General features: G+C 46.0%; 4 protein-coding genes and 1 pseudogene across 4 annotated transcripts in view; 3 read left to right on the top strand and 2 right to left on the bottom strand.

The window, feature by feature from the left end:
* The first annotated feature begins 2,461 nt into the window (after positions 1-2,461).
* Positions 2,462-3,472, top strand: LOC101388183 (protein S100-A8-like). Its single transcript, XM_004436316.3, has 3 exons — positions 2,462-2,484; positions 2,980-3,142; positions 3,292-3,472. Exons 2-3 carry the CDS (start codon positions 3,002-3,004, stop codon positions 3,418-3,420), a joined length of 270 nt encoding a protein of 89 aa, XP_004436373.1. The 5' UTR covers positions 2,462-2,484; positions 2,980-3,001; the 3' UTR covers positions 3,421-3,472.
* A 13,129-nt stretch (positions 3,473-16,601) lies between these two features.
* Positions 16,602-19,528, bottom strand: LOC147917931 (protein S100-A9-like). The gene is made up of 3 exons (XM_004436049.3): positions 19,422-19,528; positions 18,878-19,039; positions 16,602-16,948 (listed from the first exon to the last, which is right to left on the bottom strand). Exons 2-3 carry the CDS (start codon positions 19,022-19,024, stop codon positions 16,718-16,720), a joined length of 378 nt encoding a protein of 125 aa, XP_004436106.3. The 5' UTR covers positions 19,025-19,039; positions 19,422-19,528; the 3' UTR covers positions 16,602-16,717.
* Positions 19,529-33,609: 14,081 nt separating this feature from the next.
* On the top strand, positions 33,610-34,028 carry LOC101388433 (protein S100-A8-like; annotated as a pseudogene).
* A 20,778-nt stretch (positions 34,029-54,806) lies between these two features.
* LOC101391341 (protein S100-A9) lies at positions 54,807-57,550 on the top strand. Its single transcript, XM_004436050.3, has 3 exons — positions 54,807-54,894; positions 55,274-55,435; positions 57,157-57,550. The coding sequence occupies exons 2-3, from the start codon at positions 55,289-55,291 to the stop codon at positions 57,433-57,435; spliced, it is 426 nt and encodes a 141-aa protein (XP_004436107.1). The 5' UTR covers positions 54,807-54,894; positions 55,274-55,288; the 3' UTR covers positions 57,436-57,550.
* A 12,637-nt stretch (positions 57,551-70,187) lies between these two features.
* Positions 70,188-71,103, bottom strand: part of LOC101391597 (protein S100-A12) — a 1,603-nt gene continuing 687 nt past the window's right edge. The window contains exons 2-3 of the mRNA XM_004436051.3: positions 70,947-71,103; positions 70,188-70,444 (exon numbers count right to left, since the gene is read on the bottom strand). The exon at positions 70,947-71,103 is cut by the window's right edge and continues 1 nt beyond it. Coding sequence (XP_004436108.1) covers positions 70,304-70,444; positions 70,947-71,084 — 279 coding nt within the window. The 5' untranslated portion in view covers positions 71,085-71,103 and the 3' untranslated portion in view covers positions 70,188-70,303. The remainder of the gene's footprint in view (positions 70,445-70,946) is intronic.

Raw genomic sequence — 71,103 nt, 5'->3', positions numbered from 1 at the left:
CAGAGCATCGTATTTTGGGTAGATATTTCCCTCTAGAAAGCACTGCCAAAAAACGTGCCACAGCCAAACAAGCTGCTGAGCAAGCTGACCTGGATGGAGCCTTTGCTGGGCTGGGTCGATGACGAGCCTCTACATGTGCTTTGGCTGCAGGATAGCACCATGTTTTCTGCTGCTCACAAGGCCTATTCTGGAGGAAGGGAAGGAGGCTCCTGGCCACTGAAAGAGAGATGGGTACAGATCCTGTGAAAGAGGTCTTTTGCCAAAGGCCTGTGCCCTGACCTTAGCAGCCAGCTCAGACCGTGATTTTGCAAATAAGAGAATTGTTCGCTTGAGAATTTCCACAGCTCCTAAGACTGGAAGAAGTCTCCCCACCCTGGAAAGGAGGGGGCATTGTTACTGGGACAACACCTAAAAGCTTAGGGAAATCAGAATGCCAACATTCTTGTTCTCTGATCGTTGACTGGAGGATTGCTCACACCAGGGAAAAAAAAAAACCCACAGTAGCCCAGGCCCTGAGGCATGCCTGGTGAAGTCCTGGACAGAGGAGGGGGGCCCAAGAAGGAAGTTCCTCTGGCATCTGCTGTGCCTTGCTCCTCACTCGTGGATGGCTGAGACCCTTCAGGGAGTAAGGACACAGAGGCCAGAAAGGCTGGCAGAGGGAGGCTGGGTCCTCTGCACACAGGATGGAAGCCCGCTAGAAGAGAACATTGTGTCTTAACCAGGGTTTCTTGCCTGGAGACAGTGGGGGATCTAATCCCAGCTCTGTCACTTGCCAGATTAGTAAATTTGGTCAAGGTTCTTAACCTCTCTGAATCTCCTCATACACAATACAGAAATAGCAATTACCTTTCTCAGTGGGTTGTTATAAGAAGTAAATGAGATAGACGATCCCAAAGTCTACTGCCAAAAGGCAAAATTATGAACAAACAGAGTGGGCCCATGTCAAAAGTCTTGTTTTAATTCATTTGTGAAAGAATCAGCAGAAAACATTTTTAAAAGATGGTTTGAAGAATATTTGAGAATACAGAAAGATAGGAAAGAAATGGCAAAGTAAAATCTTAAATTAGAGCTAAGACTCTTTTAACTTTCAACAGGCCATTAAAAACCATAACAGTTAGGGGTTTAACATCTCTACAGGCTATGGAATCATAATACCCCATCAAGCAGATATAAACTGTCTACTTCTTTAGCCACTGTGACTTCTTAATCAAATATACTGTGCCGGCCATATTCCATTTCCTGAAAGTGTCAGATGATGGAAGATTAGCAAGCAGCAAGGACATGCTTTGATTCAGCAGACTCCAGCACGAAATCAAAGACGTAAGCCATCACCATTTTTTCTTCTTCTAGGTTTGAGAAGGTTTTCTCCTTCACACTGATATCCAGCAGGAGCCCTATAGGAGTGGGAGGCTTTCCCTCCCCTCTTCAGCGCATTTGAATTTAGGCTGAATTCCCCAGGTCAGGAGGCCAGAAGACAGGCTGGTATCTGGACCCAACCAGAATGGTTCTGGGTCCCAAGTGGAGCGATATACGGGGAAGGCTTTTTCATTGGCATAAGCTCTTTTGTTCAGCTGCTAGACACCAACTGCCCAATGCCAGACCCTCACCATGCCCTTTATGAGTCTTGCCACAACCATGAGGAACTTAGCTCAAGTCGGAGCCTAGGGTGGAGAACACAATCATACCAGACAGGGTTGAAGGGACCCTGCTGTGTTGATGCAGCACCAGCGGCCTCGTACATGCAGAGGGACCCCAAGCCATGCTCCATCTCTCAGGGCACAGGGCAGCCCCAGCTTCACAGAGCAGGAGAGCTGTGAAGGGGTGTGGGCAGCAGGAGAAAAGTTGATTTAGTCATTAAGCAACACACATCCCCACTGAGTCCAACCACGAAACAACACGAAACAACACACGAAACAACAATAATAGAAATGCTCTCCCTTTCTTTTTTAAAACCCAAGACCTAGACCAAGTGGCCCTAATCTTTTAGGGGTCTTGGACTCTTTTGAGAATCAGATGAAACCCTGGACAAATGTGCTTATACGCGTATCCTCAAAATGAAGCATTCAAATTCAACTCCATTTCAGAGACCCACAGATAGGGCATAATGCACTGCATTAGAATCATCACCAGGAGGGAGGACTCAGGAGTGGGCATCCTGGTTGGCCAATCCAGGGGATGCCAGTGGCCCACAAAAGGAGTCCTTACCATGGCCTCTTCCTGGTTTCTCCTGTTGGGCACGGCTACCACAAACACCTTCTGTCTTCCACTCATCCCTCTAGCTTCCCCCTCATCACAAATTTTCATTCTGTGCAGTGATTGCCTCATTCACCGTGTTTGGAAACCAGACGTGTAGCAACTCTGGAATGGAGCAGCTGCCGCTGACTAGCCTGAGGACCCGGGCAGCGGGCCAAGCCCAGCTGCTATAAAAGGGAGCCGACACTCAGCCCTGCATATCCTCTGTCAACTCTGTTTCGGGGAGACCTGGTAAGTGGGATCGTCCCTATCTGCCCCACACTTTGGCCTTCCTTTAGAGAGGGTCAGGGAGTGTAGCAACCACGTCTCACAGCGGGAGACAAAGCTCTGGGAGATCTGGACCAAAACCCAGAGCTCTGCGGAAGAGAGTGAGACAGGGACAAAGAAGCAGCCAAGTCCTCTAGCATTTTTGGGTGAGGGCATATTCGTTTCCCAAGCTGGGCCCTTTGTGGTCCGAGGGTGAGGGCATAGGCAGAGTTAGCAGGCATTTCATGTGTGTGTGTGTGTGTGTGTGTGTGACCCTACCTCCTCCCACACTACTATCCATATCATCCCAGCCTTTCCCATCATAGCAGTAGCCATTGCTGAGTTTAGATATTTGGATGATGCAAGCCAGGGACAAAGCCATGACTTGGGGTAGGAACCTTCTGAGTATCGCCTTAGTCTTCACCCTGCTGTGGGCAGACACCATCCCCACCCTAGAATCCCCTTTGCTTTCTCTTCCAGCTAGGACAAATCTTTGGGCACCATGCTGACAGACCTGGAGAATGCCATGGACTCCCTCATTGACGTCTACCACAAGTACTCCCTGAAGAAAGGGAATTACCATTCCGTCTATAAGGACGACTTGAAAAGATTGTTAGAGACAGAGTGTCCTCACTACACAAAGGTGAGGAGGGGCTGGTGCGGTCGGGGTTCTCTGCCTGGCTCTGATGAGGTGCTGGGTCACTTCTCCCCCATGCTGCCCTCTAGAGACACCCAGGTCTCAGCTCTCCCTCAGATCTTTACACTCTGGGTCTTTCTTCTCAACTTCGACAGGAAAAGGATGCACTCACGTGGTTCAAAGAGTTGGACGTCAATAGAGATGGTGCCATTAACTTCGAGGAGTTCTTCATCCTGGTGATCAAGGTGGGCCTGGAAGCCCATAAAAAGAGCCACCAGGGGTAGCAGAGCGGTGGCCGCTGGGGCTGGACCCTGGACTTGTCCCAATGGAACAATAAAGTAGTCGATACCTCAGGCCTCTCTTGGTCTCAAGCTTTTCTCTTGTGGAATAAGGTTCCTAGAGGGTAGAGGTAGGATTGGAAACCCCAAAGGAAGAAAAACAGGCTTCTCTTGTCTCCTGCTCCCAACCTCTGGGAACCTTCAGTGCTTCCCACTGTGTGTTTCCTCCCCACATTCTCCTCAAACTATTCCTGAGTCTCTTCCAGTCCTACTGTCCTGAGTCATTTGTTACAGGACTTAAGGATTCTCAAAGATCCAAAACACTGTAGCTGATGATTTTCCTACTGGTTCCCAAATGGGTGATATGGGAACAGGGTGATGTAAGGAAAACTCATAGAGGTCTCCAAACTAAACTTTATTTTCCATCTAAATGTCTTAGATGTGACTCTTGGGAAATTAGGCAGATAACTACATAGAAGTGTGTGTGCTTGTGTGTGCGTGTGTATGCGTGAGAGGGAGAGAGACGGAAAGAAAGAGACTGATTGTCTGTGGGGTGTGACTGTAGGTGGATGTTAAGAGTCCTACATTAGGTACACTAATAGCCCCCTAGCCCCACATTTGTAATTTCTCCTTAGAGATTTTGGAAGCTCTTTCTCTCTCCACTCATACCTCCCAACTTCATTGAATAATAAAGGAATGGGCAGATAAGCCAATACATTAATAGAACTCAACTCAAAGAATAGGGTACGCAAATGCAGCTGTGTGGGGTGAATGCTCTGGTGATCAGTGAATTATCTAAAATGACCTCCCTGTCATTACTCTGGAATGTCCAAGGTCCTGGTCAAATGGGGAGGCCAGCAGGTGGATGCCACCTCTCACCAGAACCCAACCCCCAAGCTGAGTTTCCATTAACAACCTACAAAAACAGAAACTAATTGTAGAGGTAAAGCATTTATTTAGAATCTAAGAATTGCGATATAGGGAGCACAGGTTCAGATAGAAACCCAAATATTGTCCTGCTGGGAGTAAAAGCCTCTCCCGCTCCCTCAGTGGTGGTGGTGGGTGGTCCCCATGACTTGAGGCTTCAGGAAACACAGCAGTGCTGGCAACACAGCTCCTCTCCCCTAGCAGCGGTGATGCAAAACGTAGATACCTGAGCACTGGCAGTGGTGCCCTAAACTGAGGTTTCAAAAAGCGCACTGGCACCGGAGACCAGATGCTGCAGGAACAGCAGCAGCGATCACAGCTCTGACCCTATCCCTTCCCCATCATAGACAGGAGGCATCTAGGACCTGAAACTTCAGGAGCCACAGTGGCACCCATGACCCAGCCCCCAGTTGTGTCACCCCCGACACTGGCCCTGCCCACAGCAGGGGCAGAATACAGAGGTTACACACCATCGGCCTGCATCATGCTTTGCTCCACACTCACCAGGCTTCATTGTGAATGTTTTCTATTTTCCTTTAAAATTAGTTGACAAATTTATAAGGGGGAGTTTTCACATAAACTCTAGGTCTAGATTTCCTAGACCTTCAGGAGATCCAGCAGCACCTGGTCCACTTTCAAACGTGCCCGCCATGACCTGAGGCTGAGTACCAGCTGTTCCTTCAAGTTAGGACCACTCCCATTCCTCACAGTCCCCACCACTCCCTGGTGTCCCCAACCCTCAGGCCCCATGTCAGTTGCACAAGTCACCCTACTGGTGGTGCCGTTGTGCTCAGGCCTAGCCAGCTGCACCAGTTTACTCCAGGTACCTTGTTCCTGTAAGCTTGTGTCTGAGATACTTGGTCAGGAGTGAAACGTGCTTTGAGAGGCAGCAGAGGGCGCTGTGGGAGCACATGGGAGAGGTGCCCCAGGCACTGGCCAGGATTGCTTAAAACCACGGAGATTTCCTCAGCCTGAGGAGGGAGGGCACACAGGATCAGCTGCTTGCTGTTGTCTGCACTTCCTCCCTTAATCAGCTCAGAGGATGGGGGGCAGACTCCTCAGGAGATGCACCTGCGTTTCCTTTCATGTCTTCCTGGGCTGTGCCTGCACTGTTCATTCATTCATAGATGATGTACTCTTTCACTCAAGCATGCATTCAGCAAGCATCTATTCAATACTTGCTGTATGCTTGGCACTGTGCAGGCCCTGTCCTCAGCTCCCAAGAGTCTACATGTGATTTCAAGCTCAAGTTATAAGATTATGTCTCCCCCACGTGTTGTGTGATTCCTTCCTCAAGGACCCCCAGCATCTATCATTAACATCTGGCACATGGAAGGTGCTCACCCAATATTTGTATAAATGAATGAAAAGATAATTAACAATAATACCTCTTATTTACTGAGCTCTTCTGGCTTTACATATGCTGTCTCAACTCTCAAGGTAGATCCTGTTATTATCCTATTTTACTGGTAAGAAACTGAGGCACAGAGAAGTTAAGTAAACTGAAAACTCTACTCAATTCTAGAAGTGGTCCAAACTCCTCATTTTAAAGGAAAGAATACTAAAGAGAGGGAAAATACTTTCTCAAGACCACAGAGGAAGTCTCCTTGCCACAGTCTAGTGGGCACAGAGGACTCTGATCCTTCAGAGCTAGAGGAAGAGAACTCAGAACAGTCACTCGGTGTATCAGATGGAACAACACCCACCACCTCCCAGTGATGGGGGAGGGCAAAATCAAGTCGCAATGGCCTTGACTGCTCTCTAGAGGGAGAAAAGCTCCAAAGTCATCAGCGGGATGTGAGGACATAGACTCTCCCTGTCCTGGGGATGGGAAAGGAGTGCTGGTCTGAGTGGGTGTGAATAAGCCTCTGTTTTGCTTTGTTTTGTTTTGTGTTTGAACAGCCATCTGAAGAAACCACCATGGCTCCCTCCCAGTGACTAAAAACACAGTCAGGACAGTCACCTCTATTCATACACCAGCAGAGTTGCCTCCCTTTTTCACAAATAGCACCCCTGAAGAGAAGAACCTACCCCTTGTGTCCCCTCCCTCTTAAATGGGGACCTTGGTTACAGTGAGGAGCCATGTCAGGAACAGGTGCACCCGTGTATCAGGCTAAGGGTGAGAGCTTGGAGCGCCAAAGCCCTGCAGAGGTTGGAATAACCATCTGCCTGCTATGACCTTAGAGAGAAAGGACCCACCAATGAAGTCGGATTCTTCAGTGAGGAATCTGCCCACAGTAAATGTGGAATCCCTGGCTGTTGGTCCATCTCCTCCTTGCCAGACATCTGATCCTTCTTCCCTTCCCTCTCCTCCCCCATTTTATTTTCCACCTGAACCAAACACATCACATATAACATATGCAACATGTAATGATATGTATAATGTGATCATATGTAGTGTTATAATACATATCATGTGATTATATATAATCACAGTCAGTGGCTCCGAGCAAAATCACAGGGCAGTGGTGAACAGACCCGATGATCATTCACTTTTTTATTCACTCATTCATGCGTTTATTTATTTACTCACTCAGCATAAACTGTGGGCAAGGCACTGCCCAGCACCATGCTAAGCACTGAGGGTAGAGCCATGGACAAGACCCCGGCCTCAAGGATTTCATAATGTGGAGGATATGCACAGACATCAGCAATCATAGACCAGGGTGCTGGGCAGTCCAACTTAATAGAAGGAGGTGCACAGTGTTAAGGGAACCTCGAGGAGTCTTCTACCAAGGATGCAGGTCCAGGGGTTGGGTAGGTGGACACCAAGGGAAATCCTTACCGCAGAATCCTGGGGTTTCAGGTCTGCTGGACACCCACCCAAGGAAACTACTGCATCTGTGAGATGTGGATCTGAGGCAAAGCCGAGGCAGGAGGGAAATATGGAAATTATGTGAGAAAGAGGAGCCTGTGGAGCCCCCGTCTCCTGGGGATGGGGCCAGATAGAAAGCCTGACAATGGGGTGAAGTGGGATTGGCAGAAGATGAAGGAATTCACAACCCAGAAAAGGTGGTCTTGGAATGGCCCAAGCCTGGAAGACTCCCATCACCAAATGAAAATGGGGGAGCACTGGGGCCGGCCCCGTGGCGTAGCTGTTAAGTGCCCGCGCTCCGCTGCTGGCAGCCGGGGTTCGGATCCCAGGCGCACACCGACGCACCGCTTGTCAGGCCATGCTGTGGCGGCATCCCATATAAAGTGGAGGAGGATGGGCACGAATGTTAGCTCAGGACCAGTCTTCCTCAGCAAAAAGAGGAGGATTGGCATGGATGTTAGCTCAGGGCTGATCTTTCTCATAAAAAAGAGAGAGAGAGAGAGAAAGAGAAAAAAAAAAAAGAAAATGGGGGAGCATTCAGGGAAAGCCCTTACTTGCTGAGTGACCTTGGGCAAATCACTTTGCCTTTCTAGGCCTCTGTTTTCTTCCTTATTGAAGAATTCAAAGGAATTCAAGAAATTTAGTTATAAGAGTGTGGTCTAGGGGAACAACGAAGTGTCATAAGTGTTAACATTCTGCGATACTTGGATGGGATAGAGGAGAACTTACAGTAGGATTTAGGAGGGTAGGAAGGAGGGTACTCTTGGGCGCTAAAAGGGTCTTGGCCAAGAGTATGAGGATAGAAGTTATATATCTGGGTCCAGATCCCAGTTTTACCACTTCCTAATTGTGAGACCTTGAACAAGTTACTTAAAATCTCAAAGCCTCAGTTTCCCCATCAATGAAATGGGGACAACAGTAGTACTTCTCTCCCAGAGCTGATGTGAGGATGAGACCATCTAACAGCTCTTGTAAAGCACTTAGCACAGCCCCTGATGCTGCATAAGCACTCCACAGATGTTAGCATTAAGAGGACACTACTTTATGTAGGAGGTAGTAGCGACAGCACATCAGCCACTCTCTCTCTGCTGCAGCCACAGCAGGGAAAGGTGAATTTAAACCAAAGCAAAGGAGGTGCACAGTGGTGCACAGATTATTTTTAAGGGTAACTTGGATATTACAGTTGACCAGTGTTAGGCAAGTAACTGAGGGCAGTGGGGCTCTGTCTTCCTCTAAAGGCCTTTAGACTGGACCAACCTGTTTTCTGCAAACTGGGGTTCTCGCTTCATGCCTCACATATATCTGTGACCCCTGCTGATATGTAGTATTCGAGCTGGTGAAAAACCACCACCACCCAACAAGAACAAAACCCAGAGGATTTGCTACTGTGAAAACATTCAACAGCCACAGTTTTGTCTCATAATAGCCAAGTGAACCACAAATTGAACTTAAATCACGGTTAGAAAAATCATAAGGGCCTCCAATCTTGTTTAAAATCCATCAGTCACAGATCATCAGTCAGAGGCTCCTGAGGGCCATGAAGAGAACCCTCAAGTATTTGCTTGGTGCACATGAGAACATGAAGTAATCCATGCAGAAATAGAAGTATAATGATGTACATCTGAAATTTATACAATGTTATAAACCAGTGTTACTGCAATAAACAAAAAATTTTAAAAGAAGTTGAATAACATTAATAAAGTAATTTAATCATTAAAAAAAAAAAGAGCAAGAGAGAGAGCCCTCAACCTGGAATCTAATGCACTTCCTCAGACTCCCAGCTTACCTGTTTCACGGCTCTGAGAGTTCGAGTGAGTGACCTCCCTGCTCTGACCTCCGTCTCTCCACCTGTAAAGTGCATGTTGGGCTAGGTCACCTCTACTCCCTCCATGAAAAGGCAAAGCCTTGTCTCCTGACCATGGCAGGAGTCACAGAACAAGCAGATGGACAAGAGGACTGTTAGAACCACAGGACCTCGGAGCCTGACCTGTCGTCTCCAGCGTCTCCATCAGCCTCCTGCCCACCATGAGCCCTAGTCTCCAGAACATTCTCCAGTTTCCCCATGAACTTTCAGTCTTCTCAGATGTTGCACCTGCTATCCTTTATTCTCTTCGTCTGAAGATCCCTCTCTTCTCCCATTCACAAACATTTTAGAAGTGTCTACTCTGTTGTAGGCACCAGGCTGCTGGGCCCTTCTGTAGCTCTAGGACCCCTGCTTGTCCACCAAGGCCCAACCAGAACATCACATTCTCCAGGCAGCTCACCCACGCACAATATTTCCACCTTCCATTCAGAGGAGATTTCAACTCTGGGACTCTGGAGATTACCTGCCTGTTTCGCTCTTGGGCTACAGCGGGTCATTAGTCGGACAGAGCCCTCTGGGCATTATTCTGCGCAAAGGGACACCAATGCCACTTTCTTGGGCACTGTGTGTGCAACACCTTACCCTTCGGGAAGACATTTCAGACAGGCTACTGGCAAACCAAGCCAACTTGCGTGTTGGGGCTTTGGAAGTCTGGAGAAGGATCTGGACTCAATGGCATGCCCACCAGAAACCTCTGGGGCAAGAATAGCTAAAACTGGTCATTTTAACTTGAACCTTTTAAAAAGTTTGCAAAGTTGGAGGAAAGCAAACCAGACTGAAAATCTGAAGGGCAAGGCCCTGACGTCGTCTGCTTCTCAGATTTCTCTCATTACCTAACACAGCACTGGGCATGCAGAAATTCAACCCTGGCCCATTCAAAACTCAACGCAGCATTAATCTGAGGACTTTCCTCAACCTTCCTTCTCTCCATCCTAGCCAAGAAGATGGACAACAAGCACCCAGCCCTGCCACCCCATGCTCCCAGGGCGTCTTGTGCTTGTCACACACCTTTGCTTGCCTTTACCCACAACATAGTATTGAAAATATCTATTTGGAGTCTGTTAGCCCCATTACACTGAGGGCCCCTTGAGGGTAGGGGACCTAGTGTTTGACGTGAAGATCAGGATCCACAAATCTGGCAACAGCCTCCTCACTGGTCACCAAGCTTCTGCTTCAGATCCCCCAACTCCTCCTCCACACAGCAGCAGAATGATCTCCTCCAAAGAGAAATCATACCATGTCACTTATCTGATTAAACCCCCTGGAAGTTTCTCAATGCTTCTGTCCTTCAGAGCCATTTCAATTGGTAACTCCTGGGGAGGCCCTGTCTGGTTCCCCACCTCACCTAGCAGTCACTGCTTCATGTCTTCTCATTCATTTTCTTTGAGGAACTCATCACCATCTGAAATTATCTGTTTTTCATTCCTTGGCCTGTTTCTTGTCTGACTCTGCCCTAGATGTAAGCTCCCAGAGAGCAAGGACTTGCTGTGTCTTGTTGGTCCAGCACCTGTGACAGTGCCCTGTACGCACTTGGTCCTCAAAGAATATTTGCCAACTGAATGAGCACCTGACTCATGTTGGTTGAGTTGAATTGAGTTACTGTTTCATAACTGAGGGAATGAACAGCTGATATAAAATGCAAGTAAGATGCTGGTGGTGGTGGGGAGGGTGGGAGGCCCAGGTGGGCAGCAGATGAGCCCTCACAGTGATACCAAGCAATGGGCTCACTCTGCTCACCTCAGTCTGAGCCAATCAATCACAGCAAGTTAGGGATTGAGAAAGGAAGTTTTAATTTGATTAGCCAGCATAACCAGGAAGATGGCAGACTAATGTCTCAAAAAACCATCTCTCTTATGATTACAAAATCTTGAAGCAGTTGTGTTGAGAAAATGGGCAGTGAGGAGGGGGTCCAGGGATGTTGGTCACCACGTGTGATGGGCTCCAGGCATCACATTGTTCCATTCCTTCTCAGCTGTGATCGATGCCTTGTTGGTGTGTTTCCCACCTGTGGTCAGCCTGTTCCTGGAGAGAAACTCATAGAACAAGTTTTAATTTATCAATCTATCACTGAGTACATTGGTAAGCAGAGGCCATAAATCAGCAGAGCATGTGAATTTTTTTAGAGTGCGTGCAGAGTAGTGAGTAGCCACACAGAGGAGGGGCTGGGGCCATTTAACGTAACAAGATGGCCTCACTTATGCTCGCTTACAGTAGAGAGGTTGGGAGGCCTTCCTGTGGAGGGGACTCCTCTCCCTAGACCTCGGCCATATTTGAAGGCAGTCGTCATGACCCCCTGCTTCTCTTTTCCAGACACAATACCCTTAGCCCTTCTACTATTTTCCCCGTGGAATTTTCTCATTCCATTATTAACTGGCACCTGGAAAGCGGAGCATCTTCTCTTTTGGAGGAGTCATCCCTGGTTAGATGTGACCCAAGTTACTTCTCAAAGGCATTCCCCTCCCTGGAACGACCCAGCTAATTGAGGAGGCACCTCACCACTGAGACCAGGAGGGCAGAGGGCAGCAAGGGAGGGATAGACTCAGAGATAATGTAGGAAAGGCAGGTAGGGGGGCTCAAATCCATACGGAAAGGGGAGAGAGGCAAGGAGCGCTGAGCAAGGGAATAGACCAGAACTGGGCAGGCACTGCCCAAGGCGGCATGGCAGAATCCTGCTTCCCCTGCTGTGACTGCCACCAGGCCTCCCTCCTCCTCTCCTCACCTCAGATTTGTGAACAACCACCTCCCTCACTGTACACTCTGCATGTGACAATTCTGGGAACATGGGCAAAATGGGAAACCTCAAAGAGAAAAGGGAAAACCTGGGGGCACTCACAAGAAGAGGCCAGCCAGGCCTCCCAGATGCTCGGTCTCCCTGTCTCCTGTGTTTGGGGGGATCTCTGAAGGCAGAGGTTGGGTCCACAGGGCCATGGGGCTGACTGGAGTCTGGGGATAGAGAAATTGCTTCAGGCCCAGAGACAACAGGACTTAAGAGCCCATTGTTTGAGTCCTGTAGTCACTTTGATAATAGGAAAGTCAAATCCATGACACAGGGCTTTCTAAAATATAAGTTTTCACAACTACTGGGAGGGGAGGCATGGTATTGAGGATGGAATCTGGAGTTGACTTCAGAGCAGGGCTTGTGTCAAGATTGCTTCACAGGGCTGGTGAACACTGAGGCCTTTCTCAGGGAAACATCACAGAATTGTCTTCTCTATGCTGTAGGGGTTGCAGGACATGGCTGCCAGTTGAGATGGGCCTGGGGCACCTTGAGATCCTGGCTGCATTCATCTTCCCTGGGAAGCGCCACCTGGGCTCTCTCCAGCTCTCGCCTGGACTATGGCAGCAGCCTCCTACCACGTCCCGGGGTTTCAGTCCCACCACAAATCCATCCCACAGACCACTGATACAGAGACTTTTCTAAAACACAAGTGTGGTTATATCATTTTCCTCCCTAAAAGCTCCACCGCTTCTGCCCTCCTCTCTCCTGTGGAAAGTGTACACTCATTGGCCTGCTATCTGCCCTGCTCTCCTCTGTGTCTCCCACCTCCCCCTCAAACACCCCCAGGGCTCCTCATCCTGCTCAAACTCCACATCTGCCCACCTCCAGGCCTTTGCACATGTGCCCTCCTCTTTCTGAAGCACCTGCATTTTGACGCTGGGGTGCCAGCACCACCAGCCTTGATGTGGCTAGAATGTTCGCCCCTCCAGGATACAGCCCAGCTGAAGGACAGCCTTCCCACCTGAAAGTCCCACCACCCTTAACCCCTCTCTGGGCTTTCATTTTCCATATTAGAATCATCTGAGGATCCGTCTTGTCTGCCCTGCAGGCCTGGAAGATCCTTAATAACAGAGTAGAGCCTGATTTAGTAGAGCCTGGGTGCCCCTCGGGGCATTCTATAGCTCCCAACATACAGTAAGTCCACAATGAATGTCTATTGAATGAGTGAATGAGTGGACAAACAGGTGAATGACTAGAGCATCCATCTCTCCCCCTATTCTGGAAGCATCTCACATCACCCAGGCCGCAGGACACAGTCAGAGCTTTGTGAAGTGTTGGGCAGAGTCTGGCAGCTCTGGCTGTGCATGTGCTTCCTCATCCTCCCAGAAAGGCATCCAGAAGTTCATGTTCCACCTCTAAGGAGAGCAACTCCCCTTCTAGGAACTGGGAAGCAGGTGTCTGACCACAGGATCTCTGTTCTTTAGTCACCACAATGCCAGGGAAACCCCCAAAGTTCTTGTTTCTAAAAGGACTCATGAATCATAGAGGTACTCGCCAATCCTCACTTGGAGAGGAAATCCTCACCTTGACACTGACACTCTCCTTCTTTACCTGAGGGTGGAGTCAGCTCCCCTCTACTCAACAGAACCAGGTTTTTGGAACGGAAGGGGTTAATGAGATGGCAGGGGTTAGGTCACCTTGACTAGCTCTCTTGCACTATGTTTAAAGAGATCCCACAGGGCTCTGTAAGAGTGGCTTGCTGTCAGATCTTTCCCTGGGCCCTAGAACAACCTCCTACTCTGGGATTGAGCCAGCAAGGAGAAGGCAAAAGGAGAACTCTTGGCATCTCAGAATCTCTGTCCCCTGTCATTCTGCTGCTCAGCTGCTCCGCCCTCTCCCAGCCTCCAGGTGGCTAGACTGTGGGCACACTCCTAATGCCCAAAATTGTCCCCACCTCACACTCTCTCCACAGGCTCCAATCTCACCCTCCAGCTCCATAGTGTCCTAGGATCACCCACCTTCACTCCTCATCCCTAAAGCTCTCTGAGAACCTGTTCCATGCTGGCACCTGGGGATACGGGGCAGATCAACCAGAGTCCTGCCTTCAGGGCCATTGTCAGACTTGCAGATAAGGGATCACAATTCTGTATTGGAAGTGCAGTGGTCTGAGTTCATAGAGCTCTATGGGCCTGGAGGACCAAGACCCTACGTACTTGGAGAAGGTAGATGGTCACAGTAGTCTTCTTGGAGGCAACGACAAAGGCTCTGGGCCGTCATGGTCCTAAGGGGCATACGAGAAACCCCAGGGTGGGGACAGCATTCCTGGCGCAAAAATGCAGAGGCTGGAGAAAGCCTGGAAGTGATTTAGGGAAAGTGTTCTGAAGAAGTGGATTGGTGGTTGCCTGAAGGGAAGGGGTTAGATTTATTTTGTGGCCACGGATGTGGGAGGAATCTAGGATTAATGCTCAGCAGGTGCATGGAGACAGATTTTGGCTCAGTGTAACGAAGGACTTTCTAAGCGTCGGAGCCAAAGGAGGAAACTCCTTTTCCTGGAAGAGTTCAGGCACGGCTGGGCCAACCACTTGAGAGTGATGGTGTGGAGAATCACTCAATCACAGGTGTGGGGCAGTTTGGGTTAAATAAACAGTTTTCAAACTTTTTTCAAGACAGACACTTTTCTTCAAATGGAAACTTCTATGTGCAACAGATAAAGGCCGGGGTGACTGGATAAACCGTGGGAGAGGGCTCTAAATTTCCCATCACCTCGCTGCTCCTACCTCCAGTTTGAGATCCCATGATGATATCCAGAAACCTTCCATCTGCTGGTTTTAACCCCAGCCTCCTCCTCCCTCTTTTCTCCACACCTTCCCCCGACAAGAGAGCATGGAGCATGAGGGAGACTTTAGAGCATTGGTACAGGCAATATTGTTGAGAACCTATGATGTATCAGCCACTCCCCTAGGTGCTGGGAAAAAAATAGAGAAAAGACAGGTGCCACGGACATTGCTCTCACAGAGTTCACAGTCTAGTGAGCAGGAAGAGTCACAAACATATTTACGGCACATTGTGATAAGTAACAGTGTGTAGGGGGGTGAGAGGAGCCTACCCTACCCCACTGTACTGGAGCATCTAGTCCCGGTGAGGCCACTGATAGAACCCAGACTCCCCACTCCCAGGTCAGTTTTCTTTCCCCTCTACCAAGATGCATTCATAAGGGGCAACCCCTCCTGGGACAGGAGAGCAGGGGACAGGGACGTCGGAAGGTGAGTCTCCTCAGCTGTTGTGTAGTCATGTCAGACAGGGACAGGCTAGGGGGCTTCTAAACTCTGCTCCCCAAGCTCCCAGCCTGGAGTGGTTCTTGGAAACACCCTTACGCCCTCAAGTGGGAGCCATAAATCCGTGTACCCACAGCAGAGGCCCTGGGACCTTAGAGCAGCGCCCCATATGGTCCACTGCATGCAGCCTGGGGACCGGGCTACAGCCAGGCGGTGTGGGAGAGCCAAAATCTGACCTGGCTGCTCCTTTCTTCGTGTTCAGAACCAGAGAAGGAGCTGGAGATCCAGCCCATGGAGAAGATGGGGTTCACGGCCCTTTTCTCTACACGTTATCTTGACCAGCTCTACCCCATATGACTCTGGACTCCTTCTCCACTCTCTGCCTGGTTTTCTTCATTTGTAACATAGGGGCTGGATGATTGTCAGTATTTTTCTGTCTCCCCCAAATCCTAATTCTGTCAGAGTCTTCTCTCTGCTGCAAGCACAGGGCAAGGCAGACACCCCTGATTTGGCTCTGGTTTTTGGAAGGCCCACTCCAGCCTGGTGATAACCTGAGAGTGGGACTTTATGGTGATGCTCTCAGGCCTGAGGGCAGAGAGAGATGGCATAGGAGTCACCTGGATGTCTCTGAAATGAGTGGTTGGGTCTGGAGGCTGCTTGAGGCGGGAGCAGCAGCCTCTGTGAGAAGCAGGGAGCCAGGCCCGGCTATAGGTTTTGCAGAGAGGAGCAGGTGTCCCTGCTGGCCTCAGCTCTCAGCTACTGACCAGGGACAGGAGGAACCTCAGTCACCCAGAGAAGTCAGCTTCCCCTCAAGGCTTAGAATCAGAATCTTTAGGCCAGAAAGGCTCTCTGGACCCAGAGTCCCACCTCCTCATGTGGTGGCTGAGCCTTGTAGCTGTGGAGCAGGATTGGAGCTCCTTCTTCTAAGGGGCAGGCAGGTGCTCTTCTCACTCTCCCATCCTGCTGGGGCTGGGCGCTGGGGCCAGACTCCCCAACCTTCATCCATATGTGCACCTGCCCCGGTATCCATGGTGAGTGTGCTAGGTTGGTTAAGAGATACCCAACTGCTCCTGTGGATACGGAACTGTACTTGTGGGTATACACACCCAATATGTCCCTGTTCACACTGCCCAGACTCCAGTATTGCTCCTCAGACACAGCCCTGTCTAGGTGCACTTCTGGAAGACCTCCAGAGGAATAAGATTCTACTAGGAGAGAGAGGGTTGTGTGGACATCCTGGGTGAAGAGGGGGTTGGGGCTGGGTCAGGGGGTGCTGGAATGTGGAGGGAAAGGGATAAACCCCTTTTGCTTTCTATGGTGACAAGAGCAAATTTGACAGGCTGGACAGGTTGTCCTGAGCTGAGGCAGGGGATTGGGACCTGAGCAGTGGGGCCTGAAGTCAGAGGTGAGGAAACAGTCAGGGAGGTGAGCCCATGGGGCTCCGAATAGACCCACATTATCACTGCTTCTCATTTGTTATTACCCAGTGAAATGGTTGAGCCCCAGTTAAGGGGCAGGGCTGTCTAATGCCCAGACCTCCCGGAAGGACAGGTTGGGTAGGGAGTGGTGGAAGAAGCACACAGAGCACCGCCTTGGAGGAAGACTTTATTTCATCCCCCATCCCCCAGGCCCACAGCTCATGCAGTGTGGCACACAGCACTGTGTCCCTAGTGGAGAAAGGGCAAGGCGGCCGGGCTGCCTGATTAGTGACTATGGCCATGGCCACCATGGCTATGGCAGTGGCCACCCTCCCCAAGGCCTGGCCCATGGCTGTGGTGATATGGATCAGGGGCATTCTCATGCATCGTCTCATGAGAGGCTTCCGTCAGCCGGGCCACCAGGGTGATGAACTCCTCGAAGTTCAGCTCCTTGTCTTCATTTGTGTCCAGGTCCTCCAAGATACGATTTACGGCTCTCTCATCCTTCTTCTTATTCTGTGGGAGGGGGCGACAGGACAGTCAGGGCAGGGCATGACCAGGGCTGGGGACACAAAACACAGCAAATGACCCAATGGCAAAGGCACAGGGACACCTGGCACCGGAACCTCAATTCAAAAATTAAAAATGACCATGGCTGAGTTCCCACAGTGTAGCAGATGCTGAGCGTGTGCCAGACACTTTCCCACTCATCACGCAGACAATACAGGAGCTGTGATTCTCCCAATTTGCAGAAGAGACACTGAGGTCAAGTGACTTGCCCGAGGTCACACAATCAGTAAATATAGAAATGTCACCTCATTGGGTCCTCATGACAATATTAACAGGAGACTTGGCACCTTCCTTAAGGAAGATTGAAGAAACTGTCTTGGAAAGGGTCATGAGCTTTTGCAGACGGACGGGTCTTGGGAGCAGAGAATGCTAATGCACATTCTGATCCAACTCAGAGCGCAGTCTTGTCCCCTTCCCTCCACTCCTGTCCACTCGGTTCCCTCCTCTCCCTGCCCTCTCGGGGTCACTAATTAGTGACACTCACGTCTACCTGCACCGTGGGAAGTACCTGAGGAAAACAAGCAGGTTCTGATCTCGTGTGGGGACAGAGAGCAGTGTGGGTGCTGCGTGGACCCCAAAGGGACTGATAAAGTATGCAAGGGTGATGTGAGGTGAGGTGAAGGATCCAGGCGTGGCAGAAGGGAGCTCCAGTTGGTTCTGGCTCTGCCACCCACTGGTGGGGGCACCTCAGCTAAGTCCCCTCCTCAGAACATGGGGTGCCCAGCTCATCTCCCAGCCCTTCCGGCTCCTGCAGCACTTCACCACGGTCTGCTTTCCTGCACTTCAGCCATCGCCGCCCAGGAAGAGAATTCACTCCTGAGCAGCCCATGGCCCAGGTCCCAGCTTCCCCTCTGGCCTATCACTCTGCTTCTGGTAGAGGACGTAGGGGCTTGGTGTGAGCATATGGGTCACACGGAGAAAAGCCTTGCCCACACAACCTCTTGGCTGTACCCTCTCATCTGCCCTGAGCCAGTGTCCATCTTGCTGAGATCCACCGCTATGGGGAGCTGTTAGCATCCCTAATACCTCCTACTCCTGCACTTCTCCACCTTTCCAAGATGAGGAGGGGCTCCAGGCTGGCCAGCAGCTCCAGGATCGGAACTGAGACTGGGAACCAATGTCCTACCCTTCTTATCCAGGCCTCTGATTCCCCAAAGTCCCCACATTTAGGAAGAAAACTAAAAGATCCTGTGGAACTAATCCTCCTTTGTCCTAGAACTGCCTAATCATTTTCAGACCAGGGAAATAAACTCACGTGGTACTGAGAGCTTAGCACATGCAATGTTGGGCTGGGTGCTTCCCCTAGGGACACGATTCCTACCATAGACCCTTAGGATTAGAAAGCCATCTCAGGTTTCTCCTTCACGTCCCATCTGAGGCTTGGAGTCTTCTTGGCTTCTGCCAAAGGTCATCCCCAGTTTCTTCCCTCTTCAACGTCTCATCTCAACTCAAATATCATCTCCTCAGCAGGGCCCTTCCTGTCCATCTAATGAGTAACCTCTCCCGATCCAGCCCAAGTCACCCACATTGCCCTCACTTGTTTTCTTTTGGACAATTGTTGACATTGGATTTCTCTGTGCTCTTTATTGGTCAACATCTTTGCTGTGTGTCTCTCCTGTTGGGACAGTGGGACTCTGTTCGCCACTACATGCCCTTTACTGGCACACAGCACACGTTCGGTCAGTCAGTCTTTTCCTGACTCTCTCAGGCCATCTGACTTGGAACACCTCCAGTAACAGGGCTCCCGCTGCCTCTGGAGGGTACATTGAAGGAGCTAGAATTTTCTCCTCAACAATTGCAGACTGCACCCCATCTTTCATCCTTAGCCCAGACTCTTGCCAGGCTGGGTCAGGCCTGACAGGAATCCAGCCCTACCTGGAGGAAGTTTGCCAGCTCTTTTTGCACCAGCTGTTTGAATTCTTTCTGGTTCAGGGTGTCCGGGTGCCCCAGCCGCACAGAATACTGGTGGAAGACGTTGATGATAGTCTCTATGCTCCTCTCCATCTGGGACAATTCCGCCATATTCCTGCACTCTGTCTGAGGATGGAGAAGCAAGGGTTCAGGTGCTTAGAAGAAAAGGCTCTCAAGCTTCCATGACACCTCCCGCTGGCTGCTGGCAGGAATAAAGGGGGCAACACAGAATAAAAAGAAAGCATGGCCTGCAACTGAGCTGGGAGACAACCATCTCCCACACATGGAGAATGGTTTATAGAATATCAGGAGAAAGTCGAAAGCAGAGCATTTGAGGACAGAAGGCTCCAGGAGAACATGACCTAAGAAAATGTGAAGGAAGCTTTAGAGTGGGCAAGTCAATCAGGAAGGGCTTCCAAGAGGAGGATTGTTTGAAAGGAACATGGTGGGGGAGTACAGAAAGCGGGCAGGTCGGCTCCTGCCCTGGGTAGCTGGCAGCTACACTTACCCACGCCAAGGAGCCACACAGAGAGGTTTGACAGCGCGGTGCAGGCCCTGCATTTATAGGCTGCCCCTGCCAGGACACTAAGCCCTCTCACCGGAAGGTTGCTTCACAGATGAGCAGTGTGGTAACCTTGAGCTGGGCTGTCACCGGCAGGAAGGGGACTAGGTCAGAACAGGAAATGTTACATAGCTCCTTTTGCCACTTTGTGAAATTCCTGGCCAGGGCCTGCAGCTGGTTTGTGAGGAAGCTGGTTGGTTAGTTCACTTCCCCTCCACCCCAACCCCTGCCCTCCCTGAGCAAGCCAAGACAGATAATGGACATATCCAGTATTTTCCAGAAAGCAGAGAAGGGAAATTAAAAAATTTTTGATTGTTAAAAAGTCTAATTCTCTGAAAGCGCTAGGCAGGCAGGCAGAGGAGTCAGGTGTGGTTCCAAAATGATTTGTTAGCGTCTCTACCTCAGACTCTGAATTTCTTCAGACACTGAACCTCTTCCTGGACAAGAAAGGGCTGCCCCACCACCTGGGCCAGGAGTGCACTGGGAATGACAACACCCTATAGCTCAGAACCAACTCCCAGGGGAGACTTTGGGGCCAGTGAGGTTCCAGGAGGGATGTGGTTGACACGATTTGACAGGTATAGCCTTGGGGAGCAGGCATTCCAGGCAGGACTGGGAACTTGGCTGAAAATTGTGAGAGTGGCAGACATCAGAGAAATGCAGAGATGAAGGAGGTCATGAGATGGCCCACAGGACCTTCATGGGCTTCATGTAGAGAAAGCCTCCATCATCATGGTGGAGAAGCAGAGGCCACACAATGTGTGCTTGGAGCTATGAAGAGTTATGTGGCCCCCGTGGGATTCCTAGAAACCTGGGAAGACGACTAATGCTGACAGATCCTGTGCTCCAGCAAGCTCCTGGAGAAGGTGTCAGACCCAACGGTGCATGAGGCAGGCCAAGTCATGGCAGGGCCACCTTCACAAAGGGTTTGGTGCAGAGGGATTCCAACTCTCTTGGAGTCATTGAGGCTAATTCCAGAAGGGAGAATGCACTGATCCATAGCAAGTGGGAAAAGAAACAAGGACATTTCTCATTTGAGAGACTGGCTAAGGGCTCTGTACAAACCAAGGCACCACCGGGGACTATGAGTTCTAATCAGAGCATCTATCCATTGGGAACTTCTAAAGTTTGGGTCTGGGGAAGGGGCTGTGTCTGAGATAACCTCTAAGATCCTTGGGAAAATAAAAATAGCCATCCTTTCACCTGACCTGTGGGAAAGATGGCCATTTTCTGGTGACTTGACCCCATTCTGTATATCTGCCTTAGCATTCCAGAAATTAAGGCTAATGCCCACAGGAGATGAAAGCGCGGAGCTCCCCACCCCACAAGGATTCAGCTTAGTTAATTTAAGGGTATTAACTGCCTGCCCCCAGCTGCAGAAACACTAGCGGAAGGTGGTTAAAAAATCAGGACGGGGAGACACGGCCAGACACCTCTCCCATGGCCATGCAAAAGGAACTCTGCTCCCACAGCTCGCATCCTACCACCAAGAATGAAGAGAGGGAGAGAGTTTCCTAGGTAGAGAACAATGGCAGCCCCTTCTCAGCCTGCAGGAGCCCCAGAACTGGGGAAGCCTATCACCTTGCAGATGAGAACTTGTGGGTAAAAACTTGGTCTGGGTACCAGCCCACGCTGTGTCCAAATCCAAATCACCACACCACTGGCTTAAAGCTTAAAACAGGAGCTATTCACCCCTAGGGTGGATGGGACCATCAGAGATGCCACTAGACTGAGTGGCAGGTGTTGGGGTTGGTGTATCAATGTAAGCAATTAGTTCCCTGAAGGGGGTGGCAGGAAATCCACTCTCATTCAGGCTCCCTGCCTGGTTCCTGGGGTGCCCCAGGAGAATCCAACCTCACAGTGAGCTGGTCTCCAGGAAGGCACACCTTCCTTGCTCTTGCAGAACAGACTTTGGAAAGAGTCAATTATCATCTTAAAAGGACTGTATAACACTTTAACTGGATGAATTGTGTGGTATGTGAACTATATCTCAATAAAGCTATTTTGGTGGGAGAGGTTTCTGTTTTTCTAAAGGACTCCATAGACATTTTGGGGCAAGGAAGGTTTATAACAGAGACCATCTACTGGCAGATGCTTGACCAGCTGGGAATGGTTTTGTTGGTGAGAGAATTGCAGCAAGTTTTTCAGAGTAGGCGAGGCAGAGAGCTATCTTGAAGCAGTTCTGTGTTCCTCTGTTGGGCAGTGGTGTTGAGATGCCTGCCCTCTGACCCCCAGTGTGCAGTCAGCAGTGCTGTTGGCCAATTGGGGGGAAAGAAATCTCCTGGATAGATGATGTAAGAGAGACATATTGGCCCACCTGGATCCACGAGCAGTAAAAGTTTCCTGAAGTCAAATTACCGTGAGGGAAAGGGGAGACCATCCAGTAACAAAGGAGGCACAGGGAGAGTAAGAGCTGCTGATGGAAACTCTTCCAGACCCAGCCTTCTGTGTATTTTGGGTAACAAGTCCTGAGCATCAGAGTAGGAACTCAAAAGAGCAGAACTTGTTCCCACCACAGAGCACCGCTGAGCCTGGGCTTTATAGAGGCATCCCAGCAGCTGGATGGACAAGTATCCTCTACAGAATTGTGTGGATGGTCTTCAACATCAGTCCTATAGCAAACAGAGGCAACCGCTACTGTCTGTCCTCCAGTTCATGAGAGCAGAATTGATCCCCAGACCCCCACTGGCCTGAGGGAGCCCTTGGCTTAGGAAGGAGGTAGCAGGCATCCTCCTAATAGGAGATGTGGGAGCTTGAGCAACTAACTGGGAAAATAAAAAACACATAACTGAGCCAGCCCTTATGGCCAAGTGGTTAAAGTTAGGTGATCACCACTTCAGCCACCCAGGTTTGCTTCCTGGTCGCAGAACCACACCACCTGTCTGTCAGTTGCCATGGTGTGGTGGTGGCTCACATACAAGAACTAGAACGACTTACAACTAGCATGTACAACCATGTACTGGGTCTTGGGGAGCAAAAAAAACAAGAGGAAGATTGGCAACAGATGTTAGCTCAAGGCAAATAATTCCCTGCAGGAAAAAAAAAAAAGACAAAAAAGCAGGGAGAGTGACATTAGCATCACGGTGGAGTGAGCTTTCCCCCTTAAACTCTCCCCTCTAAGATATGACAAAAAGGACATTCATGTACCAACAGAGGACATTCACACAACACAAAAGATGTTGAGAGACCCACGTAGCTTTACATCTGAAGACGGAGGTGCTGGAACCCCCAGAGGAAGTGGAAGGACATAAGGAGAACTCCTTTCCTTCCCCAATGACAGCAACCCTGAGATCGAGACCACACGGCTCTCAGAGAGATGGGAGAGGGATGGTCCTCCACCTGAAAACCATTGCTCTCCAAGTTCCCTCACAGCTCGTGGGTAACTCCCTCATGAAGGGAACAGAACTGTTGCATGGGTGTCTTCATCAATTTAGCACCCCAGGAAGTCAGATAGTGAGGGAAGAGCAAGAAGCCCCTGGGATCCGGTAGGTGAAAGTCAGTACCCCTTTCCGCCCGCCCAGCACTTCAGCTCAGCCATCCCTCAGCCTCAACTGCTTCAGCTCAGCCACACTTCAGCTCACCTGGTTGGCAAGAGCACCCACAGATTGCAGTGGGCTCAGAATACACAGCTCTTGACCTCCACCTAGTGGCAGCAGGTGCAACCAGATATTTTCAGGATGAGGAAAAATAAGTCCACACTCCTAAGGACCATGCAAAAATATATTAAATCTCCAGAACAGAAGGGAGATGACAAGCACCCAGAAACCAACCCTGAAGGCACAGAAATCTACAACCTAAACGACAGAGAAGAGAAATTCAAAATAGATAACATAAGAAAGCTCAACGAATTACAATAAAATACAGACAGACAATTTAATGAAATCAAGAGCTTCTTCACAAAAGAAATTGAAACTATAAAGAAAAGCCAATCAGAAATGTTGGACATGAAAAACACAATGGGAGAGATGAAGAAAAATCTGTAATCTGTAAAGAACATAGCTGATAATATGGAGGAAAGAATTAGCATTATTGAGGATAGGAAAGCAGAAATGCTTCAAATGGAGGAGGAGAGAGAACTAAGACTAAAAAGAAATGAAGAAATTCTCTGAGAGATATCTGACTCAATTAGGAACTGCTACATAAGGGTTATAGGTACTCCAGAGGGAGAAGAGATGGAAAAAGGAGCAGACAGCTTGTTCAAAGAAATAATAGATGAGAACTTCCCAAACCTGGGGAAGGAGCTGGAAATACAAGTGAATGAAGTCAGTAGATCTCCCAAATATATCAAGAAAAAAAGATCCTCTCCAAGGGCTTATAGTGGTAAAGCTGGCATAAGTCAATGACAAAGAAAAAATATTAAGGGCAGCAAGACAAAAAAAATAACATACAAAGGAATTCCAATTAGGCTTTCAGCAGATTTCTCAGCAGAAACTTTACAGGCTAGGAGAGAGTGGAATGATATATTCAAAATTCTGAAAGACAAAAACTTTTAGCCAAGAATACTATCCAGTGAAAATATCCTTCAGATACAATGGAGAAATAACAACTATCCCAGATAAACAAAAGCTAAGGGAGTTCATTGCCACAAGACACCCACTACAAGAAATGCTCAAGAAAGCCCTAATGCTTGGAAAAAAGAAAAAAAGAGAAAGGGAATACAAAGCTTTGAGCAAGGAGAAAAATAGGTAGACAAAATCAGAAAAAATCCAGCTCTGTATCAGAATAGGTTAGCAAACACTTAATTATAACATCAGAGATTAAGAGAAGGAAGACACCAAAAATAAATATAATCTCACCACTTTAAACACAAACTCACAACACAAGACAGAATAAGTTGTGACAATAATAACTTAGAAGAGGAAGAAGAAAGCAATGGAATCAACTTAGAGGAAATAAGAGGCCATCAGAAAATGGACTATCTCATCTATGAGATTTATTATACAAACCTCATGGTAACCACTAAACAAATAATCAGAAGAGAGACGGAGATGATAAATAAAGAGAGAACTAAGAAAACCATCATACAGAACTACCAAACTGAATTGGTAGTCTGAACCACATGGGTTGAGAAACAAAGAAAATGCAAAAGAACTGGATAATGAGCAATAAAATAGCAACATTAAGCCCTCATATATCAATAATCACTCTAAATGTAAATGGATTGAGTTCTCCAATCAGAAGACCCAGAGTGGGTGGATGGATTAAAAAACAAGATCCAACAATATGCTGCCTCCAGAAAACACATCTCAGCTCTAAAGACAAACACAGGCTCAGAGTGAAAGGATGGAAGACAATACTTCAAGCTAATGGCAAAGAAAAGAAAGCAGGTGTTGCCATAATTATGTAAGGCAAAGTAGACTTCAAGATAAAACAGGTAATGAGAGACAAAGAGGGACAATATATAGTGATAAAAGGGACACTCCACCAAGAAGACATATCACTTATAAATATATATATGCACCCAACACAGGAGCACCAAAGTACATAAAGCAACTACTAACAAACCTGAAAGGAGATATTAACAACAACACAATAATAGTAGGGGATCTTAACACCCCACTTACATCAATGAATAGATCACCCAGACAGAAAACCAATAAGGAAATAGTGGATTCAGATGAAAAATTAGATGAGGTGGACATAATAGGTATATATAGAGCACTCCACCTAAACACAGCAGATTACACATTCTTCTCAAGCACACATGGAACTTTCTCAAGGATAGACCATATGTTGGGAAACAAGGCAAACCTCTAAAAATTTAAGAAGATTGAAATCTTAACAAGCATCTTTTCCGACCATAATGCTATGAAACTACAAATCAACTACACAAAGGAAACTGGGAAAGTGACAAAGACCTAGAGACTAAACAACATGCTACAGAACAACCAGTGGGTCATTGAGGAAATTAAAGGAGAAATCAAAAAACATCTGGAGACAAATGAAAATGAAAACACGCCATACCAACTCATATGGGATGCAGCAAAAATGGTCCTGAGAGGGAAACTCGTAGCAATACAGGCCCATCTTAACAAACAAGAAAAATATCAAATAAGCAACCTTAAGCTACACCTGACAAAATTAGAAAAAGAAGAACAAACAAAGCCTAAAGTCAGCATAAGGAGGGAAATAATAAAGATTAGAGCAGAAATAAATGAAATTGAAAAAAAAAACAGTAAAAAGGGTAAATGAAACAAAGAGCTGGTTCATTGAGAAGATAAACAAAATTGACAAACTCTTAGCCGGACTCACCAAGAAAAATAGAGAGAAGACTCAGATAAATAAAATTAGAAATGAAAGAGGTGAAATGACAACCGATACCACAGAAATACAAAGGATTATAAGAGAATACTATGAAAAACTATATACCAACATATTGGACAATCTAGAAGAAATAGATAAATTCTTAGACTCATACAAGCTCCCAAAACTGAATCAAGAAGAAATAGAGAATCTGAATAGACCAATCACAAGTAAAGAGATTGAAACAGTAATCAAAAACCTCCCAAAAAATAAAAGTCCAGGACCAGATGGCTTCTCTGGAGAATTTTAGCAAACATTCAAAGAAGATTTAATACCTATCCTTCTCAAACTATTCCAAAAAATAGAGGAAGATGGAACACTTCCTAACACATTCTATGAGGCCAACATCACCCTGATACCAAAGCCAGGCAAAGACAATACTAAGAAGGAAAACTATAGGCCAATATTGCTGAAGAACATAGATGCAAAAATCCTCAACAAAATATTGGCAAACCGAATACAGCAATACATTAAAAAGATCTTGGGCCGACCCCGTGGCTTAGTGGTTAAGTGCGCGCACTCCACTACTGGTGGCCCGGGGTTCGGATCCCGGGTGCTCACCGACACACCACTTCTCTGGCCATGCTGAGGCTGCATCCCACATACAGCAACTAGAAGGATGTGCAACTATGACGTACAACAATCTACTGAGGTTTTGGGGGGAAAAAAAGGAGGAGGACTGGAAAGAGATGTTAGCTCAGAGCCAGTCTTCCTCAGCAAAAAGAGGAGGATTAGCATAGATGTTAGCTCAGGGCTGATCTTCCTCACAAAAAACAAAAGAGAGAGAGATCTTACACCATGATCAAATGGGATTTATACCAGGGACACAGGGATGGTTCAACATCTGCAAATCAATCAATGTGATACACCACATTAACAAAACGAGGAATAAAAACCACACGATCAGGGCTGGCCCCATGGTGTAGCAGTTAAGTGCGCATGCTCCGCTGCTGGCAGTCTGGGTTCGGATCCCGGGCGTGCACTGATGCACCATTTGTCAGGCCATGCTGTGGTGGTGTCCCATATAAAGTAGAGGAATATGGGCACGGATGTTAGCCCAGGGCCAGTCTTCCTCAGCAAAAAGAGGAGGATTGGCATGGATGTTAGCTCAGAGCTGATCTTCCTCACACACAAAAAAAAAACACATTATCATCCCAATAGTTGCAGAGAAGACATTTGACAAATCCAACATCCATTTGTGACAAAAACTTGCAACAAAATGGGTATAGAAGGAAAGTACCTCAACATAATAAAGGTCATATAAGACAAACCCACAGACAACAACATACTCAATGGGGAAAAACTGAAAACCATCCTTCTGAGAACAGGAACAAGACAAGTGTGCCCACTCTTGCCACTCTTATTCAACGTAGTACTGGAGGTTTTGGCCAGAGCAATTAGGCAAGAAAAAGGAATCCAAATATTCAATGAAGAAGTGAAACTCCTGCTGTTTGCAGATGATGTGATTTTATATATAGAAAACCCTAAAGAATCCATCGGAAAAATATTAGAAATAATCAACAACTACAGGAAAATTGCAGGGTAGAAAATCAACTTACAAAAATCAGTTGCATTTCTATACTCTAATAATGAACTAACAGAGAGAGAACTCAAAAAGACAATCCCATTTACAATCACAACAAAAAGAATAAAACATCTACAAATAAACTTAACCAAGGATGTGAAAGGCCTATACAATGAAAACTATAAGACATTATTGAAAGAAATCGATGGTGACATAAAGAAATGGAAAGATATCCCATGCACATGGGTTGGAAGAATAAACATAGTTAAAATGTCCATATTACCTAAAGCAATCTACAGAGTAAGTGCAATTCCAATCAGAATCCCGAAGACATTCTTCACGGAAATAGAACAAAGAATACTAAAATTCGTATGGGGCAACAAAAGACCCTGAATAACCAGAGTAACCCTGAGAAAAAAGAACAAAGCTAGAGGTATCACAATCCCTGACTTCAAAATATACTACAAAGCCATAATAATCAAAACAGCATGGTACTGGTATAAAAACAGACACACAGATCAATAGAACAGAATTGAGAGCCCAGAAATAAAACCACACATCTATGGACAGCTAATCTTCAACAAAGGAGCTAAGAACATACAATGGAGAAAGGACAGTCTCTTCAATAAATGGCATTGGGAAAACTGGACAGCCACATGCAAAAGAATGAAAGTAGACCATCTTCTTTCGCCATACACAAAAATTAACTCAAAATGGATCAAAAACTTGAAGGTAATATCTGAAACTACAAAACTCCTGGAAGAAAATATAGGCGGTACACTCTTTGAAATCAGTCATAGAAGGATTTTTTTGAATTCCATGTCTACATGGACGAGGGAAACAAAAGAAAAACAAAACATGTGGGACTTCATCAGACTAAAGAGCTTCTTCAAGGCAAATGAAACCAGGATCAAAATGAAAAGACAACCCACCAGCTGGGAGAACATATTTGAAAATCACATAATATTAATCTCCATAATATATAAAGAACACACACAACTGAACAACAAAAAAGCAAACAACCCAATCAAAAAATGGGCAGAGGATATGAACAGACATTTTCCCAAGGGAGATACAGAGATAGCCAATAGCCACATGAAAAGATGTTCAACACCACTAATCATCAGGGAAATGCAAATCAAAACAACACTAAGATATCACCTTCCACCCATTAGAAGGGCTATAATCACCAAGACAAAAAATAACAAATATTGGAGACGTTGTGGAGAAAAGGAAACCCTCATTCACTGCTGGTGGGAACACAAAATGGCACAGCCTCTAGGGAAAACAGTAGGGAGATTCCTCAAAAGAATTAAAAATAGAAATACCTTATGATCCAGCTATCCCACTACTGGCTAGTTATCCAAAGAACCTGAAATCAACAATCCAAAGAGACTTATGCACCCCTATGTTCATTGCAGCATTATCCACTATAGCCAAGAAGTGGAAGAAACCCAAGTGCCCTTCAACTGGTGACTGGATAAAGAAGATATATATACATATATATATATATATATATATGTATACACAATGGAGTACCACTCAGCCATTAAAAAAAGACAAAATTGTCCCATTTGCAACAACATGGATGGACCTGGAGGGTATTATGTTAAGTGAAATAAGATAGACAGAGAAAGACAAAAACCACGTGATTTCACTCATATGTGGAAGATTAACACATGGAAAGATAGAACTGTTTGGTGGTTACCAGAGGGAAGGGAGGTGGGGGATGGGCACAAGGGTTGCAGGGACACATTTATATGGTGACTGACTAACAATAATGTACAACTAAAACTTCACAATCTTATAAACTATTATGACATCAACAAAAATATAAATTTAAAAAAAAAAACAAGTGATTAATCAAACAATAATGTTGCCTTTGGGGGTTCTGTGGAAGACTCTTATCTCATGGATCAATTGACTGCCCAAGAATTGGAGCCAGCTGCTTTTTGAGACTCTAGCTGTGATGGTGTCACAAGAGTGGTTGATAGGGCTGGATGTGATGTTGACCACCAAATGTCAAGGCTGGGGTGGGCTGAGTTGAAGTATTCCTATAGGACATCTTCAAACGCTTCAACAGCACAGAGTGATGGGCAGAATATTCTAGAGGAAAAAAGGCAAGCAAAGTGGTTTTTGAATTTATTGAAAAGTGAATTTTCTGTGAGACCCAGAACAGATATCAGAAGAGGGAAGTGCTTCAGAAATGATTCTTGAGGTCCCTGCCTCAGACTGTGAATTTCTAAATCTCTGAACCTTGTCCTAGAGGAGGGGACTCAGAGTATCTGATGTCTCCAGTGTCCTAGTGTGTGGTACCATCTGTCCTGCTCCAAGCCTGGTTTTCCAGATGCAGGTTGTGGGAGAGCCCATTCAGCCTACGGAGAAATCTAAGAGTTACCAGCAAGTAAATCTGCTTTCCAGTGAAGACATTCATAGACTCAGGGGAAGAACTAGTCCAACTTGTCTGGGGCACTTTCCAAAAAAAACTGCAAAAGTAGCAGTTATTCAGAAAGAGAAATGAAACGCAGAAACGAGAGTGCCCTGCAGGGTATTCATTTATTCCACACATCCAATGCCTCCAGAGCTCCCATTACTTCTCATTTATTTTTCTTGTCTTATAACACTGGCTAGGGCCTCCAACACAAATGTTAAATAGAAATGGTAATGGGTGTGTGGGGGCTCAGGGCAGACTGCCCCAAGATGTGCCACAGTGGCATATTGACTATTTGGAACTAAAGTTACTTGAGAAACAGCTGGTGCAAAAAGGGCACTCTGACGATCCTCTGTCTCCCCTTGAAAGCAGGAAATATTTCTCCCTTGTGGAAACATGACCTCAGTGTACCAGGAGGTAGAGAGACATCCTGATAGCCAGAGATGGGGAATTCAGGGCCAAGAAGGCTGTGTCAACAAACTCTGCTTTGGATCCTCATGAATTAAGCAACCAAAGCCTAAGTTTCTTTGTCTTCTCAATACTTACAAACTCATTGTTCTTCTCTAAAAACTATAAAAGCTGCTTGCCTTGGTCACTTCTTGTATCCCATTTCTATGGGACCTCTGAACGCACAAATTAAATTTGATTTTTTGTCTCCTGTCAATCTGTCTTGTGTGAATTTAATCATTAGACCAGCCAAAAGAACTCAAAGGGGATGGGGGGAAATTGTCCCCTCTGTGTCAGGAGCATCCTGTCTTCTTCCTGTCTTTAAAAAGAAATGTCCAACGTTTCTACATTAAGTACAATATTTACGATTAGTTCTTAAAAAATACACTTTATCAAGGAGGGTTCTAGGACCAAAGCAGGAAAGAAATCCAGAGCATCGTATTTTGGGTAGATATTTCCCTCTAGAAAGCACTGCCAAAAACTGTGCCACAGACAAACAAGCTGCTGAGCAAGCTGACCTGGATGGAGCCTTTGCTGGGCTGGGTCGATGACGAGCCTCTACATGTGCTTTGGCTGCAGGATAGCGCCATGTTTTCTGCTGCTCACAAGGCCTATTCTGGAGGAAGGGGAGGAGGCTCCTGGCCACTGAAAGAAGGATGGGTACAGATCCTGTGAAAGAGGTCTTTTGCCAAAGGCCTGTGCCCTGACCTTAGCAGGCAGTTCAGACCGTGATTTTGCAAATAAGAGAATTGTTCTCTTGAGAATTTCCACAGCTCCTAAGACTGGAAGAAGCCTCCCCACCCTGGAAGGGAGGGAGAATTGTTACTGGGACAACACCTAAAAGCTTAGGGAAATCAGAATGCCAACATTCTTGTTCTCTGATCGTTGACTAGAGGATTGCTCACACCAGGAAAAAAAAAACCCACAGTAGTCCAGGCCCTGAGGCATGCCTGGTGAAGTCCTGGACAGAGGAGGGGTGCCCAAGATGGAAGTTCCTCTGGTACCTGCTGTGCCTTGCTACTCACTCATGGATGGCAAAGACCCTGTAGGAGGTAAAGACATAGAGGCCAGAAAGGCTGGCAGAGGGAGGCTGGGTCCTCTGCACACAGGATGGAAGCCCGCTAGAAGAGACCATTGTGTCTTAACCAGGGTTTCTTGCCTGGAGACAGTGAGGGATCTAATCCCAGCTCTGTCACTTGCCAGATTAGTAAATTTGGTCAAGGTTTTTAACCTCTCTGAATCTCCTCATATGCAACACAGAAAGAGTAATTATCTCTCTCAGTGGGTTGTTATGAGAAGTAAATGAGATAGGCAATCCCAAAGTCTACTGCCAAAAGACAAAATTATCAACAAACAGAGTGGGCCCATGTCAAAATTTTTGTTTTAATTCATTAATGAGAGAATCAGCAAAAGAGATATTTTAAAGCTGGTTTGAAGAATATTTGAGAACATGCAAAGAAAGTCAGGAAAGGAATGCCAAAGTAAAATTCTTAAGCTAGATCTAAGACTCTTTTAACTTTCAACAGGGCAATAAAAACAATAACAGTTAGAGGTTTAACATCTCTATGGGCTATTAAATCATATCACCCCGTCAAGCAGATATAAACTGTCTACTTCTTTATTCACTGTGACTTGTTAATCAAATATACTGCACCGACCATATTCGACTTCCTGAAAGTGCCAGATGATGGATGATTAGCCAGTAGCAAGTGCTTGCTTCTATTCAGCAGACTCTGGCATGAGATCAAGGATGTAAGCAATCACCATTTTGTCTTTTTCCAGGTTTGAGATGGTTTGTTCCTTTCACACTGACACCCCACAGGAGCCCAACAAGAGTTGGTAGCTTGCCCTCGCCTCTTCAACCTTTTTGAAGTTAGGCTGGATTCCCCAAGTCAGGAAGCCAGAAGACAGGCTGCTATCTGAACCCAACCAGAATGGTTCTGGCTGCCAAGTGGAGCGATGTAGGGGAAGGCTTTTTCATTGGCATAAGCTCTCTTGTTCAGCTGCTAGACATTAACTGCCAAATTCCAGATCCTCACCATGCCCTTCATGACTCTTGCCACAACCATGAGGAACTTGGCTCAAGTCAAGACCCTAGGGTGGAGAACACAATCATCCCAGTGAGGGTTGAAGGGTCCCTGCTGTGTTGATGCAGTGGCCCAGTGCCTAATACATGCAGAGGGACCCCAAGCCAGCCTCCATATACCAGGTCACAGGGCACCCCCAGCTTACAGAGCAGGAGAGCTGTAAAGGGGTGTGGGCAGCAGGAGAGAAACCAGTTTAGTCCTTAAGCAACACACGTCCCCACTGAGTCCAACCACACACAAAACAACAACAATAGAAATATTCCCCCTTTCCTTTCTAAACCCAGGACCTAGAACAAGTATTCCTAATCTTTTAGGGGTCTTGGACACTTTTAAGAATCCAATGAAACCATGGAGGAATGTGCTTATACACATATACTAACAACGAGGCATTCAACTTCAATTCTATTTCAGAGACCCACAAATAGGGCACAATGCACTGGATTAGAATCATCACCAGGAGGGATGACTCAGGAGTGGGCATCATGGTTGGCCAAGCCAGAGGATGCCAGTGGCCCAAAAAGAGTCCTTACCATGGCGACTTCCTGCCTGGCACTGCTGCCTGACAACTACCTTCCAATTTCCACTCACACGTCTAACTTCCCACCACCAGAAATTTTCATCCTGCACAGTGGTTGCCCCATTCGCTTGGCTGTGAAAACAGAGGCGTAGCAACCTGGGAAGGGAGCAGGTGACTCCGGCTGGCCTGAGGCCCTGGGCAGCTGGACAAGCCCAGCTGCCATGAAAGGGAGCCAACACTCAGCCCTGCACATCCTCTGTCAACTCTGTTTTGGGGAGACCTGGTAAGTGGGATCGTCCCTGTCTGCCACACACTTTGTGATTCCTTTAGGCAGGGCCAGGGAATGGAGCAGCCTTCTCTGAGAGAGAGGAGAGAAATTTCACGGAGGTCTGGACCAAACTCCAGAGCTCCGAAGAAGAGAGCGAAACAGGGAAAAAGAAAGAACTGAGTCATCTAGCATTTTCGGGTGAGGGCATAATCGTTTCCCAAGCTGGTCCTTTCTTCGGCAGAGGGTGAGGGCATAGGGAGAGTTAGCAGTTGCTTTGTGTGTGTGTGTGTGTGTGTGTGTGTGTGTGTGTGTGTGTGTGTGTGTGTTACCCTACCTCCTCCCACACTACTATCCATATCATCCCAGCCTATGCCATCATAGCCGTAGCCATTGCTGGGTTCAGTAATTTGGATGGGGCAGGCCAGGACAAAGCCATAACTTGGGGTATGAACCTTCTGAATAGTCCCCTAGTCCACTCTGCTATGGGCAGAGGCACCATCCCCACCCTGGATTCCCCTTTGCCTTCTCTTCCACGAGGGACAAATCTTTGGGCACCATGCTGACAGACCTGGAGAAAGCCATGGACTCCCTCATTGATGTCTACCACAAGTACTCCCTGGAGAAAGGGAATTACCATTCCATCTATAGGGACGACTTGAAAAGATTGTTAGAGACAGAGTGTCCTTGCTACACAAAGGTGAGGAGGGGCAGGTGTGGTCGGAGTTCTCTGCCTGGCTCTGATGAGGTGCTGGGTCACTGCTCCCCCATGCTGCCCTCTGGAGACAGCCAGGCCTCAGCTCTCCCTGAGATCTTTACACTCTGGCTTCTTCCTCCTCAACCTTCACAGAAAAAGGATGCAGACACATGGGTCACAGAGCTGGACATCAATACAGAGGGTCCACTAACTTCAGGGAGTTCCTCATCCTTGTGATCAAGGTGGGCCTGAAAGCCCATAGAGAGAGCCACAATGTGTAGCAGAGCTGTGGACCCTGGACTTGTCCCTATGGAAAAATAAAGTAGTAGATACCTCAGGCCTCTCTTGGTCTCAAGCTTTTCTCTTGTGGAATGAGGTCCCTGGCAGGTGGAGGTAGGATTGGAAAACCCAAAGGAAGAAAAACAGGCCTCTCTTCTCTCCTGCTCCCCATCTCTGGAAACCTTCGGTGTTTACTGCTGTCTGTTTCCTCCTCGTGTTCTCCCCAAACTATTTCTGAGTCTCTTCCAGCCCCACGTCCCTGAGTCATTTGTTCCAGGACTTAAGGATTCTAAAACGTCCAAGACATTGTAGCTGATGATTTTCCTACTTGTTCCCAAATGGATGATATGGGAACAGGGTGATGTAAGGAAAACTCATCGAGTTCTCTAAACTAAATTTTAATTTGCATCTAAAACTCATAGATGTGGCTCCTGGGATCTTAGGGAGATAACTACATCAAAGTGTGTGTGTGAGAGAGAGAGACAGAGACAGAGAGACAGAGAGAGAGAAACAGAAATACAGAGAGACCTAGAGACAGAGACTGATTCTGTGTGTGGTGTGACTGCAGGTGGATGTTGAGAGTCCTACATTAGGTACACTAATAGTCCCCTGATCCCACACTTGTAATTTCTCCTTAGAGATTTTGGAAGCTTTTGTTCTCTCTCCACTCTCACCTCCCACCTTCATTAAATAATAAATGAATGGGCAGATAGGCCAATACATTAATAGAACTCAACTCAAAGAATAGGGTACTCAAATGCTGCTCTGTGGGGTAAATGCTCTGGTGATTAGTGAATTATCTAAAATAACCTCCCCATCATTACTCTGGATTGTCCAATGGCCTGGGCAAATGGGGAGGCCAGAAGATGGATGGGCATCTCTCACCAGAACCCAACCCCCAAGCTGAGTTTCCATTAACAACCTACAAAAACAGAACCTAATCAAAGTAAAGCATTTATTTGGGATCTAATAATTGCAATTCAGGGAACACAGACTCATGTAGAGACTGAAATAGTGTCCCACTTGGGAGTAAAACTCAGAGGCTGTTAAGGCAAAGAAGGGGGGTTGTATTACAAAGAATTTTAATTTAAGTTGGAGGCAGAGAACTAATTTTGGTCAAACATTGATTGACTGTTGATGCTACCTTCAGCAAGTCCACAATACTCAGTCTTTGTGATTACAATGCTCATTCTTCTACTGACTTGTAAAACAATTGCCATTTTGGCCAGTCCAAAAGTTTGCCCCAGTCCAAGGTTCAAGACAGCAAAGCAGTTTCTGTGGAAAGGCAACTCTGACTCCATTTTATAATGGCTCCACTATATGTCCACAATTTTGACATTTTCCCCTTTTGACCAAGATCTTCCTTTGAAAACATCACTGGTCAACCATTTGAAAGTATTGCTGATAAGACATCCAAGCATTGTTGGTCCCTTGTTGCTAGGCAGGCTCGTTCTTGGCATATTTTGTCTCACCTAGGAGGAAAAGTGGTTTTGTTAGGAACCTTACACCACATTTGAACAACAAGAGTGCCAGAGCAGAGAAAAGCCTTACCATCAAGCTGCTTTAGGGGCAAACATTGTCTGTAGTTCCTCAAAGTTTCTCAGGTGAAGAAGATTCAAAAGCCTCAGCAATCATTTCAAAGCACTGAGTGACCATTATCCTAGTGGTGTTTTTATAACACTGAGCTATGAAAAAGAGAAAGTTTTACAACAACAAGAATTCCTATCATAATAAACAAAATGCTAAGTCCAAATTGGAGAATAGATCTCAACTAGGTGGTTATTCCTGATGTTTTCTGAATTCTAGAGGGATCAGGTATAAAGAAAAGGTAAATGTTTTGTCTTGTTCACAAAGGTGTACCTTATCAAATTGTTTATAGCTTAAGAGAAATGATTTCTATAAATATGCAAAAAAACACATTAAAGCATCCTCCTCAGTTCATGTAGTCCCATATAATTAACAATAGTTCTTGATATTTTGTTAGTAGATTTATGAAGCCATCAGTCTCTCTGTTAGAGTTCCATAATTTCTTACCCAGTTCAGATTTATGATCTAAAAGTTTATCATAAACCTGTATTCTAAAGTAAGTGTCAGAGTCCTTTCCATGATTCTCTCTGAAGATAAAACGTATTTGCAAAGGCATCAGAGTAAAACAATAACTGTCTGTAAATGACAGAATACTTAAAATGGCATGGTTAAAAATTTGATGACAATGCAATTGACAAGGAAATTTGGTTATTTCTGTGACATACAACATTTAAGATAATAACTAGAATTGTGACTGATAACATTATAACAGGACATATCAGACTTTTAGGAATTTCATATAATTTTTAGAACACATATTAATACCATATATGCATACAAGGATATCCATAAAGGTGGCTTAGTGTCAATTATGTGACAATGTTTCCCATGCGCTCTCACATCCCAAATAAGCCTAATCAGTTTAATATCTCCCTTTTTATAAGAAGAGAACAAATTCTTTGAGAAGTCTCAGGGACCTGCTCTAAATTCTCAAAGTTACTTTCAGGTAAAAAAAAAGAAAAAAGACTTTATTTTTATTTTGAATTTTGGGAAGTTAGTCAAAAATATCAAAAGATTTTAAAACATTGGGTCAAATAGGATCATAGGTCACTGTGAAAGAATGTGTAGCTATCCATTTAACCAAAGTGACAACAGAAGATGTTAAAGGCAAACACAGAGTTAAGCAGTTTTGAAAAACCTTAGCTCTCACAATAGAGAGACCTCAGCTTTCTGAACACAAGAAATTATTTTTATAAAACATAGAATTTTTGCCTTTTAGGTAGACTTACTCAAAGATAAAGAAAAACTTGATAATTTCTTTATCAGGAGCAGACTAAAAATACAAGAAAACGGTCCTTTAAGAGAGAAAGAAACAAATTCTAATTTTGTGCCAGCTTCCTTTTGATATTAAAACTCATTTATTTAATTAAATTCATTTCAATCTTAGCCAACTTGATCATGCACAAAACTCTTTTCTCAGGGTTCTTCTGCCACAAATCTTCTATAACTTTCTTTTCACATTCAGAATTTGTCCTTTACTCTTTCCCATAAACAATTTTACTTTAGGGCAAATTTACTTTCTTAAAAAAAACTCCATTCTTTATACCTTCTTTAGTGAAAACATACATTTTCTCATAGCATAATATTTTTATGTGGCACAAGACATGTTTACTAATAGACTCAAGCATCCTTTGTCCCTCTGTAATAAGAAGCCCAATATAGATAAACCTATGTTTAGTAATTAATGTTTAAATTTTTATCTTATTTGGAAATGATCTAGATAGTCAATAAATTATTCTCATTTTACTTAATTTGACAAAACTCTAAGGTTTTGAGTTACCAAAATGTTTTGAAGTTATTTTTAAATACATATGCCATAACACATAATTATTGTTTAAAAGTTCACCCAAAAACTTTTTATCTTACTTTTACCTATTTAGTTTACATGTTCTTAATAATTATGTTTAGATTGCCCACAAAAATCAGCTATCATTCTAAGTTATTGTTTTTATAGCTGACTAACTTTGTAACAGAGATAACATGAGCTTATATGACTGGTAAACCCAGGTAGAATAATGGCTGCATGTCTTCATCATACCCAAAGCTGTTAATTCTGAAGACATACCTGTTTCAATCCAACCAACAAACTTAAATAAGCTTTTACTTACCAAGGATTATTCTATATCATGTTAACTTGAAAAACATTTGGGTTAGTTTCTGTCATATTTCTTTTTGAGAGTACTCTCAATTTATATAGCCCTTGTTTGTTTTCAAGACAATTAAATAGGGCTCTTTCATAAACTAGTCTTGATAATACTATCTGGAGGTAGAAAGTAACATATTTATAACATTCCTATATAGATGCACATAAACACACAAACAAATGCAAACAGAGGCCTTATACCTTCCGGTTTTTAACTTTTTCTTAGATTTTTTGGGCTAGAGTGCTTCCAGAGCAGTCTGCATCTCCAAAAGCTTCTTTCCTCCTTTTTTTTTCCCTTCAGACTTAGGAATCAGGGATGATCTAGATAACAGTTCCCAGAGAGGCTACAAGCTTTTTGAGATAAACAGGAGAGGTTAGTTGCTTATCAAAAGACTGACATACCTATCCAATTACATTATCCTTAATTTGTTTCTTTCTCTCTGGGTATATACTTTTTAGCTGAGGGGGAAAGCCTAGAAAAATAACTCCTAGCAGGCTCTGAATTTCAGCTTTCAATTTTGCCAAATTTCTGATCATAAATTACTCAATCCTTTCAAATATCTTATTAGGTTTCAGCTGGGACAAACAGTAAATATTTCTGGCAGTATTAAACAACTCAATTAATTTTTACTTTTAGTTTCCTCTTGACTGTTTAAGACAATAACGTAGTAGTTAACCAGAAAATCTCTCAGAGTCTCACTAATCCGGAAGGGGCCCATACAGGGCCCTCCTTTGAAGGCAGATATGGGGGTGTCTGTAAAGGCATTAACTTAATGGACTTTTGCATAGTATTTTCTTTTAGGTACCTCTTATATCTTACATTTTATTAGCTTTTTGCAATGAAATTTTCAATAAGGGTATTTTGGAATTTGGAGGTCTTTGCTTTTAAGTGCACTTCTTAAATGATTTTTTCTAATTGGAACATTTTTTTCTAATGGCCAACGTAATTGGAAGCACTTTGTTAGGATCCTACCACAAATGGAGATTAACCCCCATTTATGCCCAGTCATACCTGGCCACAAATGGGGTGCAACCCACATTTCTGTCCTACTATATTTTGGGGACCCCAACTTGAAGGTTACCAACCCAAGTTCTCAGGACATGAAGAAAAGCTTAGTAAGATTTTGCTGTTCTCTGTAAATATTTACAGCCTCTGGGACCATAGTTTTTAAGCAGGTGTGCAGGAAGGGAGAACGCTTCACTCTTTAGAAATTAAAGATCTTGTTTCTGGTCTTAAACCTATGGTTCTCAAATCTAGTGTGCAAAAAAGAAAAGTTTTTGAAGCCCAAAGTGGCCACGGTAATTTTAAATCATCTTTAGAATTATTGTCCCCCAGGACAAAAATTTACAAAAGGAAGTACTGAAGTTCTCAAACATAAACCAATACGGACTTCAAAGGGGGGAACTTATGGGGAGTTTTTAGAAGATGAAACTCCCATGTGAAAGCATGCCCTGACAAAGAGACAAAGAGACACCAGTTGCAAGCCCCAGGTGGTTACCTGTGTTTTTGACCAACTTGCTACAGCTGCTTGGACAAACAACACAAAAGAAAGAATGTGAGCACTCACCAGATAGGTAATAAACCCTCCGAGAGCAGCAGACATGGCCAAATCAAGCAGAAAAGCCCTTCCAAAGGGCAATAGCCATGAGTCACCATAAGGTGGCCCACACAAGGAAGTTCTTTCAGATGGCAATGGCCGTGAGTGGCTTGGAGACAATTGGTTCCTAGTTGATCAACCTCAAATTGTGCTATTGGCCCAAGAATCCCAAACAAAGGCACTGACCTCAGCCAAAGGGGAGGGAGGCCTGAGTCTGAGAGGTCCCACAATCAGAGCTGTTGGCTGCCCATGGAAGCAGCTGAGTACACAAGGGGGCTCGTGTTGTACCAAACCAGTTTCCAGGGGATGCCAGTCCATGAAGGTGAGATCTCTTGAGGTCCCACTTTCTGATACCATATGTCAACCTGCAGAAATAGAAGCCAGTTTAAGAGGAAAAGCATTTATTTGGAATCAAAGAATTGCAATTCTGGGACCACAGATTCAGGTAGAAACACAAAGAGTGTCCTGCTTGGGAGTAAAAGTCAAGGGCTTTTAAAGGCAAAGAAGGTGAGTGATGACAGCATCGTGGTGGAGTGAGTTGTTCCCTTTGTCTCTCCCTTCTACATTACAATCAGGAGGACATCCATTGACCAACAAGGACTCCCTGCACAGCACACCAGAATGCTTGAGTATCCATACATCTGTACATCTGAAGGTGGGTGGACTGGACCTCCAGGAGACAGTGGAACTAGGGGACCAGTCCCCTGTCTCACTTCCCGGTGACAGCAATCCAAAATGCAGATATCCCCAACAGTGGCGGTGGTGCTCTGACCTGATGTTTCAAAAAGCACACTAGTGCCAGAGACCAGAGGCTGCAGGAGCAGCAAGAGCACTTGAAGCTGAGCCCCTCCCACTCCCTCAGCAGTAGTGGTGGGTGGTCCCCACAACTTGAGGCTTCAGGAAACACAACGGTGCTGTCAACACAGCCCCTCTCCCCTAGCAGTAGTGATGCAAAACATAGATACCCCAGCACTGGTGGTGGCGCCCTGAACTGAGGTTTCAAAAAGTGCACTGACACCAGAGACCAGACACCGCAGGAATAGCAGCAGCATCCACAGCTCAGGCCCTATCCCTTCCCCATCATTGTCAGGAGGCATCTAGGACCTGAAACTTCAGGAGCCACAACAGTACCCAAGATCCGGCCCCCAGTGGTGGCACCCCTGACACCAGCCCTGCCAGCAGCTGTGGCAGCATACAAGAGTCCAGGCCCCAGGCGGCAGCAGCAACACCCATGAACACTGCACCTCGGGAACAGTGCTGGAAGCACCACCAGATAACCCAGAAGCAGCAATGCAGGTGGTACACATGCCAGCAGCACCCGAGCCCATGGAGAGCCAGTGACAGAACATAAGACCCAGGTGACCCAAGAAGCAGCAGAGGTACTCGCAGCCTTGTGACCCCAGTTGCGACACCCACGACTGCAGTGACGTGGCAAGCAGCAAGACACCAGCAACCGCAGAGGCACAAGCAGCACACGGTGGGCACTGACAATGCCTCTAGCAGAGGCAGTGGAGGGCAGAAAGTGCAGTCTTTCAAATTACAACCAGAAGCAGCTCAGACCAAACTAACTAAAGCCTTACCCAAATAAGAAAGGTGTTTATTACCACAAATGCAGAGGACCAACTCATCAAGCACCATGAAAAACTATAACAAAACAGTAGAACAGAAAGAAAATGACAAATCTCCAGAAACCAAACTTGAATTCACAGACCACTAAGATGTAACTGACAGAAAATTTGAAATAGCTGGTGTAAAGATACTCAAAGAGTTACAACAAAACTCAGAAAGACAGTTCAATGACCTCAGGAATAAAATTAGTGAACAGAAGGACTACTTCACCAAAGAGATTGAAACTCTAAAAAAATAAATAAAACAGAAATTCTAGAGATGAAGAACACAATTAATGAGACGAAAAATAAAGCAGAAAGCATTGAAATAGAGCAGACCACATGGAAAAGAGAATTAGCCAGCTTGAAGATAGAAATAGAGAAATGGTTCAGATAGAAGAGGAGAGAGAACTAAGATTTTTTTAAAGGAAGAAATTCGAGAGAGAAGTCAAGATGGCAGCGTAAGCAGACTCAGAACTCACCTCTTCCCACAGACACAGCCAATTTGCAACTACTCGTGGAAAAATTACCCCTGAGACAGAACTGAAAACTGGATAAGAGGAACTCCTGCAACAAAGGACAATCATAATTGAGGTGGAAGAGACAGAAACTCCCTTCTGGAGAGAAAAAAACGCCACCTTCACAAGCCGCAGCATTTCATAGCCGCCCGGGAACAGCCCACAGGTACACAGCCCTCCCTGGAGGAGCAGGGCCCTGAGCCGGGGAGCGCCCCAACTGTAGGCATTTCGTGGACCCAGCACAATCGAGACGAGTGGCATAATATCTGACTTTGCCTGCTACTAAAACATTGGGGAGTACCCCCAGAAAAGCTGGTTCACAAAGAAAGTAAAACCGGCTCTTAAAAGGCCCATGCGCAAACTCACCCGTTTCAGAAAGCATCCTAAAATCACCAGAAAGAAAGGTGCATAGTGCTTTGGTGAAAAGAGACTCACCTGATAGGCCCTGAGTGCATCTCGGTGAGGGGTGAGACCTCCGCAAGGACTGGGACATTGGTGGCGGCCATTGTAGTGGCCTGGTGTGGGCGTGCTGTGACACAGACACCATTGGAGTCCTCCCTGGGGCCTGCTAGCCCAGATCTGCCCCACCCACTGGAGCACCAATTTAATCCAGCTCAGCCAGGGTGGGTAGCCCACCCTAGAGACTGGCCCTGCCCAACAACAAGCCCTCAGGCAACTTGTGGGCCTGCATAGATTTGTGATTAGATTCTCTGCAGCCTGGCAACCAAACCGACTTCAGTGGGCAGAGAGTGCACAAGGAGCAGGTGGAGAGTGTGGGGCAGTGGTGGAGTGTGTGGAGATCCTGCCGTGGAGAGACTGGGTCCGCTTCGGGAGATTGGGGCACACACATGGGGCAGGACTGTGTTGATTGTGTGTGTGGACCTGTGGGCGGCAGGGCTTGTCAGCTGCAGAAGACTTGTGCTTCTCAAATACCCACATAGGGGGTTTGCCCCACCTTCCAAAGTCTGATACAATTGCAAGCTCCTGTGCCTGAGGCCAGCCCCACCTAGCTGCAATCCTCAGAAAGCTGACAAGAGATTTAAAGGCTGGAGGCTTATAGCAATTGTAAGCCCCTGAGCCTAACAACCTGCCACACTGGGGGCCTACTCACTTAAAAGAAATGCTGCAACACAAATGTGATATTAGAACTTGCAACCAACTGTGCTTGGGCTCCCCACACCTGATAAAGAGACTGAAGGGCCCACAAAAACTACAAACAGCTGAGCATTACAACAGCTGACTAGGAGCATAACTCGGCCTCCCTGTGCGCCTACAGGGAGAGCAAACAGACCACAACAGAAGGACACATGTAGCCCACATAGGGGTCACCCCTGGAACATTGAGAACTGAGGGAAGCACACTGCAGGCCTCCTAAGGCATCACTTGTATAAGGTCGCCTATTCAAGAGCAGGAGACGTAGCTGACCTACCTAATACGTAGACCCAAGCACAGGGAAAGAAGCAAAATGAGGAGGCAAAGGAATACATTCCAAGTAAGGGAAGAGGACAAAACCCCAGAAAAGGAACTAAGTGAAACAGAAATGAGCAACCTACCTGACAGAAAGTTCAAACTAAGAGTGTTGAGGATGTTCACTGATGTGGGGAGAAGAATAGATGAACTCAGTGAGAATGTCAACAAAGAAATGGAAGATATAAAAAATAACCAATCAGAAATGAAGAATACGATACTGGAAATGAAAAATTCGCTAGAGGGACTCAAAAGCAGAGTAGAGGATACAGAAGAATGGGTCTGCGAGGTGGATAAAAGACTAGAAGAAATTACCCAAGCTGAACAGGTAAAAGAGAAAAGAATGAAAAAGAGTGAGGATAGTCTAAGGGACCTCTGGGACAATATCAAGCGAACTAACATCCGTGTTATAGGTGTCCCAGAAGGAGAAGAGCAAGACAAAGGGGCAGAGAATCATTTCAAGAAATAATAGATGAAAACTTCCCTAACTGAAGGAAGGAAGCAGACATCAAGATACAGGAAGCACAGAGAGCCCCAAACAAGATAAACCCAAAGATGCCCACACCAAGACACATCATAATCAAAATGTCTAGAATTAAAGATAAAGAGAGAATCCTAAAAGCCACCAGACAAAGACAGGTTACATACAAAGGAAACCCCATAAGGCTCTCAGCTGACTTCTCAGCAGAAACCTTACAAGATACAAGAGAGTGGCATGATATATTTAAGGTGCTAAAAGGAAAAACCTTACAGCCAAGAATACTCTACCCAGCAAGACTACCATTCAAGATGGAAGGAGAGATCAAAAATTTCCCAGACAAGCAAAAATTAAAGGAGTTTGTCACCAAGAAACCAGTGCTACAAGAAATGTTAAAGTGACTAATTTAAGGGGAAAAGAGAAGACCACAAATAGGAAAAATTATATATTTCCATGATAAGAGGGCAGTGGATACAAATGCACAAAAAAGAGGTTAGATATGATATCAAAAACGTAAAATGAAGGAGGAGGGGAGTTAAAGAGTAGAGCTTTCAGACAGAGGTCAAACTAAAGAGACCATCAATTCTCTATAGAAGAAGAAAGGAACAGAGAAGGACTACTAAAACAATGAGAAAAAAAGTTAAAAAATAGCAGTAAGTACATACTTATCAATAGCTACTTTAAACATCAATGGATTAAATGCCCCAATTAAAAGACATAGGGTGGCTGATTGGATAAAACACCAAGACACATATATATGCTGCATACAAGAGACACACTTCAGACCTAAAGACACTCACAAACTGAAAGTGAAGAGATGGAAAAAGATACTCCACGCAAATGGCAATGAAAAGAAAGCTGGGGTAGCAGTACTCATATCAGACAAAATAGACTTTAAAACAAAAACTGTAAAAAGAGGCAAAGAAGGGCATTACATAATGATCAAGGGAACAATCCAACAAGAGGATATAACACTTGTAAATATCTACGCACCCAATGTAGGTGCACCTAAATACATAAAGCAATTATTAACAGACATAAAAAGAGAAATAGACAGTAACACAATAATAGTAGGGGACTTTAACACTCCACTTACGCCAACGGATAGATCATCCAAACAGATGATCAATAAGGAAACATTAGCCTTAAATGACACACTAGAACAGATGGACCTAGTACATGTATACAGAGCATTCCAACCAAAAATCGAAGAATACACGTTCTTTTCAAATGCACATGGAACATTCTCCAGGATTGATCACCTATTAGGCCACAAAACAAGTCTCCATAAATTTAAGAAGATTGAAATAATACCAAGCATCTTTTCTGACCACAACGGTATGAAACTAGAAATCAACTATAGGAAGAAAATCAGAAAAGCCACAATATGTCGAGATTAAACAAAATGCTACTGAACAACGACTGGGTCAATGAAGAAATCAAAGAAGAAATCAAAAAATACCTGGAGACAAATGAAAATGAAAATATGACATGCCAGAATTTATGGGATACAGCAAAAGCGGTTCTAAGAGGGAAGTTTATAGCAATACAGGCCTATCTCAACAAACAAGAAAAATCTCAAATAAACAATCTAACAATGCACCTAAAGGAACTGGAAAAAGAAGAACAAACAAAGCCCAAAATCAGTAGAAGAAGGGAAATCATAAAAATCAGAGCAGAAATAAATGAGATAGAGACTACAAAAACAATAGAAAAAAGTAATAAAACCAAGAGCTGGTTCTTTGAAAAGATCAACAAAATTGACAAACATTTAGCTAGATTCACCAAGGAAAAATGAGAGAAGGCACAATAAGTAAAATCAGAAATGAAAGAGGAGAAATTACAACAGACACCTCAGAAATACAAAAGATTATAAGAGAATACTAGAAAAAGCTATATGCCAACCAATTCGACAATCTGGAAGAAATGGATAAATTCTTAGAATCATACAACCTTCCAAAACTGGATCAAGAAGAAGTAGATAATTTGAATAGACCAATCACCAGTAAGGAGATCGAAACAGTAATCACAAACCTCTCCAAAAATAAAAGTCCAGACCAGACCAGACGGCTTCCATGGTGAATTCTACCAAACATTCAAAGAAGACTTAATACCTATCCTTCTCAAACTCTTCCAAAAAATTGAGGAGGGGGGGAAGCTTTCTAACTCATTCTACGAAGCCGACATTACCCTGATACCAAAACCAGACAAGGACAACACAAAAAAAAGAAAATTACAGGCCAATATCACTGATGAACATCGATACAAAAATCCTCAACAAAATACTAGCAAATCGCATACAACAATACGTTAAAAAGATTATACACCATGATCAAGTGGGATTTATTCCAGGTATGCAGGGATGGTTCAACATTCGCAAATCAATCAGCATAATACACCACATTAATAAAATGAAGAAAAAAATCACATAATTATGTCAATAGATGCAGAGAAAGCATTTGACAAGATACAGCATCCATGTATGCTAAAAACTCTGAATAAAACGGGGATAGAAGGAAAGTACCTCAACATAATACAGGCCATATACAAGAAACCCACAGCTAATATCATCCTCAATGGTGAAAAACTGAAAGCTATCCCTCTAAGAACAGGAACCAGACAAGGATGCCCACTCTCACCACTCCTACTTAACATAGTACTGGAAGACCTAGCCAGAGCAATCAGGCAAGAAAAAGAAATAAAAGGGATCCAAATTGGAAAGGAAGAAGTGAAACTGTCACTATTTGCAGATGACATGACTTTATATATAGAAAACCCTAAAGATCCACCAGAAAACTTTTAGAAGTAATAAACAAATACGGTAAAGTTGCAGGATACAAAATCAACATACAAAAATCAGTTGTATTTCTATACACTAACAACAAAGTAGCAGAAAGAGAAATTAAGAATACAATCCCATTTACAATTGCAACAAAAAGAATAAAATACCTAGGAATAAACTTAACCAAAGAGGTGAAAGAGCTGTACACCGAAAACTATAAAACATTGATGAAAGATATTGAAGAAGACACAAGGAAATGGAAAGATATTCTGTGCTCTTGGATTGGAAGAATTAATATAGTTAAGATGTCCATACTTCCTAAAGCAATCTATAGATTCAGTGCAATCCCTATCAAAGTTTCAACAACATTTTTCACAGAAATAGAACAAAGAATCCTAAAATCTATATGGAACAACAAAAGACCCCGAATCCTGAGAAAAAAGAACAAAGCTGGAGGTATCACACTCCCTGATTTCAAAATATACTACAAAGCTATAGTAACCAAAACAGCATTGTACTGGCACAAGAACAGACACACAGATCAGTGGAATAGAATCAAAAGCCCAGAAATAAACCCACACATCTATGGACAGCTAATCTTTGACAAAGGAGCCAAGAACACACAATGGGGAAAAGAAAGTCTCTTCAACAAATGGTGTTCGGAAAACTGGATAGCCATATGCAAAAAAATGAAAGTAGACCCTTACCTTACACCATACACAAAAATTAACTCAAAATGGATTAAAGACTTGAATGTAAGACCTGAAACTATGAAACTTCTAGAAGAAAACATAGGCAGTATGCTCTTCGACATCAGTCTTAGCAACATATTTTCAAGCACCATGTCTGACCGGGCAAGAGAAACAATAGAAAAAATAAACAAATGGGACTACATCAAACTAAAAATCTTCTGCACAGCAAAGGAAACCATCAACAAAATGAAAAGACAACCTAATAATTGGGAGAAGATATTTGCAAACCATATATCTGATAAGAGGTTAATCTCCGAAATATATAAAGAACTCATGCATCTCAACATCAAAAAAACTACCAGCCCAATTAAAAAATGGGCAAAAGACCTGAACAGACATTTCTCCAAAGAAGATATACAGATGGCCAACAGACACATGAAAAGATGTTCAAAATCATTAACTCTCAGGGAAATGCAAATCAAAACTACAATGAGATACCACGTCCTGCCCATCAGAATGGCTATAATTAACAAGACAGGAAACAACATGTGTTGGAGAGGATTTGGAGAGAAGAGAACTCTCATACACTGCTGGTGGGAGTGCAAACTGGTGCAGCCACTATGGAAAACAGTATGGAGATTCCTCAAAAAATCAAGGATAAAACTACCATATGATCCAGCTATTCCACTGCTGGGTATTTATCCAAAGAACTTGAAAACACCAATTTGTAAAGGTACATGCACCCCTGTGTTCATTGCAGCATTATTCACAATAGCCAAGACTTGGAAGCGGCCTAAGTGCCCATCAAGGGACGAATGGATAAAGAAGCTGTGGTATATATACACAATGGAATACTACTCAGCCATAAGAAACGATGAAATCCAGCCATTTGTGACAACATGGATGGACATTGAGGGTATTATGCAAAGTGAAATAAGTCTGAGGGAGAAGGTCAAATACCATATGATTTCCCTCGTTAAGTAGTAGATAATAACAACAACAAACAAACACATAGAGACAGAGATTGGATTGGTGGTTACCCGAGGGGAAGGGGGGAGGGAGGAGGGTGAAATGGATAACTCGGCACACGTGTGTGGTGATGGGTTGTAATTAGTATTTTGGAGGTGAACATGATGTAATCTATGCAGAAATAGAAGTATAATGATGTACACCTGAAATTTTTACAATGTTATAAACCAATGTTACTGCAATAAACAAAAAATTTAAAAAAAAAAAAAGAAATTTGATGAGAAATATTCGACTCAATTAGGGAAAGCCACATAAGGATAATGGGTATCCCAGAACAAGAAGAGAGAGAGAAAGGAGCAGAGAGCTTATTCAAAGGAAAAATAGCTGAGAACTTCCCAAATCTGGGGAAGAAACTGGTCATGCAAGTACATGAAACTAATAGAAATCCTAATTATCTCAACACAAAAAGACCTTCTCCAAGGCACATTATATTAAAAACTGTCAAATGTCAATGACATAGGAAGAGTATTAAGGGAAGCCAGAGAGAAGAAAATGCCTTACGTATGAATCTCCATCAGGCTATCAGCAGATTTCTCAGCAAAAACTCTACAGGCTAGGAGAGAGTGGAATGATATATTCAGAATATTGAAAGATAAAGCTATCAGCCAAGAATACGCTATCCAGCAAAGTTATCCTTTAGATATGAAGGAGAAATACAGGCTTTCCCAGACAAACAATAGCTGAGGGAGTTCATCACCACTAGACCGGATTTGCAAGAGTTGTCGAAAGGAGCTCTCCTACCCGCAACAAAAAAGGAAAAGTTTACAGAGCTTTGAGCAAGGTGATAAATAGACAGAAAGAATCAGAGAATTGCAACTCTGTATCAGAATAGTTAGTAAACAATTAGAATATAAAGGATAAATGGAAAGAAAGCATCAAAAGTAACTATAACCACTTCAATTTTGTCACAAATGCGCAACATAAAAAAGAATATCTGTGACAACAAAAACATTGAAGCGAGAGAGGAAAAAGAATTTGCATAGGCTAACTGAGATAAGAGGCTATCAGGAGAATGGGGACTAACACGCTTATGACATCTTTTATACAAACCTCATGGTAACCACAAAACAAAAAATCACAGCAGGGTCACAAAACACAAACGAAGAGGAAATGGAGAAAAACGTCACAAAAAACCACCAACCTGAAATGGAAGACAGAAATACAAAGGGGAACAAAAAAAAACAATAGAAATACAGGACAATCAGAAAAGAAAGCAAAAATGGAAGAATTAAGCCCCCTTATATCAATAATCACTCTAAATTTAAGTGGATTGAATTCACCAATCAAAAGACACAGAATGGCTGGATGGATTTAAAAACAAGACCCAACAATATGCTGCCTCCAGGAGACCCATCTCAGCTCTAAAGACAAACATAGGTTCAGAATGAAGGGATGGAAGATAATACTCCAAGCAGATGGCAACCAAAAGAAAGTGGATGTAGCCATACTTATATCAGACAAAATAGACTTCAGGCCAAAAAAAGATAACAACAGACAAAGATGCACATTATATAATGATAAAAGGGACATTCCATCAAGAAGACATAACACTTATTAAGATATATGCACCTAATATAGGAGCACCAAAGTATGTAAAGCAACTATTAAAAGACACAAAGGGAGAAACTGACAGCAACATAATAAGAGTAGGGGACTTTAACATTCCACTTAATCAGTGCATAGATCATCCAGAAAGTCAACAAGGAAACATTGGGCCTTAAATGAAACACTAGACCAGATGGACTTAATAGGTATATATAGAACATTCCATCCAAAAGCAGCCAAATACACATTATTGCCAAGTGCACAGGGAACATTCTCAAAGATAGACCATATGCTTGGAATCACAACAAGCCTCAATAAATTTATGTCTATAAGTAATATAAGTTTTAAGTAAATTTATAAATGTCATCCCAATGACATTTTCCATAGAAATAGAGCAAAGAATTCTAAAATTTATAAAACACCTCAAATTTCCAGAGTAATCCCGAGAAAAAAGAACAAAGCTGGAGGTATCATACTCCCTGATTTCAAAATCTACTGCAAACATATAGTAATCCAAACAGCATACTACTGGCACAAAAACAGACACACAGATCAATGGAACAGAACTGAGAGCCCGGAGGAAGACTACACAACTATAGACAGCTAATTTTCAACAAAGGAGCCAAGAACATAAAATGGAGAAAGGAAAATGTCTTCAATAAATCGTGTTGGGAAAACTGGACAACCACATGCAAAAGAATAAAAGCAGACCATTATCTTATACCATACACAAAAATTAACTCAAAGTGGATTAAAGACTTGAAGTTAAGACGTAAAACCATAAAACTCCCAGAAAAAAACATAGGCAGTACACTCGTTGACATCAGACTTAGCAGCATCTTTTTTAATATCATGTCTCCTCAGGCAAAAGAAACAAAAGAAAAAATAAACAAATGGGACTACATCATACTAAAAAGTTTCTGTATGGCAAAGGAAACCATAAACAAAACAAACAGACAAGCCACCAACTGGGAGAAAGTATTTGCAAATCATATATCCAATAAGAGATTAATATCCAAAATATAAAAAGAACTCATACAACTCAACAACAAAAAACAAACAACCCAATCAAAAAATGGACAGAGGATATGAACAGATATTTTTCTAAAGAAGATATGCAGAAGACCAACAGGCACATGAAAAGATGTTCAACAGCACTAATCATTAGGGAAATGCAAATCAAAACTACAATGAAATATCACCTCACACCCATCAGAATGGCTGTTATTAAAAAGCCTAGAAATAACAAATGTTGGAGAGGATGTGGAGAAATGGGAACCCTCATACACTGCTGGTGGGAATGTAAGTTGGTCCAGCCACTATGGAAAACAGTATGGAGATTTCTAAAAAAAAAATTAAAAATAGAAATACCATATGATCCAGCTATTCCACTTCCAGATATTTATCCAAAGAACATGAAAACACTAATCGGAAAAGATATATGACCCCTATATTCATTGCAGCATTATTCACAATAGCCAAGTCTTGGAAGCAACCTAAGTGCCCATCAATGAATAAATGGGTAAAGAAGACGTGGTATATAGGCATACCATATATATACAATGGAATAGTACTCAGCCATAAAATATGATGAAATCATGCCATTGTGACAACATGGATGGACCTCGAGGGTGTTATGCTAAGCAAAATAAGTCAGATGGAGAAAAACAGTTACTGTATGACTTCATTCATATGTGGAAGATAAACAAACAAACAAACACATAGATAGAGAGAACAGATAGGTGGTTACCAGAGGGGAAGGGGTAAGGGGATGGTAAAAGGGGTAAAGGGGCACATACGTACAGTGATAGATGAAAACTAGACTTTTGGTGGTGAACACAATGCAGTCTATACAGAAGCTAAAATATAATATATACACCTGAAATTTATATAATGTTACACACCAATGTGACCTCAATCAAATAAATTCAAAAACAAATAAAATAAAATAATTAAAAATAGTAAAGGCAAAGAAGGGAGGCTGTATTACAAAGAATTTTAATTGGAGTTGGAGGCAGGGAGCTTGTTTTGGCTAAACATTGATTGACAATTGATTCTATCTTCAGCAAGTCCACAATTCTCAGTCTTTGTGATCTGGATGTCCGTTCCCCTGCTGACTTCTCAAACAATTGCTTGTAAAAGAGTTGTCATTTTGGCCTAGTCCTAATTGGCCCACTCCAAGGTTCAAGACAGCAGAGCAGTTTCTCTGGAAAGGCAGTTCTGACACTATTTTAAAATGGCTGCTCTATAGTTAGTTTTGACACCATGCTGTGCTTGGGAAATTTTCCGTTCTCATCACTTAGGCGATGGGGCAGTGGTACTAGTGACGGAGAAGGGGGTAGGGAGCTCTCACCAGAATCTGTCAACCAGTGTTCTTAACTTGCTCTACCCCGTAGTTCTGACATGAAATTGAAGTTGAATGCAGCTGTCCAGCTGCTCACTCCAGCCCACCAGTGATCCTATGCAATCACTATGCATAGCCTTTATGCAGGCCCTACCTTTTTACTTTCATACTGAATCAACACTGCACGGTCACAGTCAAAGGCTCTGCAGAAAGTGCACACCCGCGTTTATTCACTCAACAAATGTTCCTCCGACACCTACCGAGCCAGGCCCTTGCTCCATCCTAGGACTGCAGAGGCGAGTCAAGCAGCGTCCTGCCTTGAGGAGCCACAGCAGAGCAGAGGAGACACACCTGAAAGTCAAGAACTCCGTGGCAGAGCAGAGGTTACACACCAGTGGCCTACATCGTGCTTTGCTCCACACACACCAGGCTTCATTGTTAATGTTTTTGTTTTCCTTTAAAATTAGTTGGCAAATTTATAAGTGGGAGTTTTCACATAAAAATTCAGATTTCTTGGACCTTCAGGAGATCCAGCAGCACCTGGTCCACTTTCACACATGCCCACCCTCACCTGAGGCTGAGTACCAGCTGTCCCTTCAAGTTAGGACCGCTCCCATTCGCCACAGTCTCCACCATTCCCTGGTGTCCCCAACCCCGAGGCCCCACGTCAGTTGCACATGTCGACCTTCTGGTGGTGCTGTTGTCCTCAGGCCCAGCCAGCTTCCCATATAACAGTTTAACAGTATAACATCACATATAACAGTTTACTCCAGGTACCTTGTTCCTGTAAGCTTGTGTCTGACATCCCTGGTCCAGAAAGAAACATGCTTTGACAGAAGCAGCAGAGGGCACTGTGGGAGCACACAGGAGAGGTGCCTCGGGCATTGACCAGGATTGCCTAAAACCAAGGAGATTTCCTCACAGCCTGAGGAAGGTGGGCACACAGGACCAGCTGCTTGCTGTTGTCTGCACTTCCTACATTAATCAGCTCAAAGGATGGAGGGCAGACCCCTCAGGAGATGCACCTGCATTTCCTTTCATGTATTCCTGGGCTATGCCTGCACTGTTCATTCGTTCATAGATGATGTATTCTCTCACTCAAGCATGCATTCAGCAAGCATCTATTCAATACCTGCTGTGTGCTTGGCACTGTGCAGGCCCTGTCCTCAGCTTCCAAGAGTCTACGTGTGATTTCAAGCTATAAGATTATGTCTCCCCCATGTGTTGTGACTCACTCACCAAGGTCCCCCAGCATCTAGCATTAATGCCTGGCACATAGAAGGTGCTCACCCAATATTTGTATAAATGAATGGAAAGATGACTAACAATAATACCTCTTATTTACTGAGCTCTCCCAGCTTTACACGTGCTGTCTCAATTCTCAAGGTAGGTCCTGTTATTATCCTATTTTACTGATAAAGAAAGTGAGGCATAAAGAGGTTAAGTAAATTGCTTAAGGTCACACAGCCAATCTGAGCTCTTAACCACTATTCCATGTAGTAGGGCAAGACTTGTTCAGGGCCGAGGTGTAGCACACATAGGGGCTGCCTCAGGCTTTCAGAGGGCAGAGCAGTCACGAGACCCTTGGGCGGTAAGCAAAGGCTTCAAGAAGCCTGGACAAAAAGACTTGTCGATGTGGAAAAGGAGAACATCTTCCCTGATGGAAGGGTGAGGTTGGAGGAAGCAAGAGGTTAAAGGAAGGTCCCCATAGTAGGTCCTCCATTCTCCATACACACTTCTTGGGTCAAGGGGCAAGTGTGCCAGAGAGGATGGGATCCTTCAGCAAAAATGAGGTCTCCTTGGGCCATACACAGGGCTGTGTGCTTGAGAGGATACGAACATGAATAAGAACTCCCCTTGAGGATCTACTGGTGACAGTCAGTAAAATAGGTCAATAACTTTACTCCAGGAGATGTCGTGGTGTGGGAGTCATTGCCCAAGAGGAAGAGATTGTTTCCAATTGGGAAGAAGACAGCAAGCTTCCTGGAAGAAGTAGCATTTGAACTGAGCCATAAGGGTCGGTAGGACTGCACCCTGTTTTGGGGGGAGGCACTCCTAGGGTGACAGCACCAAAGACAAAGAGCTGGAGATGCAGGGTGGTAGTTGGGCCAGGTGTGCCACCAGGCGAGAGGGCGGGAGGGGAGGCCAACTGAGTGGGCAGCATTCCTGGAGGGCTTTGTGTGCTGTGCTAAGCAGCTCAGCTTTCTCCCCTGGGGAGGAACAGGTCTTGCTCAGCAAAAGGCTACATAAAAATGGTTGTCTTCTGGCTTGTACCTTCCTCGAGGGCATGGCTGCCATGTTGGGAGAGGATTTAGAAGAGTAATGCTGAGGACCTCTAGAAACACATTTGCCCTGATGATCTCTGCTCACAATGCAAGAGGGCAGTGTAATCTGAATCACCCTTAACCAGGGACCAGGATGTCTGGGCCCGATTCTTGCTATGTCAACAACCTTACTCAGGTCCCTCTCTGGGCGTCAGTTTCTTCATCTGCAATACAAGGCAGTTGACCACCTCTGAAAGCCCTTCTAAACTGACTCACCCACTATGAATCTAAGAACCCTACGCCACCCCCTTACATCCTAAGAGCACTTATCACAGAGCCAGGCAGGCTCAGAAAGGCTCAGCCATCCTCGTTGGGCTGCCCACATGGGGGAGGCAGAGTGGGTCGGGCACTGCAGGGTCCTCAGCCCACCACCAGCCACAGGCTAGCACGGGTGGGAAGGGGCAGCCTCAGCGGGAACAGGGAGAGAAGGTGCCAGAGAAGAGGCATCTTCCTGGCTTGCTCAGCAAGGGCAGGGGTCGGGGTCAAGGAGAAGAGAACTCAACAACCAGCTTCCTCCCAAACCAGCTCCAGGCCAGAGCCAGAAATTTCACAAAAAGGCAAAAGGAACTATGTGAACATTTCCTGCTCCAACCCAGTCCCCTTCCTGCCAGTGACAGCCCAGCTCAAGGTTACCACACTGCTCACCTGTGAAGCAATCTTCCCGCTAGAGGGCTGAGTGTCCCAGCAGGGGCAGCCTATAAATGCAGGGCTCACACCAATCTGTCAAACCCCTCTGTGTGGCTCCTCGGTGTGGGTAAGTGAGCTGCCAGCTACCCCTGGGCAGGAGCCAGTCTGCCCACTTTCTGTACTCCCCCACCATCTTCTTTTCAAACCCTCCTCCTGAAAGCCCTTCTTGATTGACCTGCCCACTCTAAAACTTCCTTCACATTTTCTTAGGTCATGTTCTTCTGGAGGTGTCTGTCCTCGAATGCTCTGCTTTCGGCTCTCTCCAGATATTCTAAACATCATTTCTCCATGTGTGAGAGATGGTCATCTCCCATTAGTTGCAGCCCACACTTTCTTTTGATTCTCTAATGCCCCCTTCATTCCTGCCAGCATCCAGCAGGGAGGTGTCAAGGAAACTTGACAGCCTTTTCTTCTAAGCACCTGAACCGTTGCTTCTCCACCCTCAGATAGAGTGCAGGAAGATGGCGGAATTGTCGGAGTTGGAGAGGAGCATAGAGACCATCATCAATGTCTTCCACCACTACTCTGTACGGCTGGGGCACCCAGACACTCTGAACCGGAAAGAATTCAAACAGCTGGTGCAAAAAGAGCTGGCAAACTTCCTCAAGGTAGGGCTGGACTCCTGGCAGGCCTGACCCAGCCTGGCAAGAGTCTGGGCTAAGGATGGAGGATGGGGTGCCGTCTGCAACTGTCAAGGAGAAAATTCTAGTTCCTTCAACCCAGTCTCTGGAGGCAGCAGGGGCCCAGAGGTGCTCCAAGTTAGATGGCCTGGGAGAGTCAGGAGAGACTGACTGACTGAACGTGTGCTGTGTGCCAGGTCCTGTCCCAGGCAGAGGCACGTAGTGGAGAAGAGAGACCCACAGTCCAGCTAGGAGAGACACATAGCAAAGATGTTGTCCAATAAAGAGCACAGATAAATCCAATGCCAAAACATATCCAAAAGAAAACAAGTGAGGGCACTGTGGGTGACTTGGGCTGGACAGGGAGAGGTGACTAGTTAAGTGGACAAGAAGGGCCCTGCTGAGGAGGTGACCTTTGAGCTGAGATGGGACGTTGAGGAGAGAAGCAGCTGAGGACAGCCCTTGGCAGAAGCCGAGGAGACACCAAGCCTCAGATGGGACTTGGAGGAGAAACCTGAGAGGGCTTTCTAATCCGAAGGGTCTACGGTACGAGTCACATGCCCAGGGAAGCACCCAGCCCAGCACTGCATGTGCTAAGCTCTCAGTACCACGTGAGTTTATTTCCCTGGTCTGAAAACAATTAGGCAGTTCTAGGACAAAGGAGGATTAGTTCCACAGGATCTTTTAGTTTTCTTCGTAAATACGGGGACTTTGGGGAATCAGAGGCCTGGATAAGAAGGGTGGGACATTGGTTCCCAGTCTCAGTTTCGATCCCGGAGCAGGTGGCTAGCCCTCCCTGAAGCCCCTTCCCATCTTGGAAAGGTGGAGAAGGGCAGGAGTAGGAGATATTGGGGATGCTGACAGCTCCCCATAGCGGTGGAGCTCAGCAAGCAGGACGCTGGCTCAGGGCAAACAAGGGAGAGTACAGCCAAGAGGTTGTGTGGGCAAGGCTTTTCTCCGTGTGACCCATGTGCTCTCACCAAACCCCCACATCCTCTACCAGAAGCAGAGTGATAGGCCAGAGGGGAAGCTGGGACCTGGGCCATGGGCTGCTAAGGATTGAGTGCTCTTCCCGAGTGGCGATGGCTAAAATTCAGGAAAGCAGACCATGGTGAAGCTCTGCAGGAGCGGGAAGGGCTGGGAAATGAGCTGGGCAGCACAGGGTCTGGGGACGGGGCTTAGCTGAGGTGCCCCCACCAGTAGGTGGCAGAGCCAGAACCAACTGGAGCTCCCTTCTGCCATGCCTGGACCCCTCACCTCACCTCGCACCCCCCTTGCATACTTTATCAGTCCCTTTGGGGTCCACGCAGCACCCACACTGCTCTCTGTCCCCACACAAGATCAGAATCTGTTTGTTTTCCTCAGGTGCTTCCCACAGTGCAGGTAGAAGTGAGTGTCACTAATTAGTGACCCTGAGAGGGCAGGGAGAGGAGGGAGCTGAGTGGATAGGTGTAGAAGGAAGGGGACAAGACTGGGCTCTGAGTCTGATCAGAATGTGCATTTCCAGCATCTTCTCACAAGTCCCATCAATCTGCACACGCTGGGCATCTGCTACACTATGGGAACTCAGCCACAGTCATTTTTAATTTTTGAATTGAGGCCTAAGAGCCAGGTGTCCCTGTGCCTTTGCCATTGGGTCATGGGCTGTGTTCCCTGTCCCCAGCCCTGGCCACACCCAGCCCTGACCATCCTGTCTCCCCCTCCCACAGAGTAAGAAGAAGGATGAGAAAGCCATAAATCATATCATGGAGGACCTGGATACAAATGCAGACAAAGAGCTGAACTTCGAGGAGTTCTCCATCCTGATCGCCCGGCTGACGGAAGCCTCCCACGAGAAGATGCATGAGAATGCCCCCTGTCCAGAAGGCCACAGCCATGGGCCAGGCCTTGGGGAAAGTGGCCCTGGCCACAGCCACGGAGGCCACGGCCATGGCCACAGCCACGGAGGCCATGGCCACAGCCACGGAGGCCATGGCCACAGCCACTAATCAGGTGGCCCGGCCACCCTGCCTCTGCTCAACTAGGGCCATAGTGCTGTGTGCCACACTGCCTGAGCTGCGGGCCTGGGGGGTATGGGATGAAATAAAGTCATCCTCCAAGCCAGTGCTCTGCATGCTTCTTCTGCCACCCCCTTCCCAACCTGTCCTTCCAGGAGTTTTGGGCATTAGACAGCCCTGCCCGTTAACTGGGGCTCAACCCCTTCACTTGTTAATAATAAATGAGAAGCAGTGACAATATGGGTCTCTTCTGAACACTTGGGCTCACCTCCCTGACCGTTTCCCCACCTCTGACTTCAGGCCCCACTGCTCAGGTCACAGTCACCCTGCCCCAGCTCAGGACAACCTGTCCAGCCTGTCAAATTGGCCCTTCTCAGCATGGAAAGCAAAAGGGGGTTTCCCGTCCCCTTGACATGTCAGCAACCCGCCCCCGGCCCCAAACCCCTCTTCACCCAGGATGTACACACAACCCTCTCTCTCCTAATAGACCCTTATTCCTCTGGAAGTCTTCCAGAAGTGCACCTAGACAGGAGCAATAGTGGAGTGTCTGAGGAGCAATACTGGAGTCTGGGCAGTGGGAATAAGGACACATTGGGTGTGTTTACCCACAAGTCGAGTTCTGGATCCACAGGAGCAGTTGGTGCCTCTTAACGGACCTAGCACACTCACCATGGATACCGGGGCAGGTGTGCATATGGATGAAGGTTGGGGAGTCTGGCCCCAGCGCCCAGCCCCAGCAGGATGGGAGAGTGAGAAGAGCACCTGCCTGTCCCTTAGAAGAAGGAGCTCCAATCCTGCTCCACAGCTACAAGGCTCAGCCACCACATGAGGAGGTGGGACTCTGGGTCCAGAGAGTCTTTCTAGCCTAAAGATTCTGATTCTAAGCCTTGAAGGGAAGCTGACTTCTCTGGGTGACCGAGGTTCCTCCTGTCCCTGGTCAGTAGCTGAGAGCTGAAGCCACCAGGGACACTTGCTCCTTTCTGCAAAACCTGTAGCCAGGCCTGGCTCCCTGCTTCCCCTTGGAGGCTGCTACTCCCACCTCAAGCAGCCTCCAGACCCAACCACTCATTTCAGAGACATCCAGGTGACTCCTCTGCCATCTCTCTCTGACCTAGGGCCTGAGAGGATCACCATAGAGTCCCGCTCCCAGGTTATCACCAGGCTGGGGTGGGCCTTCCAAAAACCAGAGCCAAATCAGGGGTGTCTGCCCTACGCTGAGCTTGCAGCAGAGAGAAGACTCTGACAGAATTAGGGTTAGGAGGAACTGGAAGAAGATTAACAATCATCTAGCCCCTATATTACAAATGAAGAAAACCAAGCACAGAGTGCAGAAGGAGTACAGAGTCATATGGAGTAGAGTTGGTCAAGATAGCGCATAGAGAAAAGGACCATGAACCCCATCTTCTCCATGGGCTGGATCTCCAGCTCCTTCCCCAGTGCTGAACATGAAGAAAGGAGCGGCAAGTCAGATTTTGGCTCTCCCACACCACCTGGCTGTAGCCAGGTCCCCAGGCTACATGCAGTGGACCATGCGGGCCCCTGCTCTAAGGGACCAGGGCCTCTGCTGTGGCTGCAGGCATTTAAGGCTTCCACTTGAGGGCATGAGGATGTTTCCAAGAACTACTCCAGGCTGGGAGCTTGGGGAGCAGAGTTTAGAAGCCCCCAGGCACTTCCTTGTATGCGTTGAGGACACAACAGCTGAGGAGACTCACCTTCCGAAAGCCATGTCCCCTACCGTCCTGTCCCGGGAGGCATCATCCCTTCTGAATGCAGCTTGGTACAGGGGAAAGAGAATGGACCTGGAAGTGGGGACCCTGGGTTCTATCAGTGGCCTCACCAGGACTAGATGCTTCTACTAGATGCTCCAGTAGGGTGGGGTGCGGTAGGCTCCCCTCACCCCCTCTACACACCGTTACTTATCACAATGTGCCATAAATATGTTTGTAACTCTGCCTCCCCACTAGACCATGAACTCTGCAAGGGCCAAGTCTGTGGCATCTGTCTTTTCTCTGCTTTGTTCCCAGCACCTAGGGGAATGGTGATACATCATAGGATCTCAACAATATTGCCCCTATGGATGTTCTAAATTCTCCCTCATGCTCCATGCTCCTTGTCAGGGGAAGGTGTGGAGAAAGGAGGGAGGAGGAAAGTGGGGTTAAAACCAGCTGATGGAAGGCTTCTGGATATCATCATGGGATCTCAAACTAGAAGTAGGGGCAGTGAGGTGATGGGAATCCAGAGGCACCTCCCAGGATTTATTCAGTCACCCCAGCCTTCATCTGCTGCACAGAGAAGCTTCCATTTGAAGAAAAGTATTTGCTTTGAAAGAGGTTTGAAAATTGTTGATTTAACCCAATCTGCCCCATCCCTATGATTGAGTGATTCTCCCCCACCATCACTGCCAAGTGGTTGGCCCAGCCCTGCCTGAGCTCTTCCAGCAAAAGGAGTTTCATCCTTTGGCCCTGACACTTAGAAAGTCCTTCATTACACTGAGCCAAATCTGTCTCCATGTGCCTGCTGAGCATTAATCCTAGACTTCTCCCACATCCCTGGACACAAAATAAATCTAACGCCTTCCCTTCAGGCAGCCACCCATCCACTTCTTCAGAACACTTTCCCTAAATCACATCCAGGCTTTCTCGAACCCTGCTTCATTGCATCAGGAATGCTGTCCCCATCCTGGGGTCTCTGGTAAGCCCCTTAGGACCCATGAAGGCCCAGAGCCTTTGTCGTTGCCTCCATGAAGACTTCTGTGACCATCTACCTTCTCCAAGTACATAGGGGCTTCGTCCTCCAGGCCCATAGAGCTCTCTGTCACTCATATCTTTGCACTTCCAGTGCGGAATTGTGACCCCTTATCTGCAAGTCTGACAATGGCCCTGAAGGCAGGGACTCTGGCTGATCTGCCCCAAATCTCCAAATGCCAGCATGGAACACGTTCTCAGTAAGCTTTATGATGAGCGAGTGAAGGTGGGTGGTCCTAGGACCCTATGGACCTGGAGGGTGAGGTTGGAGCCTGTGGTCAGAGTGTGAGGTGGTGACAGCTTTGGGCATTAGGACTGTGCCCACAGTCCTGCCACCTGGAGAGGCTGGGAGAGGGTGGAGCAGCTGAGCAGCAGGATGGCAGGGGACAGAGCTTCTGAGATGCCAAGAGTTCTCCTTTTGCCTTCTCTCTCTGCTGGCTCAACCCTAGAGCAGGAGGTTGTTCTAGGGCTCAGGGGAAGGTCTGACAGCAAGCCACTCTTACAGAGCTCTGTGGGATCTCTTTAAACATAGTTCAAAAGAGCTATCAAGGTGACTTAATCCCTCCATCTCATTAACCCCTTCCCTTCCAAAGACGTAGCTCTGTTGAGTAGAGGGAGCTAGCTCCACCCTTGGATAAGGAAGTTAGAGTGTCAGTGTCAAGATGAGGATTTCCACTCCAAGTGAGGATTGCTGACTTTCTCATGATTCATGAGTCCTTTTGGAAACAAGAACTTTGGGGGTTTCCCCAGCATCATGGTGACTAAGGAACAGAGATCCTGTGGTCAGATACCTGCCTCCCAGTTCCTAGAAGGGGAGTTGTTCTCCTTATCAGTAGAACCAGAACTTCTGGATGCCAGAGCTGCCAGACTCTGCCCAGACACTTTACAAAGCTCTGACTGTGCCCTGGGGCCTGGGTGATGTGAGATGCTTCCCGAATTGGGGGAGAAATGGATTCTGTAGTCATTCACCTGTTTTTCCATTCATTCACTCATTCAATAGACATTCATTGTGGACTTACTGTATGTTGGGCACTATAGAATGCCCCTAGGGTAAATCAGGCTCCACCCTGTCGTTAAGGATCTTCCAGGCCTGCAGGGCAGACAAGACGGATCTTCAGATGATTCTAATATGGAAGGTGAAAGGCCAGAGAGGGGTTAAGCGTGCTGGGACTTTCAGATGGGAAGGCTGTCCTTCAGCTGGGCTGGCTGTCCTTCAGCTGGGCTGTCTTCCTGGAGGGGTGAATATTCAAGCCACATCAAGGCTGGTGGTGCTGGCACCCCAGCATCAACATGCAGGTGCTTCAGAAAGAGGAGAGAACGTGTACAAAGGCCTGGAGGTGGGCAGATGTGGGGTTTGAGCAGGATGAGGAGCCCTGGGGGTGTTTGAGGGGGAGGTGGGAGACACAGAGGAGAGCAGGGCAGATACCAGGCCACCGAGTGTACACTTTCCACAGGAGAGCAGGGGCAGAAGTAGTGGGGCTTTTAGGGAGGAAAATGATATAACCACACTTGTCTTTTAGAAAAGTCTCCCTATCGGTGGTCTGTGGATGGATTTGCGGTGGGACTGAGACCACGACCACGAGGCCTGGTAGGTGGCTCCCGCCACTGTCCAGGTGAGAGCTGGAGAGAGCCTAGGTGGCGCTTCTCAGAGGAAATGAATGCAGCCAGGATCTCAAGAGCCCCAGGCTCATCTCAACTGGCAGCCATGTCCTGCAACCCCTACATGGTAGAGAAGACAATTCTGTGCTGTTTGTCAAGACCTTGCTGGGAAGAAATCCCTTAGCTTTCCACAGCCTGGTGAAGCAATCTTACACAACCCTGACACAAGCCTGCTCTGAAGTAAACTCCAGAAACCAACCTCAACACCCTGCCTCCCCTCCCAGCAGTTGCTGAAAACTTATATTTTAGAAAGCCCTGTGTCATGGATTTTGACATTTCAATTACCAAAGTGACAACAGGACTGAAATAACTGGTTGCTTCAGTGCTGTTGCCTCTGAGCCTGAAACAACAGGCTTGAAACAATTCCTCTACCCCTACGCTAGGGTCAGCTCCATGGCCCTGTGGACCCAACCCCTGTCTTCAGAGATCCCCTATTCCCACACAAGAGACAGGCAGAGTGAGCATCTGGGAGGGCTGGCTGGCCTCTTCCTGTGAGCACCCCCAGGTTTTCCCTTTTCTCTGTGAGGTCTCCCATTTTGCCCCAGTACCCAAATCATTACATGCAGACTGTACAGTGAGGAAAGAGGTAGTTCACAAACCTGAGGTGAGGCGAGGAGGGTGGCCCATAGGCAGGAGCAGCAGGGGGAGCAGGATTCTGTCGTGCAGCCTGGGGTAGCCCCCGCCCAGTTCCAGTCTATTCTCTCCCTCTCTGCTCCCTGCCTCTCTCACCTTTCCTTGTGGCTTTGCCCCCTCTCTCTCTCCCTGCTCTTCCTACATTCTTTCTGAATCTTCCCCTTATTGCTGCCTTCTGCCCTCCTTGTCTCAGTGGTGAGGTGCCACCCCAAGTAGCTGCGTCCTTTCAAGGAGGGGAATGCCTTTGAGAAGTAACTTGGGTCACATCTAACCAGGGATGACTCCTCCAAAATGGAAGATGCTCAGCTTCTGAGGCGCCTGTTCATAATGGAAGGAGAAAATTCCAAGGGGAAAATAGTAGAAGGGCTGAGGGTATCAAGTCTGGAAAAGAGAAGCAGTGGGTCATGACAACTGCCTTCAAATATTGCCAAGATCTGGGGAGAGGAGTCCACTCCACAGCACGGCCACCCAAACCCTCTCTGAGGGCTCATCTGCTGCCCGCCACTCCCTCCATCCTCCCCCCCACCACAAGCATCTCACTGCATTTTGTATCAGCTGTTCATTCTCTCAGTTAGGAAACAGTAACTCAATTCAACTAAACCAACATGGGTCAGTTGCTCATTCATTCAGCAAACATTCTTTGAAGACCAAGTAAATTCAGGGCACCATCACAGGTGCTGGGCCAACAAGACACAGCAAGTTCCTGCTCTCTGGGAGCTTACATCTAGGGCAGAGTCAGACAAGAAACAAGCCAAGGAATAAAAAATAGATAATTTCAGATGATGATGAGTTCCTCAAAGAAAATGAACGAGAAGACATGAAGCAGTGACGCTAGGTGAGGTGGGGAACTGGGCAGGGCCTCCTCCCAATGGAAATGAGCCTGAAGGACAGAAGCATTGGGAAACTTCTGGGGGTAGTTTAATCAGGTAAGTGACATGGTATGATTTCTGTTGGGATGAGATCATTCTGCTGCTGTGTGGAGAAGGAGTTGGGGGATCTGGAGCAGAAGCTTGGGGACCAGTTAGGAGGCTATTGCCAGATTTGTGGAACCTGATCTTCGTGTCAAATACTAGGTCACCTGCCCTCAAGGAGTCCCCGTCTAATGGGGGCAACAGATCCCAAAAAAATATTTTCAATCCCATCGTGGGCAAAGGCAAGCAAACGTGGGTGAAGCACAAGACGCCCCAGGAGCTGGGGGGCCAGCGCTTTTTGTCCAACTTCTTGGCTAGATTTGAGGCGGGGTGTAGGTAAGGAGGGTTCAGGAAAGTCCTCAGATTGATGCTGTGTTGAGTTTTGAAGGGGTCAGCGTTGAACTTCTGCACGCCCAGCACTGTGTTAGGTGATGAGAGAAATCAGAGAAGCAGAGGAAGTCAGGGCCTCGCCCTGCAGATTTTCACAGTCTAGTTTGCTTTCCTCCAACTTTGAAGGCTTTTTATACAGGCCAAGTTAAAATGATAAGTCCTAGCCATTCTTGCCCCAGGGGCTTCTGGTAGGAATCCTATTGAATCCAGATCCTTCCCCAGACTTCCAAAGCCCCAACACGCAGGTTGGCTTAGCTGAAACGTCTTCCTGAAGGGCAAGGTGTTACACCCACAGCACCCAAGAAAGGGGCATTGGTGTCCCTTGTTGCAGAACAATGCCCTTGCCCAGAAGGCTCTGTCAGACCAATGCCTCCCATAAGCCCAAGAGCATGACAGGCAGGTAAGACCCAGAGTCCCTAAATTGAAATCTCCTCTGAATGGGAGGTGGAAATATGGGAGGGGAATGTGCCTGGGTGAGTTGCCTGGAGCATGTGACGTTCGGGTTGGGCCTTGGTGGACAAGCAGGAGTCCTAGCGCTAAAGAAGGGCCCAGCAGCCTGGTGCCTACAACAGAGTAGACACTTCTGAAACGTTTGTGAATGAGGGAAAAGAGGGCTCTTCAGACAAAGAGAATGATAGGACAGCAGGTGGAGGTTCCAGAAGTCTGAAAGTTCAGGGGGAAACTGTAGAACATTCTGGAATGGCTGGAATCGAGGGCGCATGGTGGGCAGGAGGCTGATGAAGACGCCGGAGAGGACAGGTCCAGGCTCTGAGGTCCTGTGGTTCTGACAGTCCTCGTGTCCCTCTGCTTGTTTCGGGGCTCCTGCCACGGTCAGGGGACAAGGCTTTGCCTTTCCGTGGAGGCGGTAGAGGTGACCTAGCCCAACATGCACTTTACAGGCAGAGAGACAGAGATCAGAGCAGGGAGGTCACTCGCTCAGACTCTCAGAGCCATGAAGTAGGTGAGCTGCGAGTCTGACCAACGGCATTTGATTCCAGGTTGAGGGCTCTCTTCCTGGCCCTCAGGTGTCTCTGACTGATGATCTCTGACTGATGGATTTTGAGCAAGATTGGGGGCCCTTACAATCTTTCTAAATATGATTTAAGTTCATTTTGTGGTTCAGTTGGCTATTTTGAAACAAAATCGTGGCTGGTGAGTGTTTTCACAGCAGCAAATACTCTGGGTTTTGTTCTTGTTGGGTGATGGTTGGTTTTCACCAGCTCAAATACTACATATCTTTCACCAGAGGTCACAGATATATGTGAGGCATAAAGCAAGAAACCCAGTTTGCAGAAAACAACTTGGTCTAGTTTAAAGGCCTTTAGAGAAAGACAGAGCGCCACTGCCCTCGGTTACTTGTCTAACACTGGTCAACTTTAACTATCCAAGTTGCCCCTGAAAATAACCTCAGTCTTTGTTTTGGTTTAAAATAGGCTGTCCTTGTTGTGGCTGCAGTGGAGAGAGAGTGGCTGACCTGCGATCACTACTGTCTCCTAATAAAGTAGTGTCTTAATCTTCATGCTAATATCTGTTGAGTGCTTACTAATATCTGTTGAGTGCTTACTCAGCATCAGGTGCTGTGCTACGTGCTTTACAAGTGCTGTTAGATGATCTCATCCTCAGATCAACTCTGGGAGAGAGGTGCTACTATCATCCCCATTTTATTGATGGGGAAACTGAGGCTTAGGGATTTTAAGTACCTTGTTCAAGGTCTCATAATTAGGAAGTGGTAGAACTAGGATGTGAACCCAGAAATATAACTTCTGTCCTCATACCCTTGGCCAAGATGCTTTTAGAGCCCAAGAATAGCTTCCTTCCTACCCTTCTAGATCCTACTCAAAGTTCTCCTCCATCCCATCCAAGTATCTCAGAACGTTAACTCTGATGACACCTAGGTGTTCACCTAGTCTAAACTCTTCAAAATGAATTTCTTGAATTCCTGCGAATTCTTCAAAAAGGAAGAAAACAGAGGTCCAGAGAAGCAAAGTGATTTGCCCAAGGTCATCCAGCAAGTGAGGGCTTTCCTTGAATCATCTCCAATTCTCATTTGATGGAGGAAGACTTCCAGGCTTGAGCTATTCCAAGACCACCACTCTGGGTCTTAAATTCCTTCATCTTCTGCCAATCCCACTTTACCCCATCTTCAGTCTTTCCACCTGGCACTATCCCCAGGAGAGAGTCTCCACAGGCTCCTCTTCCTCACATGCTTTCCACACTTTCCTCCTTCCTCGGCTTTGCCTCAGCTCCACATCTCACAGACACAGTAGTTTCCTTGGGTGTGGGGTCCAGCAGACCTCCAACCCCAGGCCCCCATGGTCAAGAGTTGTCACTTTCTGGCCTCAGTCCTGAATCCCAGCTTTCTACACATCATCTCCACAGGGCTTTGCACTCAATAAACTGAAAGACAAATGCAGTCCCTCCCCCAATATAAAGCTCCCCTTCTCACTTTTCCTCATTTCTGCCATACCTGGGCTCCAGTAAGTTACCTAATCTTCCTTAAGTTTTGTCACAAACCTGCCCTTCTAGCCTGTTCTTCCAGCTGAACAGGAGCCAGGGGGAACAGCCACTGGAGGGTCCGCCAGAGTCCAAGGCTGTGCCCTGGCTGCTGCTTCCGTGTTGTCTTAGTCTGCTCCAGCTGCTGTAAGAAAATGCCATAGACTGGCTGACTTAAACAACAGACAGTTATTTCTCACAGTTCTAGAGTCTGGAAGTCTGCAATCAGGGTCCAGCATGGTTGGGATTGTGGTGAGGGCTGTCTTCCTCACTTGTGGACAGCACCTTCTTGCTGTGTGCTCACATGGCCTTCTTTTGAGGTGTGTTCATGGAGAGAGAGAAAGCTCTCTCTTCTTCTTCTTATAAAGGCACTAATCCCATCACGAGGGTTCCACTCTCATGACCTAATCTAAACATAATTATCTCCAAAATGCTTCGTCTCCAAGTACCATCACACTGGGGGCTAGGGCTTCAACATATGTGTTGGGTGGGGGGACACAAACATTTAGCCCATAACATGTGGGTATGCTGACGGTAGTCCCAACTAAATGGAGTGTGACTCCAAATGGGCACCCCATCTATCCCAGACCTGACTCAGCACCAAGCAGGGGTTGGAGGGCAGGGAAGCCCTCAGTGACTTCTGCTGAATCAGAGTGAATGCACTTCTCACCGGAGCACACTGCCCCAACACCTGTCCCTTAGGGAGATTGTTCCTGCCCTTGGAGGCCATGCTCCTTCCTCTCTCCGCCTGGGACCATTTCCAGTAACTCTAGCCAAACACCATATTGATTTCCATACATTCATTCATGTAACAGATATTTATGAAAGTATACCACATGACAGGCACAATGTTGATGCTAGTGACACAGAGCCTGCTCTCAAACCCCCTAGTCCACTGGAGGAAACAGACATTAAACAAACATCACAGCAGTGGATATGGACTCACAACTGGAAAGAAGAGCCAGGAAGGAGAGCAGCACCACCCTAGGGGAACTTTTTACAAAAGGCCTTGCCTAGATCAGAGTGGAAAGGGAGTCTGGCCAGAGAAGTCTTCCCTCCCCTCACCTGTGTTGCACAGAGCTAGCAATCTCTTCCCTGCTCTTGTCTCCCTTGTTCCTCCCCATTCTTTCCTGTGCCCACCCCCCAACACACACCCTGAGAGAAAGGCATTCTTTACCATCCCATGTCCATGAATGTGGAAATTCTGCAGCATTTTCCCCCTTTCAAAGTTCTACCCAAATTTCATGGCCAAGTGTCTTCTCCTCCAGGACACCTAACTGACTGCAGCCTCCAAGGCTGGACCACTTTCTGTAACAGCTAGATCTTAGGTTAGCATGAGGGAAGCCATCTTAGGGAAAGGAAGCAATATTGTAACTGTGGTCCTGACTTACTAGTCTCTGAGAGTGCATTCTAGCCTACACGTACTCTAGATGATTAAGCACCTCTCGCTTTTGCAAAATACATGATCTGCTAGTTCTATGACTCTTGTTTACGTATATCTCCCAGCTGTGACAAGGATAACTTTGTTCTTTGAGTTCTGCAGGAACATGGTGACCTCCAGAAAAAAAACTCTGTGTTGGTATCTGTCACAAATGACAGAAGAAAGAGACCATGTGGCGCCTTGAAGTTTGTCACATCAGATGGTTGACATCGCTAAACCCCCTCTTTCCCTGCCCATTTCTCCTATATAACTGCCTCAAGATTCTGTATGACTTTAAGATGGGTTTTTTTAGGACACTAGTCCACCATCTTCCCATTACGCTGGCTAATCATATGACTTTTCCTTTCTCAACCACCAGCTTGTTTGCAATTGATTGGCGCTGGATTGCGGCGAGCAGAACAAGGCCCTTTTTGCTCGGTTACATTTCCTCTTCTCCACAACACCCTGTGCTTACTTCTGCCAAAACATACATGACACTGTACAGGGATTTCTGCTGACCCAGGTTCTCCTCACCAGAGTTGAGTATATTCAAGCAAGGACTTTGTTTCTCATTTCTGTGTCTTTAGTATCCAGCTCAATGTCTTGGGGAAAAACCTTTGGAATAATCCTTGATTTCTTATTTCCCACCTTCAAATGTATCCAGAGCCTGACCACCCCTCACCACCACCCTGACGACTACCCTAGCCCAGCCCCCTCATCTCTCAGGTTGTCTTGGGCTACACACAAATACTATCACCATGAGCTACCTATGACTATTGGCCACTTGAAATGTGACTGTAAGTGTGAGGCATGCTGTAAGTGTAAAATACACATTGGATTTCAAAGGCTTGAAAAAAAAGAAAAAATGCAAAATATCTCAAAAATAATTTTTACATTGTTGAAGTGATAATATTTTTGATCTATTGGGTTTGTAAAATATATTGCTAAAAACTATTTCCTCTTCATTTTCATGTTTTTCAATGTGACTTCAGGTAACTGTAAGATTACATCTGCGGCCCACATTGTATTTCTCTTGGCCAGCGCCGCTCTGGGGAATCCCCTCACTGGCCTCCTTGCTTCCACTCTTGCCTGCCCCGTCAAGCTCTTCTCCACAGGGAAACCATTTGAACCATAAGTGAAATCATCTTGCTCCCTGGCTCAAAATCCCCCAGTGGCTCCTTAGCACACTTAGAATAACGTCCAAAGGCCTCCCCAGGTCTATAAGCCCCTGATCCCTGCTCCTTGTTTCTTGCAGGTGCACACCTCCCACCACTCCCCATCTCAGTTCCTGACACGGCCATTCGTGCTGTTCTTTGAGCAGGTCAAGCATGCGCCCATGGCAGGGCCTTAGCCTCTCTCTGCAAGAACATGGCCCCCAGATGTCTGCAAGCTGCTCTCCTTCAATTCTTTCAGATTTCTGCTCAAATGCATTCCATGATCCTCACATTTAAAGCAGCAGCCCTCTCCTCCCCTGCCCCAACCTTATTTCCCTACTGTAGCTTTCTTCATATCACTTATCATTACCTACCCATGTATCATATGATACATTTTTATTTGTTTATTTTCTATCCCCACCCCAATAGAATGCAAGCCCCAAGAGGACAAGCACTTTGTGTCTTTGGTCTCTGGCTATTGATGGGGTTCAGGGTAGGCTGCCCCTAGATGTGCCACTCTGATATGCAGATTATTTCAAGCTGAAGACAATAAAGGCTCGGAAGACTCTGAAAGAAACTTTGACCTCCCCCACTGCCACTAACCACCTAAAAGGATTTAAGATAGAAGGTCTGTCCCCAAGACAGGCCATCACCATAAATAACTGGGTATTGATAGACTGGGAGGGTCCTTGCTAAGCCCATTCTTATCAAAGTTCTGTTTACCAAACATTTATATTTGTAAGGGAAATCTCCGTTTGTAAAGGTATCTCCTTCTCTGTACTGGCAAGAGGCAGGGGGATGACCTCATCTCTAGAAACTTGTCAGTGCGGAAGGCAAGGGCTTAAATTTGCATAATAACCACTCTTGTCTACTGCACTTTGCTGGTAATCTCCCACAGCTGACTCTCCCCACCTCTAACATCCTCCTTTGTCTTTAGCAGAAGATAGTATTTAAGATGAGAACCTCTGCCATTTTGTCGAGCTACCCAGTTTTTCCGGGTCTCTCCCATGTATACATGTTATAAAGCTTTGTTTGATTTTCTCCTGTTATTTTGTCTCATGTCAATTTAATTTGTACCCCAGCCAGAAAGGACCCTCTCCTTTCTGGGTAGAAGATAGTCTTCCTCCCCTTCACTATCATCGATGCTCAGTGAATATTTGTTGAATGAATGAATAGATGAACAAATAGTGGACATTTAATAAGTACTTGGTGAACAAATGAAGAAACAGAGTGGGGGTCTCAAGGGTCTGAATGAGGCCCGTCAGAACAGCACGAGTGAAATGTGATCAAGCTTGGGACCATGGGCATGTAAAGAACAAAGTGCACAGACACTGTAAAGAACATTTCAAGAGTACATTTATTAACTCTCACTTCCCTCAGGCAAGGCTGGACTTGGGTGAGGAGAACGAAACATCTTCTTGGGGACATTGCTGGGAAAAAGCCCCTCAGAGCTTCTTACTCTTTGTGGATGTTCTCATGGGCAGTCTCCAGCACCTCGGCCACCAGGATTATGAATTCCTTAAAGGTGACCTGGCCATCTTTATCAGCATCCAGATTTTGGAATATTTTGTCAATGGTAGGTTGGTCTTTGGTATTCTGGGAGAAGGGGAGAACAGAGACAGTGAACTCAGATTCTTCCTCTCCCTTTCTCCAGACCTCTCATTCCTCAGAGATCAACTTAGGCAGGCCCAGGAACATTGACTCATTATCCAAAACTGTGCTGGATAATCCAGTGTGACAAAACAGAAGATGGAGAGAAGCAACAAGTCATGAGCCATCCTAGAACCATACAAGTCTTGATCTGGAATGTGCTCTGCAGTTCACTAATCAGACCCTCCCCCTCCCTGCCCTGACTCTCTTCACTCTACAGGTGAGGAACTGTTCCACAGAGGAGAAGAGAGCAGATCCTAAGGTGATAGTGTGAGTTATCAAGAGAGGGAGACAGCACCCCTCTCCCACAGCAAGGGGGGAACATCCTTGGGAGCTCAAACTGGGGCCGGCCCCACCCCAGTCCTTGTCCCACCATCATCCTTCAGGCCTTGCCACTGCCTTCAGTGCAGGGGGGTGGGCAAGTTTGGATGAGAGGGGCATCACCTACCTCGAGTGTGTTTGGAAGTTCCCTTTTGATCAGCTGCTTCAGCTCACCCTTGGAGAGCGTGTCATAATGCCCCACCCGAACTGAGTACTGGTGGAAGATGTTGATGATGCCCTCCAGGTGGTCTTCCAGCTTAGTCATCTTCTCAATCTCAGGTTAA

This window comes from Ceratotherium simum, chromosome 2 (assembly GCF_057802395.1).
Source record: "Ceratotherium simum simum isolate JZ-2026a chromosome 2, ASM5780239v1, whole genome shotgun sequence".
NCBI lineage: Eukaryota > Metazoa > Chordata > Mammalia > Perissodactyla > Rhinocerotidae > Ceratotherium > Ceratotherium simum.
This window is presented reverse-complemented; position numbering and strand designations above follow the sequence as displayed.

Excerpts from the sequence above, each read along its gene's own strand:
- LOC101391341 (XM_004436050.3), top strand. The coding sequence starts at position 55,289 with ATGGCGGAATTGTCGGAGTTGGAGAGGAGCATAGAGACCATCATCAAT. Across the intron at positions 55,436-57,156 it reads AGCTGGCAAACTTCCTCAAG|AGTAAGAAGAAGGATGAGAA; the intron begins GTAGGGCTGGAC and ends CCCCTCCCACAG.
- LOC101388183 (XM_004436316.3), top strand. The coding sequence starts at position 3,002 with ATGCTGACAGACCTGGAGAATGCCATGGACTCCCTCATTGACGTCTAC. Across the intron at positions 3,143-3,291 it reads AGTGTCCTCACTACACAAAG|GAAAAGGATGCACTCACGTG; the intron begins GTGAGGAGGGGC and ends CAACTTCGACAG.
- LOC147917931 (XM_004436049.3), bottom strand. The coding sequence starts at position 19,024 with ATGGCGGAATTGTCCCAGATGGAGAGGAGCATAGAGACTATCATCAAC. Across the intron at positions 16,949-18,877 it reads AGCTGGCAAACTTCCTCCAG|AATAAGAAGAAGGATGAGAG; the intron begins GTAGGGCTGGAT and ends CCCCTCCCACAG.